The sequence below is a fragment of the Apodemus sylvaticus genome, chromosome 3 (assembly GCF_947179515.1).
Source record: "Apodemus sylvaticus chromosome 3, mApoSyl1.1, whole genome shotgun sequence".
NCBI classification, from domain to species: domain Eukaryota; kingdom Metazoa; phylum Chordata; class Mammalia; order Rodentia; family Muridae; genus Apodemus; species Apodemus sylvaticus.
The window spans coordinates 154452971-154513918 of record NC_067474.1 but is presented as its reverse complement, the minus strand read 5'-3'; the positions used below and the strand labels follow the sequence as shown (position 1 = coordinate 154513918).

General features: G+C 53.1%; 1 protein-coding gene and 1 long non-coding RNA gene across 3 annotated transcripts; one reads left to right on the top strand and one right to left on the bottom strand.

Annotated features, from left to right (window-relative positions):
* Positions 1-582: 582 nt before the first annotated feature.
* LOC127681549 (uncharacterized) lies at positions 583-3506 on the top strand. 2 transcript variants are annotated; one of them, XR_007977131.1, is made up of 3 exons: positions 583-681; positions 2627-2739; positions 2947-3506. It is a non-coding gene; the product is annotated as an uncharacterized LOC127681549 (long non-coding RNA). The 2 variants fall into 2 exon arrangements; XR_007977130.1 differs by having other exon boundaries at positions 2935-3506.
* Positions 675-42148, bottom strand: Padi2 (peptidyl arginine deiminase 2). Its single transcript, XM_052177912.1, has 16 exons — positions 41950-42148; positions 31010-31193; positions 29139-29211; positions 23144-23205; positions 20925-21042; positions 20208-20333; positions 14970-15148; positions 14310-14413; positions 13425-13536; positions 11865-11972; positions 9407-9558; positions 8024-8168; positions 6493-6586; positions 4140-4225; positions 1769-1897; positions 675-1351 (listed from the first exon to the last, which is right to left on the bottom strand). Exons 1-16 carry the CDS (start codon positions 42039-42041, stop codon positions 1118-1120), a joined length of 1998 nt encoding a protein of 665 aa, XP_052033872.1. The 5' UTR covers positions 42042-42148; the 3' UTR covers positions 675-1117.
* Between the last annotated feature and the right edge of the window lie 18800 nt (positions 42149-60948).

Genomic DNA, 60948 nt, shown 5'->3' with positions numbered 1-60948 from the left:
ACTGAACTTGGGTCCTCTTCAAGAGTAGGAAGTATTTTTAATTGCTGAGCCATCTCTACAGCTCCAAGGGGCCTTTCTAATCGAAGCGGAGGGGATACATTTGCCTGTATTTGGATGGGAGGCCTTTGGAAGGCATGCTGGGACATTTCGCCTCTGGAGCAGTAGCTAGCTGGGAAGTGATCACTGAGGCTGGGGCATGCCAGCAGCCTTGGACACTGGAGCCAGCATCCAGGAAGAAGGAAAGGCTGCTTCTCAGACTCTCGGGAGGCCTGAATCTGGCTGGTGGCAAAAAACAAAAACAAAAACAAAAACAAACAAACTAAAACCCTGTGTAGTTGCTGGAGGGGCAAAGTCCAGAACAGGAAGACCAATGGAAGAGAAGCCCAGGACTGGCCAGAGGATTGAGGAGCGGGAGGGAGAACAGAAATAGCGTTGACAGACAGGAGCATCTTCGTGTAGTGAACTTTGGACCATGGATGCTAGTCTGAGACAGCCCCCTCGCCCCAAATTTGAGCAGGCTGCATCCACAGAAAGTGAAGAACTCTCCTCTGCTAAGACCTATTTCCGGAAGATTCTAGGCTGAACTGATTGGACCCTCAGGGAGTCGGGACGCAGTGTGTGCCGGAGGGAAGCTGTAAGGAATGAACAGATACAGAGAGCCACCAGGAGGCCCCGAGGGAGGTGAGTCTGAAGTGATGGCGCCGTCCAAAATACGCCAGGACCCCAGCCCCGGTCCTCGCTCGTGGTCTACCTTGAATGTCTGATGGGTGCTAGGAGAGCCGATGGCCCCAGAGCCTCCCTTCTCCCTCTCCTCATTCTGATCTGGAGTAGAGGCTGAGTATTCCTGGGGGACAGTCTGACCACATGATTTGCTGAAGCCCGCTTTTCCCTGCCAGGGCTCTGCACACTGACCGCACGTGCGGCTAGTTTTAGGTGGGGAGATGGTTGGGCTCACTTGGGGTGTCTTCAGTGGGCACTGAGGTCCTTCCCCAGGGGACAGCAAGGCACATATAGCCCCCATTCCCACCCGCTTCTTGTAGGGGAAGGACTTGGGGGTACAGGAAGGACCCGGAGACCACAGGGGAGGAGGAGGAGGAAAGGTCAGGACCCCTGGCAGTCAGGGCACCATGTGCCACCACTTGAAGGCGAAGGGCTTCCTGCGGACGTTGGTGCCACAGTGAACCTCGCCCAGGAACTTGTGGTAGGCGGAGATGTCATCGATGAAAGTGCAGGCCAGGCCCAGGGGCTCCAGCAGGCCTCGAACATGTGTCTCCAGACAGCACTCCGTCTCGACCTGGGGCCCAAAAGGCTTGGGGATGCCCAGGTCTTTGTCCAGCACGATCATGTTCACCTGGGAAGGGAGCAAGTGCTTAGGGAGCAGACAGTGTGCCTGTGGGTGTCCAGGCCCTCGGACCCCTGGTGCAGTCCTACGTAGGACGTGTTCTCAGGGATCCTCCTTTAGACGTGGGGAAACCCAGGCACAGATTTTGCGCTAAGCCTGGTTTGTGCTGTGATCTTTTTGCAAAGCACTCTCCTATCTGTCATGGGCAGGGTGGGGGTGGGGTGGGTGGGAGGGGGTGGGTGGGGGATGGGGACACCTAGTCAGATCGCAAGGCTAAGCATGCCACCCGGTAGCAGGGAAATGGAGGATCTCAGAGAGGGCTAGAGCCAGAGGTGAGGTCGCACAGCAACTCAGCTGGGCCCTTCTGGCGCTGGTTGCACCCTCTGGGGGTGGCATGAGAGGCTGGGGCTGGCATATCTGTCTCACCATGTTAGGGAAGAAGGCCCTGGCCTGCCGGTCTTCATCCATCTTGAAAAGAGCGGGCAGGTCAATGATGTCCTTCTCAGTCAGCGCCAGCTCCTTCTTAAGGATGTCACGGTTCCAGTCCAGACAGCGCTGGCGGAGGGTGAAAGGGGAAGCGTTGGGGTCAGGGGACACATACTTGCTTAGCTGCTATCCCTGTCACCTCTCCAGCATCTCGCCACCAGGGATAAGGGGGGGGGGGGGATCCATTTTTTTTTTGAGACAGAGTCTCTTTTTGTAGCCCTGGCTGTGCTGTAACTCTGTATATAGACCAGGCTGGCCTTGAACTCACAGAGATCCCAAGATACTAGGCCTAAAGGCATGCGCCACTATGTCTGGCTGAATGGACCGTTTTCCAAAAACCGACTTGAGGCACAGCTACAAACGAACAGGAAACTCTAGACTCCTGCTAATGCTTGCTGGTCTAGCTACACCCCAAGCTGTTAGCCTAGCCACCCCTCCCAAGTTAAACTTCATAGTAGAAAATTGCTAGCAGCTGAGCTTGTCTATGACCAGCAGATGTGACAGTCATGTTCCTGACAGCTGTAAAAACAGGGCGTAAAACAGACTGAACTCAGCGCAGTCCTCGCTGAAACCCAGCCAACCCTGAAGGATTCTGCTGCCCTGTTTACTCAGCTAAAGAGGAAAGCCGGGAGGGGCGGGCCTTAGCGCCTAAACTCTCCTCTGCTGTCAGTCACTGCACCTGCCATCTGGGTTTTGCAAAGCTGTAAGATAAACTGCCTGGCTTCTGATACTCTGCCTCTCTAGAGCTCTTACTGCAGTGTGTGTGTACACATGCGCTCCTGTCTTTGTTTCTTACAGGGATCATATCATGGAGGGATAGTCAGAGGTCAGCCCTGATGTGGCGTTGGCTCAGCTCCAGCAGGTCCTGCTTCAGAGAGTGGCTGGGTTGTACCAACTTCTCTGAGCTTCAGGTGAGAGCTAACTGGGGGTCCCTTGCCACCTCCCCCCATCTCAGTAAGAGGGCAAACTGGTACTGGAAAACTCCCCGACCACGGTCATCAGTTCAGGTTGACCCCAAGGCAGAGTAAGATGAAGGGTTCTGTTCAAATGCCGCAGGCCATCTAAGAGCTCTGTTGTTTTTGTCTTTTTTTTTTTTTTTTTTTGAGGATGCTGGGCAGGTGTGTATGTGAGGCTTTGAACCTCCGCAGCCATGAGGGTGCCCGTGCACACTGACCAACAGAGCTAGCACAGCTGGAGCCCTGATCAGCCTGTGCCTGAAGTCCACACAACCACAGGACTTTGAATGAACTCCGCCCAACCCTGACCAAGACCTCATGTTGAGACTCCTGCCCCTTCCCTCACTTCCGTCGCCTGACTCAGTTGCCGACTGTGACCCACAACCTGATAGCAAGGTCAGGGCAGATTCTAAAGATAAAGCCCGCCCTGTCTAGACAAACAACTCTGGGAGAGAAAAACTTCAGGTTTGCAAGAAACCCGAATTAAGTTGAACTTAACCACCCCTCCTCCACCTCCTATGTAAACCCCAAGTATCCCTGCCCACATCCCGCAGATGCCCCTTTTTTGCCATGTCTGCCCTCACTGTTTTAAGTAAACAGTCCAGTCTGTGGAGGCTGGCCTCCGGTCTGTTTTCTGCCTCTTGACTCTTCAAACTGACTTAGAAATCCAACACCCTGCACTCTCAGGAGTCAAGTGGGCCATTTATTATCAATCGTCTCTGCTTGATTTTTTCTCTCTCTTCTCTTTTCTTTTCTTTTTTTGAGACAGGGTTTCTCTGTGTAGCTCTGGCTGTCCCGTAGACCAGGCTAGCTTCAAACTGACAGATCCACCTGCCCCTGGCATAACCTAGGTCATCGTGAAGATGGAATCCAAGGCTTTCTGTGAAGGCAGGAGCTCTACCAATGGAGTGCCTTCTCCTGGGCGCTGGGTTTAATGCCTGTGCTACTTTTAAGACTCAAAGCAGAATGCCACGCCCACATGCAGCCCTTCAGGAATTGTCAGCTGCAAAAGCTTCAAAGTGAGGGGTTGGTTCAGACCACCACTGTCCGGGCAGCAAGTCTCTAGCTTTGGCGTTGCTTTAAGGGGAGGTCTGCTCCTAGCACTTGTCTTATAGAACTCTGGGCCTGTGAGTACAACTGCTTTCCAGTCTCCTGTGTGGGTTGGCAGCTCCTGGAGCCCGCTGCCCCTCTTGGCGCAGAAACACAGCAAGCAGATCCAGCAGGTGCTTGCTGAGGTCTCTCTGGGCCAGAAACCCCAAGCCCCTGACCTTTTCCCATAGAACCAGCCTCTGACAAGATGGCACACAGTTTGCTGTCCCTTCCGTGTCATCCCTCCAGACCTCCCGCCCCTGTACCTGGAAATATTGGTTTTCCTGCGTGAGGCTCTCATTGGACAGGATCTTGTTGATGGTAATGCGCTTGTTGCTCATGCCCCCGAGGCCTGTGGGGGTCAGAGGGTGCCGGTCAATCTCAGGTGCCTGCCTGGGTGTGTCCCATCTGAGCTACATGCTGGCAGTGGGGGAGGGGCAGAGGGAGGGGGAGGGAGACGGGCTTGTGTGTGTGTGTGTGTGTGTGTGATCTTCTACCCAGGGAGGTATGCACATCAGCTCCACCATGTCTCCTCGGCCAGGAACGGGGTGTGGGCATCCTGTGCTCTCTGGTAGGAGGGAAGACACCGGGTGCCCCATTTGGCCGTTAGCAGCTGACCAGGGTCAAACACCCTTCCCCTTGGTGGCACTCAGTGCCTGCCCTGGAGAGAGCCTGCCTTTGACTCCAGCTCCATAGCATGGAGGCTTTAGGTCACATTAGTGAGGTCCAAGTGCCTGCAATCCGTTCTTTGGTCGGAAGCCAGGACCATGTATACTCTAGATAAGCAATCTTTTTTTTTTTCAAGACAGGGTTTTTCTGTGTAGCCTTGGATATCCTGGAACTCGCTCTGTAGACCAGGCTGGCCTCGAATTCAGAAATCCGCCTGCCTCTGCCTCCCAAGTGCTGGGATTAAAGGCGTGCACCACCACTTCCTGTCGAACAATCTTTTAAAATGCTTGATGTGGATTAATTTAGCCATCCTCCCCAGACAGTCCTCCCCATGTTCCCATGAGGTAGCTGCTACTGTTGAAGACGCTGAGTCCCAGCGGTCCCCCCCCCACACACACACACAGCAAGTGGCCACACAAGCAGCTCGCCCACAAGGCTGTGAGCCTCCTATATTTGATTAACAATTTATTTTCTTAAAAAAAATTTTTTTGATAGAGTCTCTCTAGTATGGGTTCTCCTTGAACCTGCAACCTCCTGCCTTGCCTCCCAAGTGCTAAGACCATTATATTTTATTTTTGCTTGATCTAGGAATAGCCTTTTAGCAAGGCCCAGACTTGTAGCATCACAGCGCCAAAGAGACCTGGGCTGTGGGACCCCACCCCTGCGCTGCCACCACACCACAGCCCTCCCTGTGACCCTATGGCATGAATGCTTCTAGTCATGGGGTGTGTGGGCAGCATTTGAGGCAAGCTTAAGATAGAAAGGAAGCTTCTAGAAGATCAAGCCTCACACCTGCCAACCCAGAAAAAACTTGCCATCAGGAGGCTAGAACAGGATAGCAATGTTATCTATCTATCTATCTATCTATCTATCTATCTATCTATCTATCTATGTTGTTTTACAAGACAGTGTGTTCTTTTGTGTAACAGCCCTGGCTGTCCTGGAACTTGAGACCAGGTTGGCCTCAAACTCGGGGATCTACCTGCCTCTGCCTCCTGAGTGCTGGGGTTAAAGGCCTAGGCCACCACTACCTGGCTAGGATGGCAGTCTTAAGTGGCTCTGTCCTGGACATGGGCAATACTCCAGTCCCACTCCTTGGACACAGGACAACACTATAAGCATTAACCAGTGACTATGAGCGTCAGGATACTAAACTAAAATCAGGCAGAAAATAATTTAAGGGAAAAAAAAGCCTAACCAGACAGAGACCGTAGTGATCATTAGCAACAATGTAACAATATATTGGAAGGTAAGAGCTGACCATGACGGATACATTGTGTCTGTTTTACCTCAGCTGTGCTTTGGCGCCTCTCAAGATGCTGCCTGGCAGGGTTTCCCCAGCTCATTCACTTTCTCATGATTAATTCAGGTGCAGAACTCATCCCTGGGTCTGCCCCACTTAGGAGGGAGACAGAGCCTCGCTCCAGGCCCTGCAGGGCAGGCACAATGTCGTCACTGAAACCACTTCCCTTCCTGGGCCTCCAGTGTCTGGCACTGTTTCTCTCCTCTCTTTACTGTTCTGGGGGGGATGGGGTGCGACAGAAGGGGGTGTGGCTTGGAAGAGTGCATGACCATCTCAGACGGTCCTGGGTACAGATCACGTGGCAGTCTGGGTCCTTTGGTCCCTCTCTAGGTCTGGTGCCCTACCAAATATCAGTTCTGAAGTTATACTTTGCTCTTCTCCCCTTTGAGACAGGGTTACACGACCTTGAAGTTAGGACCCTTCTGCCTCCATCTAGGAGTGCTAGGATCGCAGACAATCACCACTGGGTTATGCGGTACTGGGAATCGAACCCAGGATTTTGTGCATGCTAGGTAAGCGGTCCACCAACCCTGCATCCCCAACCAGGCGAGATCTTTGGTTTGGCTTTGGTGGCACAGCTGGGTGCTCAGTGACACGGTCCTCTTGAGCTCTGTGGGGCTTTCAGCCAAGAGCTTGTGATCACTCACCCTTGAACATAATGGCCTCCCCGTGGCCTTCTTTCTGCTTTTCCCGGAAGAGCTGGTAGCAGGCGGAGGTGCTGGCCATGAGCAGCCGAAATTCCTGCAAGAGATGCCCCAGTGGGTGGCACGTTGTGTGTGTGTGTGTGGCACGTTGTGTGTGTGTGTGTGGCACGTTGTGTGTGTGTGGGTGGCATGTTGTATGTGTGTGTGTGTGAGACGTTGTGTGGGGGGTGGGGTGGGGAGGGGAGGTAGCCAGGACATCACAGGGACTAGAGCCACGGCTGCCCAGCACTTTGTGCCTTCCGTGCTGAGTGCCACTGGCTTCCTAGGAAGGTCCGTCCATCTTAGGACTGACTGCAGCAACATCATCAGGTCAAAGTACAGGCCCCAAAATGGCTCGGGAGGGTGGCAGGGAAGGGCTTCTCCAAAGGGACAGGCAGTTTGCAGAGAATCTGAGGAAACCGGAGACAGCCAGGCCTTTCGTTTCAAAGAGGACGTTCTGCCCCAGAGCCTTCAGCCCAACCTCATCTCCTGGACTATTGTGACCAATCAGCTATTATGTGGGTGTGACTGCTGAGCCGTGACAAGCTAGTTCAACCTGAGGTGGGCTGTAAGAATTGAATAGGAAGACCTGGCTTGAAAAAAAAAAGGAGTGTGTGTGTGTGTGTGGGGGGGGGCGCTGGAGAGATGGCTCAGTGGTTAAGAGCACTGACTCCTCTTTCAGAGGTTCTGAATTCAATTCCCAGCAACCACATGGTGGCTCACAGCCATCTGTAATGGGGTCCGATGCCCTCTTTTGATGTGTCTGAAGACAGCTACAGTGCACTCACATATATAAAATAAATACATGTTTAAAAAAGAAAAAGAAAAAAAAAGGATATAAAATAATAATTTTCACACAGGGGACAGGAATTAATCCAGGTCGCAGCACTCACTTTGGGGGGAAAAAAAGCCAGGTACTATAGTGTAATCTCATTGGGAATGGAGATTGCGGGAGGTTTGAATAAGAATGTCCCTCACAGGCTCCTATATTTGGATGCTTAGTCACCAGGGAAAGGAACTCTGGTAGGATTAGAAGGATAAAGGGGTGTGGCCTTGGTTGAAGGAAGTGTGTCACTGGGGTGGGGATGGGAGGGATGGGGGGAGGGTTTTGAGGTTTCCAAACTTCTCACCGGGCCCAGGCGCTTGCACAGGCTCTCTCTCTCTCTCTCTCTCTCTCTCTGCCTGCTCACCCAGGATGTCACTCTCAGCCATGCCTCCAGTATATTTATTCATCCCCACCATGATGAGAATGAACTAAACCTAAGAACCTCTAAGCCAGCCCCAAGTAAATGTTTTTTTTGTTTCCTAAAGATTGGCCTTGGTCCTGGTGTCTTTTCTTTGATCTCTTGGATCTGTGGGTTAGAACTGCCTGCCCTGATCACAACATTACAAAACCAACTTCAGCTACTCCCTCCTCACTCAAGACCCCACCCTCTGCGGCCACATCCCCAGCAGCGGTGCCCAGATTCACTCTAGCCTTGGGCCGTCAGCTCACCTTTTTGCCTGGGACGGGGATGAAGGTCATAAACTCATCAACGTGGCCTACAGTCAGCCAGTCGGAGTAGAGTTCCACGGGTGCCTGCACCTGCTGGGCCTGCAGGAAGTCACGTACCACCTTGGTCATCCTCCTGCCTCCAGACCTAGGGCAGGGTTGAAGAAGAGGAACCTTTTAGCAGATTATTCTTGTGCCTCTGCACCAGAGCACACCCCGCCCAATCCCTGCCCCAGGTCAGCATCTGGAACCCAGGCCAGATCCGGGTAAGGCCATCAAGGGCGCAGGCGGGACCCTGAGCTGCAGACCTGAGACCCTGGCGCCGTGGCATGGGAGCCCTGGGCCAGAAGAGAGGACGGCCCCTGTGGCATCGATGTGGAGGGCTTACAGCTCAGCCTTTGGCCCGAGAGTTTGCCAGCAAGCAGCGGCAGCCAGTTTCCATGCTCAGCAGGGGACTGAGTGTCTGAGACTTCCATCATCTTGAAGGCGGGACAAGAGCTTGCTTGTCACTCCACTGAGGCACAGGAAGTAGCTACTGAGTGCATGTGACTACTGGGTTGGGGGAGGGCGGGCTAATGGTCTTTGCCCACGTGCCACAGATAAAAGAACATTCCATGTGGGTTAGAGGGACTTGATCCTCAAATTGTGGGTGACCTCAGGCTCCAGGCAACTCTTGTGAACTGGGGACCCAGGCTGCTCACTCTCGCAGCAATGTTTGGATTAAAGCAGACTCAGCGTTTTTCATTGGCTGGGCTGAGAGTAGGGTTATTGTGGGCAAAGGATCCGGGGCCGCACGCCTGTGAGACAGGCCTGGTTTCATCTTTTTAATTGACAGGCAGCCCCCCCTCCCCCCGCCAGTGTACCTTCACTAGAGTCCCACAACCCTCCCCCACCCGGCTTACATCTCACTATGCCTTTCTACACATCATCTCCCATTTGCGGAAGAGGATTATTGGGTTATATAGACTTTATAAGACTGGGTATACAGACTTTACTTTATACCAAGATGTAAAAGCTATCTTGGCTTTCTTTCTTTCCTTCTTTCTTTCTTTCCTTCCTTCTTTCGAGTTATTTATTGTTTTTTTTTATTGTTATATCTAAGTACACTGTAGCTGTCTTCAGACACACCAGAAGAGGGTGTCAGATCTAATTACGGATGGTTGTGAGTCACCATGTGGTTGCTGGGATTTGAACTCAGGACCTTTGGAAGAGCTGTCAGTGTGCTCTTAACCGCTGAGCCATCTCTCCAGCCCCTATCTTGGCTTTCTTTCCATGGTTGACTATAGATTTACAGACCATTGTGGATAGATTCACTCTAGTTACATAGACCCCCCCAAGAGACATAGGCCCGCCCCCAGCCCCCTCATATACCCTGGGTTATCTTACAGTGGGAAACTGCTCCCGATGAGAATCCGGCCAAGTGGGTATGCCTTGCCGTTCACAGTCACTGGGGGACTGACCTCCAGATTCCCAAAGGAATCGAGGCTGGTGACAGTCTCAAAGAGGGGCTCTCGGGTCACATAACCGAAATCCGGGCCCTGGGGGGGGGGAGAGAGAAAGCACACATCTATCTGGCTTTCGCCCCCTACAGCCAGGAGCCCTCTCCCTCAGCAGCCATTCTCTGGTGACAACCTCCCTGTCACCTGCATTCTGGCACTCTGGAGTCTCAGCCTCAAGGGTGGCTGTGACCTGAGGCTGCTTATTGCTGTCAGGGAGTCTAGTCTGTAAGCAGATCGACAGAGTAAGTGTGAGTATAATGTATGCGCACCCCATCTCTGCCTGGGCCCTGGATCCATAGGTACAGGCACCCGATGTGATATCCAGGTCTGGCCTCTCGGATTCTGTTGATCTTACTAACCATCTCAGGATTTCTCTGAGCCTCAGTTTCCATTTCTGTGAGAGAGGCCTTCAGCTAGGTGGTCGGAGGCAAGGTAGCAAACTGATTGACTCCCTGGGGTTTGCTAGATCTGTCCAGAGAGAGAGAACTGTACACCCCAAGCCATCCTGAATGACTTCAGTCATCTCCCTGGAAAAAGAGCTCAGGGTCACATGACTTGCTCTGGCCAATGAAATCTGAGCGAGATGGACTGTAGTCAGCCAGTGTTCTGAGCTATGTCCCCTCACTCTCTCCTCTTCCCACACTAGGGGAGTGGCCGCTCTCACTGGGCTGTATAGCTGAAGGAAGAGGACTCAGACAGTCAGCCATTAGTTAAGGCTGTGAACAGCAGGAGAGACCGACTGTTGTCAGTCCTACAGTTTGGGACTTGTTTGTCACGGCAGCTTTATATACTGACAGCTGACCGGTACCCTCACCCCTACCCATCCAAAACAACTGCGTTGGTCCATTGGGCCCATAGCCTACTCTTCATCCTTAGTATAGCACTTCAGTAAATGGGAAGATCCCACCTGTCCCTGGATTTTAAGATTATACACACACACACACACACACACACACACACACACACACAAGAAGAGAACTCTGTGTGGCAGGCAGATGTGGCTTAGGCTGCCTTAGCTAAGAGGATCAAGGGACAGGCACGCCGGGCATGGTGCATGGCAGGAGCTTAGCACGGTCTCGCTGGGGCCACGTGTGAGCTGGCCACAGGTGGCAGCCGGGGCTTTACAGCATCACACGGGCGGGCAGGCGGGCACGCACCATAAAGCCGGGCCTGGCCTGGCTTCTAGGAACAATGCAGGCTCGACCTTGGCACCAGGCCAGCCTGGAGGCCAGGGGAAGAGAAAGGACAGGGCTTGGTTCCCATTCCTGTCTCCTGGGGTGTCCCTGGGGTGGTCCATTTGATGGCCCTCTCCCCCAGTGTCAGGGAAAATGGGCAGCCCCCACATGGAGTGCGGCCAAGGGCAGCAGGGTGGCAGAACCAGACCAGGATAGCCACTGATCAGGCACAGGTTTGATGCCTTTGATGGAGTCACCATCCTGGGTGACATTTTCCTGTCTTACAGGTGTGGACCCTGAGGCTCCTGAGAGTTTGGAAGTCTGCCCGAGGTCCCCTTTCCGATATGGGGGGTGCTGTTCAAGACATGTCCCGCCAGGCAGTGGTAGTGCACGCCTTTAATCCCAGCACTTGGGAGGCAGAGGCAGGTGGATTTCTGAGTTCGAGGCCAGCCTGGTCTACAGAGTGAGTTCCAGGACAGCCAGGGCTACACAGAGAAACGTGTTTCGAAAAAAACCAAAAACCAAAAAAAAAAAAAAAAAAAAAAAAAAAAAAGACATGTCCCTCTGCCATCCCAGAGCTGGGCTCACACACTGCTTCCTCCACACCTCCAGAGGGCACATGGGCAGGGTCACCTCTGAATGGCCGGGCAGGCATCTGTAGTAGAGTTTGTCCCTCATGTGACCGTGGGACACGCTGGCTTCCGGCTCAGAGTGAAGGGCAGGGACGTAGAGAGACACATTTCACTCTTCCACACTGCTTGAGGCCACAACTTGGGGTTGATAATGGCCTCCCAGAATGGAGAGGAGTCAAGCGGTCCTAATAAACCCCACATTGCCGAGATTCACATCACAAAGTCCTGGTGAGCAGTGACTTCTGTCACCTTCTGTCTTGCTCTTTGAAACTCACTTAGCTACAAGTCGGATGCCTGGGACATCAGCAGGAGTCAAGGCCTCTGGACCTGGGCTTTGCTCCGCTCCCACGGTTCTCATTTCCCACAAGGCAACTTTCCCAGTTTGGAGAATGGGCCCACTGACCCATCTTGCAGATGAGAAAACAGAGGCCCTGGGTGGGAGACTAGTTATCTTGGTATGCTACGCGCATCTCCCGACTATACTTTCCTCTAAGAGCCCCCACTGTCGTCCCCCCCCCAGGGGCCCTCAGCATCTCACCAGGAGTTGCTTAATAGGAAAGTCCTTCAGGTTTCCATCTCGAGGGGAGTCCAGCACTACCGGGAAGCCTTTGTGGGGTGCCTCAATGTAGCCAAACTCGATCTCATCCTGTGGGAGAGAATAGGGAGAGCTGTCAGCTGCGGCAGCACCCAGGGGTGTCTGGGACATGACAGATAGGGATTTAATCTCAGATCTCAGGAAGCAGAGGCAGGAGGCTAAAGAGTGTGAGGCCAGCCTTGGCTACATAGTGAGACCTTGGTTTAAAAAAAAAAAAAACAACAACTCAAAGCACAAAACGAGGAGCTACGGATGTGACCCAGGTGGTAGACTGCTTGGCTAACGCAAACATGAAGTCCTGGGTTCAAGTCTCAGTACCGCATACACCGAACATGCTGGCACATGCCTGTGGAATCCTTGGCACTTGGGTGAATGACTGCAGAAGGAGCAAAAGGTTAAGGCTATTCCCTCTTACATAGTGAGTTCAAGGCCCAGCCTGGGTGTGTGGGAGACCTTATTACAGAACCAAAGCAAAGCAAACCAAAAAGCACCAACAAACTGGGCATGACAGCATCCGCCTGTAATGTCACCACTCTGAGAGGCCAGAAGCTTGGGAATATACAGCCAGCCTGGGCCACAGAGTGAGAGTCGAGCTCAAAAATTAAAGCCGACGGAGGTCCAGGGAGAGGATTCGGAGCTCCGTGCCAAGGCTGGTGGCCTGAGTTTGGTTCCCTGCACTCACAGGACAGAAGGAGAGAACCAACCGCTCCAAGTTGTCCTCTGACCGCCTCCATGTGTGGGTTGTGGTACGTGTACCACCCCCAATAATCAATATAAGATTTAACACAAAAGTAATACAAGTAAGCCTGGCACAGGAGTGTGTCTCCTTCCCAGCATGCCTCGGGCGCCCAGCTTGCCTCCCAGTGAGCAACTGACAGCAGAGCATCTTTCAGCAGACCCTCTCTGCCCATCGCAAGACGCGCAATCATCTCTTGGAGACACTCACCTTATTTTTGTTGTTGTTGCTATTGTCGTTTTATTTTTCCAAGACAGGGTTTCTCTGTGTAGCCCTGGATGTCCTGGAACTCACTCTGTAGACCAGGCTGGCCTCTAATTTAGAGATTCACCTGCCCCTGCCTCTCGAGTACTGGGAGTAAAGGTATAAGATACCACTGTCCAAATTCATTTGTGTTTTGTTTTGTTTTGTTTTGAGACAGGGTTTCTCTGTGTAGCCCTGGATGTCCTGGAACTCACTCTGTAGACCAGGCTGGCCTCAAACTCAGAAATCTGCCTGCCTCTGCCTCCCAAGTGCTGGGATTACAGGCGTGCGCCACCACCACCCGGTGGGCCTTTTTCTTTATAACTGCCACCAAGTTCTCCCCGTGAGGCTGTCACCATTCCCTGTGGATGCATACAGATGATTTCGGTGTAGCCTGCTGCCGGAAGCCACACTAGCTCTCTCGGGTCTCTGCGCTCTCGAGCAGACAGAGGGATCTGCGCAGGCGCGGGCAGCTGGGTACCAGGGTGTTCACACCACACCCCTTCCGGCCCTGAGCCCCTCACCTGGATCCAGCGGTCACCGCGATTCATGTACTGAAAACAAACTTTGAGTTCGCAGTTGGTCTTCTCCACCAGGTTCTTCACCTCTTTCAGGAACAGGTAATTGTCCTTCATGCTGGGGGAGGGGCGCATCGGGAAAGAGGCCAGGAGGAGGCGAGTGTCACCCGTTTTGGGTGGCCACAGATGCTAGCACTCTAGACTGAGGTGTGGTGACGAGGCCTGATCTATATCCACAGCTACTTTGTAAAGGTCACTTGGACCACGGGCCACATAACCCCACCCTCATGCAATTATGTCAAGGTCACAGATAAATAAGACAAGGAAGGAACCCCTCACCCCACATGCCTAAAGCCCTACCTCTCTGACTCCCCAAATTTTATAAAGAATTGTGCCTGGGATATGGGGGACCTGGCGTGAAGGGTAGGAGTGGACAGAGGGTTCCCTTCTGATGTTGTCATGCACACATGTGCAGGTATGTCTTGCCCTTCCTGTTCATCATCTTGCAGTGTTAACCAAGCACATAGTAGATGCTCAATAAAATTTGGTTGAATGAGTGAGCAAAAAGAGCTGGGTACCACTGCCCAGCGGGAAGCTTGCCTCACACAGTGGAGGGCCAAGGGAAGAGGCTGGAGAAGCATGGCTTTTGCAGCATACAGCCTGAGCCGGGATAACTGCATCCAAGGCAGAGACATCATCTCAGTCCCCACAGCAAGGCTGGGGTATGTGCATTTCAGAGAAACTGAGGCACGGAGAGGCCACCCGAACCACTGAAGGTCACATAGCTGCTAAGTGATAGAGACGGGAGCTGAATTTAGGTGAGTCTGACCCTGAAGCCCAGCTCTTGGCCTCCCTGCCGCCCTGCCTGGGCGGGGTACGCCTCACCCTTACCAGCACACGAACACTGACACGGGCGGCAGGATGTTAGGGGTCATAATCCAGGGCGCAATCCGGAACGTCACCGTGTCTGTGAAGATGGGCGTCAACGGGATGCCCTGGGTGTGGGAGAGAAGAGGGACACCGCGGAGTCACACTGGGTGCATGCGTGAGGTCCCCGTCTCCCTCTTAGAGCGGGACATTTACTGAGCACGTGCTGTGTGCTGTGTGCCGTGCCAAGTATTGTCTTTGTGTGCACGCGTGGGTTTGTGCTTGTGGGTGTTCATGTAGATGTGTGTGCGCAAGTGCCCGTGACGGCCCGAAGGGGGCTTCGGGTCCCCTGGGACTGGAGTCCCATGCAGATGTGAGGTGCCTGTCAGGTTGGTGCTGGGGAATGAACTCTGCTTTTTTGGAAGAGCATCAAGTACTCTTAACCGCCATCTTCCCGGCTCCGTACACCACGTCTCGTCTTTCTGCATGCACCAATTCATCCCCAGGGGATAGATGGCACTGTCCTTCCTTTTCAGATAGGGAAACTAAGTCACGGAAAGGTAGGGTCACATGGCTAGGCTTCATTAGTTCCCATTCTCACTCATACTTGCCCCGTCAAAGTTCCCAGGTCTGAGCCGGGGACATACACGGCCGCGCACAGGAGGCCTGGGGCTCTCCTCTCACCTCCGCCATATACTCCAGCAGACTGACGTGGATGGAAACCAGGCCTGAGAAACTCTCGTCGGGGAAACGGAGGCCTTCCACGAAGAACAGCAACTCCGCAGAGCCGCCGGTGTACTTGACCACGTGGTAGAGCTTCCGCCGGCCCAGGATGTGGATGTAGCGCTGGCCGAAGAACGGGTCTGTCAGGGGTGGGGGAGAGGAGGGCAGTGGACCCACATTAGGACCCTCTCCATCAGGAGGTCAGGGAGCTCTCTGATGGGGGAGAAGGGACAGGGTGACTTGTCCTTTAGACACAGAGACAAGAGCACAAACGGAAAACACCACAGGCTGCTGCTGCAGACAGGTCAACGCTGTGGTCTCGGCACGTGGCCTGCTGGCTTCCTCGTCTGGAAAATGAGCTGCTTTGGGAAAGGCATGTAGGAACAGAGAGCTGAGGGGAACGGGATGGCTAGCACAGCATGAGGAGAGGCTATTCCCATTTTACAGAGGAGGAAACAGGCCCAGAAAGCAGAAACGGCTGGGCGGGGCCTCCACGTCCAATTCCAGATGCCAAGTTCCTGTTCTCCTCTTATGACTATAACATGATTATGCCACTTGTTTGAGACAGTCTTCTCTGCATTGAGGAAGCCATGCTACGTGGCTCTCTGGTGGGAAGAAAGGTGTTCACTCCCGCCCTGTTCACTCAAACCTCCAGCTCTTTATAGCGCTGGTCCCTCTGCCTGGAGGACTCGTGTTCTTAATCCTCTCACGGAGTCCTTGGTACATTCCCAGAGAGTAAGCCGGGGGTCTGTGTGGCCCTTGCCCACGGCAGCCTGTGCAGATGTTTGTGAGAGACCACCCTGCCCGGCCATCCGCCTGTCTGGTACATCGTGTTTAACACATGTCTATTGAATGATGTCATGACTCCCATCAGCCCCTGCGGGAGAGGCCCCACAGGGGATTTCAGGGCTGGTCCCACCAATTGAATTATTTTGGCCAGCATTGAGCAAAGATCTCTGTGTCTACGGCTGTTATTCGGCCCATGATAAAGATGGCAGATGTGGGAAGGATTTAACAGCGGTGTCAGGGTGGAGATCTTATCTGTTACTTAGGGTGGGGAAGGGCAGGGGAGACTTGTGAGCAGAGGGAAGTGGCTTTGAGACAGCCTCGTGGGGCAGCAGGGTGCCTGCAAGAATGTGGAAGGAGGGAGAAAGTACTTGCGTTGGCGAAGGCCTGGAGCTAGGGCCCTACAGAGTTCCTGAAACAACTTCTTTACACCCCGACAATCTGGAAGGGCAGATCAGGTTCAGCTTAGTACGTTTAGCAAGGATGACATCAGTGAATGACCAGCTAAGTTCTAAGAGTTAGAATGGGGAACAGGCCCATTCCCAGGATACAGGGCTTAAAATCCGCCAAGACGGATGCCGCCCAAAAACACAGGCTTGCGATAGCACCTCCTTTAGGACAGTGTGCTCACCTGGGGCCTGATTCTGAGGGACACATGAACAGGTGACCCGATTCACTACCCGAGTCAGAGGGAATTCAGGTCACACATTATTTGTAAGTTACAAACCTGGGAGTCACATTCACTTCTCATACAGCTCACTCAACTGCTAACTGGGGGACAGCAGTCCCTGGGTCACAGGGTCACCACAGACGCCACAGTATCTAAGGCTTCAGTAACCTTGGGAACACGGGTAGCCATGGGTAACACAGCTGGGACCTGAGGGGATTGGGAGGGAGGAGAATCTGGGTGTGGTGACGTTGGCCCTTGCCACATTATCACTGGGGACTCAGCGCTCTGCCATCCAATGTCTTCCAGATGGAAGAAGGCTCAGGAGTAGCGTTTCCGCCTCCCAGGGGCAGGGCTGAGCATTGAGATGCCAAGTACCCTACCACAGGCCGGCACAGAAAGTGATATCTTCTCACCCCAAATTCCAGCAGGTGCCCCAGGGCCCTGTCTGTGTTCAGATCCAGATGGATGTGTATCTATGGTGACTCCTCCCTAACTACAACATCCGCCATGACACACCATGACACAGGCTGCACCTCAGCTGTGTTCACGGAAGTGACATCAGACATCAAAACCACCCTGATCTCGCAGAGGCTGGAGTCATCAAGTTTCCCTAAGCACTCACAGGGCCTGGGCTGAGGATCCATAGTGGAGGGAGGTGGGTCTGGTGGGAGGATTTGTTCTGCACAGCGGCTGGCGGCTGGCGGCTGGCGGCTTTCTGCTCCCTATGTGGACTGTGCCCTGTGATTCACAATGCATCTTCTATCTGGGGCTGCTTTCTGGCAGTCCGTGCCAGCACCAGGCAGCTTGAATCTCAGGCCGGAACAACACAGCCCTTGTTTTAAGGAGCCTCCATCTCTGGTCAGAGTCCCCGACTCGGTGCAGAGCCTGCCACCCCCGACATGGCTGGCTGTCCTTACAGGCACCAACAATGCATGCCTATTGAGTGCCCCCAGCCTTGCGCTGGACCTGCCAGCCACCCCCTGGCCTCTCCCGGGCTTCAGTCATCTGCCCTGGCTGGCCAGCACGTGGTCTGATTTGCCACAACCTTTTCAGTGACAGGGAGACAGATAGTATGACCGTCTGTCTCAACTTGCTTGCGATGGATGGATATCTTGGCATGACAGACATCCAGTGCTGAAACCCAGGGAGGTCCTGGGCAAATGGGGACAATAGTTACTATGTCCTTGTGGGAGAAGGTACGTCTCCAACTTTTGGGGAGACCTGAGACTGGAAGATAAAGTCCCTAGGGCCTCCAAGGACCATTGGAGATTTCCGTCCATCTTGGTCCTAATAATCCCCAGTTTGTATAATTCCAGCTGTCGCTTGATAGCTACAGTTTTACAGAGACCTTCTTCTAGGTTAACTGCTTCAGAGAGCATGAGACTGGGGGTCCCATGCAGCCCATGACACACTACAGAGGCCACCCTTGCATATCCCAGAGTCCAGCTCCTGACCTTGTGGGGAACCGGATTGTCTCTCCTGGGACACAGGACATGACATTGAAGTAACATGACACATGACACACAGGGTAGTCAGAATTGGACAGAAGCCCCCATATGCTCACACTGAAGAAAAAGATTAAAATCCATTGTCCCCTGTGCTGATCTGTGGTGACTCAAGAGTATTCCCCTGGGTGATTGTCTATTTGATACAATGTAGACTCACTTGGGAAGGGAAGTCTCAAAGAGGAACAGTCTAGATTAGGTTGGCCTGTGAACGAGTTTCTTTTCTTTTTCTTTTTCTTTTTTTCCGAGACAGGGTTTCTCTGTGTAGCCCTGGCTTTCCTGGAACTCACTCTATAGACCAGGCTGGCCTCGAACTCAGAAATCCGCCTGCCTCTGCCTCCCAAGTGCTGGATTGATTAAAGGCGTGCACCACCACCGCCCAGCTGAATGATTTTCTTAATTGGGCAGCTGAGGTGTGTTAATGTGGGAGGCACCGTTTGATGGGCTGGACCCTGGACAGATTGAAGAGAGGAGAGAGCTGAGCTGCCGCTGTGGCTTTCGCACTGTGATTGACAGGAACCTGGAACCTGGAACTGAGAGATGGCACAAACCCTTTTTCTCCTAAATTGTTTGTGCCAGAGTATCTTATCACAGGAGCAGCAACTAAGACACCTGCAGTCCACATCTAGAGAGAAACTGACTATGAGGGGAGGCGGTGTCCCCAACCCAGCAGTCACCCTCCTCCCCGCCCCCCCATGGTGACCCAGCTAAGGCATGGGGGGGGGACACTCTCCATCTGCTCACAGCGGGAGCCCATTCTTGCCAGCTCAGGACCCATCTCGAATGGCAAGCGAAGGGGAGAGCGAGCCAGCTCTGAGTGCACTCCCGTTAGCAAAGCGAAGAAGCGTCTAGAGAATGCAGGGATGTCACTGTTAGCCATGGGTCAATGCCAAGGCTGAGTCAAAGCCCAGACTGGGTCCCTCGGGTCCCCCCTCCCTCTGCTGCATGGCAACTCTGGTCTGGACCATGTAAACATCAGCGTCTCAGCTCCCTGGGGCGGCGGAGCCAGCCTGATTTGGGACATTCCAACCAGCAGTCTGAGCCCAGGGTGGACTTCTGTCCATCAGTGTCCCAACTAAGTAAGTCACTCCTTGAGGTGAAGATCCTGCAATAGCAACTGCCTGGTTCCAGATGGTCTGTCCAGAAGGGGTCCCGGGGTGAAGCTCAAGGCTCTGGGCTCCAGACAGCGGAGTCCATCATGCTTGACAAACTGCAAAGCGGGCTCTACAGAGGGAACCCCTCGAATGGGTAGATTTTAACAGTTCTGCCTCAAACCCTCTGGGATTTGGGGATGTGGTGCAGCTATAGACTGCTCGTCTAGCCTGTACTAGCTAGGCCCTGGGTTTGATCCTTAGCACCACAATATGGGGCATGAGAATGGTTTGTGGCTACAATCCTAGACTGGGGAGGTGACTGCAGAAGGGTCAGAAGGTCAAGGCCATCCTCCCTTCCCTACAGAGGGAGTTGGAGACCACAGGACCCTGTCTCAGCAAACAAACACAAAGCCCCTGAGGTGACTCTCTACTGCACTGAGAACAAACTGCAGACCCTGTCTCTGCTGCTCTGGCCCTCCCTGCCTGGCTGACTGATCTCGACTCTCCCAGCACAGGCCACTCACTAGCCTGGCCCTGCTGTTCCTCTGAAGCACTGAAACCGTCCCCTTTTCGAGCTTGCTATATGGTGTGGCCCTACTGAGCTCCCTCCTCTCCAGCTCCTCCTCAGAGCCTTCTCATTTTTCCCTTTGAGTCTCATCCCAAATGTCACTCTCCAGAGAGGCCTCTCCGGACCACCTTAGCCAACGCGTGCTGACCCATTTCTTCTGACAGGCCTTCCTCACTCAGGGGCAGCCCCTCCAGGAGTGAGGGGACAATTGTGTTGAGAGCATGGGCACCCGGGTGGCTCTACGATTAGATGAATAGTTACAATACAGAGAGAAAGGTGGCACCCAGGACACCCTGTCACGTCCAGGGGGAAGAAGGGCTGCTATGGCAACTCCGGGGACTTTCGAAAGTCAGAAACGCCTGGCACTATTCAGAGGAGGTGCTTGTCTCGCTTCAGGTATCACGAAGGCCACAGGACCCTGACTTCCTCCCTCGAGGACATTGAACCTTCTCAGGGGAAGAGAGAGATATGTACCTGTGAGTCACTCTATGGGCGTCACGGCCCTGGGGGTGGGGGGAACCCTGTACACAGAGAGCAGGGCAGCGGCCGCCAAAGTGGGGGCTGGGGATCACTCACTCTCCACGTAGAACACGCCAACTTTGTCCGAGTCCGACATGGAAATGTAGAGGACTATTTCATACCCGGCGGGCAGGCGGTCAGGGCCCTTGGTCCGCAGGATCATCTGAGACATGTCCTGGAGGTCTGTGGGTAGATGAGGGAGATTAGAAAGAGGATCCTGTGGGGGCTGGCCTCACCATTGCTTTTTCAAGCCCCCTCCTTCATGCATGTAACTACCAGAAACCTAAGGGTTTCTTTCTCTAGCACCAGGGAGAACTGGTCAACCCGTTGGGAATTCCGTTGTTTTTTTTTTTTTTTCCCTAGTCTTTTTTTTTTTTTTCTCATACATTGGTCTGGAACTCAGATTTGCCTGACTCATCTATTTGTGTGTGTCTGTGTGTGTATGAAAGAGGAGTGAGAGTGAGAGGGGAAGGGGGAGGGAGAGAACAGCTTGGGAGAATCTGTTCTCTCTCTTTATCTTATGTGTCCCCAAAATTGAAGCCAAGTCAATCATCTGGCTTGTTGCCAGACACCTTTACCCTCTGAGCCATCTTGCTGGCCCTTCCAGGTTTTTCTTTACCCATGCCTGACAAGGTGCTGTTGAAGCACACTTTCAGTCATTTGTTTTGAGCATTACCCCCTGTAGGCCCAAGCATACTCCTGCTTCACCCTCTGTCCTGCCTGGGACAGAACACAGCGCTCCCACGGTCCCCCCCAGTGTGACCCCACTGGCACCTTGCTTGCTGTAGACCTTTTCGTCACTACAGTCCTCCTTGGGCAACCAGGGTGTGTCTCGGTCACAATTCACCAGCAGGATGGCACCCTGGCCCTCAGGACCCCAGGTCCAGGATGCCTGCAATTGCAGTGACACGGTCAGTGCCACCCCTGGTTCCATCCCGGTGCAGCCTCTGCAGGATATTTAGGGACAGACACAGCAAGGAACACTTCCTGCCCTCCAGGACAGCAGCTGTGACCTGGAAGGCTCCATTCCCAAATCCAGGGCCCCAAAGGGACCCACATTCAAAAGCACGGAGAGACAGGGAGGCTGAACGGGGCATGTGAGCCTCAGCTCTGGTGTGAGAGGACCGTGCCTGGCAGAGATGGTGGCGGGACTGACATTCTAAGACAGGCTTGAGGTGGCTGATTCCGGACACGCTCTGAGTGCTCCCAAGGGGGCCGGCACCTTGCTCGGCTTTCTATCCTGTAGCCTCAATGCCCAAAGCAGACTCCAGCTGGGTCATGCCGTTTCCCTGTGTGAAGCCCTCACGGCTAACTCAGATAAAGCCTGGATTCTCTGATCTTCCGTGAGGCTGGTGAGACCCACGGCCTCTGCATCTCGTCTCTTCCACCCACTCTGCTCTACCCACATGGATGCCCGTCTGCACCCTGGAGACTCCCTCTGCCACGTTGGGCCCTCTTTCCCAATCAGCTCCACTCGGCCTCACTGCATCGGGCCCTCCTTGAAAAATGCCTGTCTGATCTCTAGGACACGTGTCGTGCTCAGGACACGGTCGGTCCTTTCTTTATATGTTCAGTCAGGAGCTCGGAGCTCATACGGTGGTGACAATGCAGTCATATCAATCTTCCTTGACCTTGAGTCTTGAGGTTTTTGTTATTCTCTGGGCCTGAGCTGATCCTAGAATCCAAGAGATACTTTTGTTCTTGTTTGGAGACAGGGTCTAAGTAGCTGGATTCTAACTCACCATGTAGCAGAGGATGGCCTTGAACTGATTGTCCTTCCTCTACCTCCCGAGATCTGGGATTCCTGGCATGTACAACCATTACTAGCTAATAGAGACGGTATTCATAGGGTGGACAAAGGCATTGCGAAAACGTCACTGTCCAGGTAGGAAAATTCTCATTAAGGGACTGGATGACTTCGCCTTGGTTGCTTAGCCCCAGCTCAATGCCAGGGAGCAGGTTCAGGGCTTCCTGCATTGATGGCAGGTGCTCTGACCACTGAGATACACTCTCAGCCTCCTGAGGAGTCTATTCAGGATTATCAAGACCTACAATCTGTTTTTAAGAGATTTCCCTACAAAGTGCCATTCTCTCTCTCTCTCTCTCTCAAGATTTATTTATTATATATATTTATTATATATATTTATATTATATATATATATATAATATATAAATACATATTTATATTTATAATTATATATATATATAAAACACTGTAGTTGTCTTTAGCCACACCATAAGACAGCATTGGATGCCTATTACAGATGGTTGTGAGCCACCATGTGGTTGCTGGGAATTGAACTCAGGACCTCTGGAAGAGCAGCCAGTGCTCTTAACCACTGAGCCGTCTCTCCAGCCCTTTTTTCTCTCTCTCTCTCTTAAAGACAGGGTTTGCTTAGGTCGGCCATGAACTTCCAGTTCTCTTGTCTCTTCCTCCCGAGAGCTAACGGGTAAGAGCCACCTCTTCCAGCCCCTTTTAATTTGTTTATATTTATCTGGTGTCTTGAAACGGGATCTCACTAGATAACTTTGGCTGGCCTAGAGTTGTCTACCTATGTAGACCAGGCCTGCCTCTGCCCCCTGAGTGCTGGGATTAAAGGTGTGTGCTAACACCACCCTCTAGCACATTAATTTTAAAAGAAGAGGCACAGGGGGAACAGATGGCTTTCTTGGACAGCCTCTGTCTCAGGAGCATGAATTCTTCCATCAGCTCTGTGGTGCGTGCTGGGGAAGCTGATCCCGCAGGGAGCCTGGCTTGCCTGTGGCCCATCCCGGCTGCTGCGCTGCTCCTGCAGCCTGATTTCAGCCTCAGCCTCCTGCCCGATGCGTGCAGTGGTAGCTGACCTCTCTGGTGGACAGCTCTGGCCGAGTGCCCCATGCAGTCGCTGCGATGCCCTGGAAGTCCACCTGCCCCTCCCCAGGCCTCCCTCCCCCTCCCCTCCACCATGTCAGGGTCCAGATTGTGTGTCCACCCCCAAGGCCAGCTAACCAACCTTCTTAGGATTGTTCTTCTCCACCTCTCCATCCCGGTCTGCGTCCACATCCAGTGAGATCTCTGCAGACAAGAGACAACTGTGAGTTGGAGAGCCAGCCAGCCAGCCAGTTGTGGCGTGGTTGGAGGAGCCCAGTGGGAAGCTGGGGGGTGGGGCGCAGCTCCCCCATTCACTTGGTTGCTGGAAGGAGAGGTATGCTGAGGTCATCATCTCCCAGGGACCCTCAGTAGACACAAATAGCTTTGGAAGTGGGCGGGTCCCTGCAAACCCTGATGGGAATGGGAGGCTGAACTTCAAGGTACAGGTGTGGGAGACCCAGATCACGTGCCCAAGGTCACAGGCAAACCAGCCGGTCAATTTCCAATTCCGTCCTCTGGTCTGTCTCAGGAACATCAATGCATACACATATACACGCCTGTCTGTGTTTCCATATTTTGCCTTTCTGTCTCTCCTCATTTATCAAGTCACATGGTTGAACCCCTGTCCATCTAAGGGAACCTGTGATGTCAGGTCCAGATAGTTGATCCAGGGCAGGGTCCCTGTTGACCCATTTTCTTGGGGAAGAGGCTGTCAGCATCCTGGAAGCTCTCACAGAAAAGTCTGTGTGGTAGAGAAGGTTCAACATGAGATGGCCTTAGGTGGGAACTCTGGTTCTTTGGTCATGAGCTGTGTGACTCTGGACAGGTTCCATAACCTCTCTCGGCCCCTATTCCCTCTTGTAAGGCACGGGGTTCTGGTTATAGGAGTTGTACCAACTGCAAAAGCCGTCACTACCGACTCTCTGAGCTGTGTAACTCCACGGGTGGGCCTGTCCTGGGGGGCAGGGCGTTTGGCGGCTTCCTTGGCCACCACCTTCAAGATGCTGGTAACATCCCTCATGCCTCCAGCTGTTGTCTACCACCCCAGTGGAGTTAGGGGGTGGTGGGAGGAGGGTGAGGATTGCTGGGGAGGCACGGGGGTGCTCTCGGCCTGAGATGTGCGCCTGTCGCATGTTAACTATGACGTCAACCACGGCAGAAACAGGATGGAAAGGGATAAATTAGCCACCCCATTTTGGGGGTACACCTTGTCCCTGGGTTGGTGGGCAGAAGGTCCTGACACAGGAAGGATGAGCCCAGTGGGGTACAGAGTCACATTCTGGTGTCTGCTTTGTCCCCAGTTCAATTCCCGCTGACCTGACTACAGCTTTTGTGGGTGCAGACGAAGGTGGGAAGAACATGAGGTACGGGGGAGAGGCGCCTTCCAGTGCCCCACCCCTCCAGGCCCCACCGTGAGCGCGGTGGCTGGCCTGGCCTGAAATTTGCTATGTAGCCCAGGCTGGCCTTGAACTCAGACCCACCTGCTGAGCAGGGCTAGGAGGTGTGTGTACACACTGCACCCAGCTCCCTTTTCTTCTCTGAAATATAAACGTTATTTATACGGGTGTTCAGCCTGAATGTACCTGTCTGCACCTGGCGCCTGGGAAGGCCGGAGGCATCGGGTCCCTGGGGTCCGGATGGTTGTGAGCCCTGCAGCGCCCCTGCCTCACTAAGTCATGCAACAGGCTTCTCAGGCTTCCTGATTGATTTCCTTCCTTCCTTCCTTCCTTCCTTCCTTCCTTCCTTCCTTCCTTCCTTCCTTCCTTCCTTCCTTCCCTCTCTCTCCTTCCTTCCTTCCTTCCTTCCCTCTCTCTCCTTCCTTCCTTCCTTCCTTCCCTCTCTCTCTCCTTCCTTCCTTCCTTCCTTCCTTTCTTCCTTCCTTCCTTCCCTCTCTCCTTCCTTCCTTCCTTCCCTCTCTCTCCTTCCTTCCTTCCTTCCTTCCCTCTCTCTCCTTCCTTCCTTCCTTCCTTCCCTCTCTCTCTCCTTCCTTCCTTCCTTCCTTCCTTCCTTCCTTCCTTCCTTCCTTCCTTCCTTCCTTCCTTCCTTCCTTCCTTCCTCCCTCCCTCCGTCCCTCCCTCCCTCCCTCCCTCCCTCTCTCTCTCTCTCTCTCTCTCTCTCTCTCTCTCTCTCTTTCTCTGGGTAGCCTCCTCTGCTTGGAAATCATTGTGTAGAATTTGAATCCTCAAATTCACAGAGATCCACCTGCCTCTGTCTCCAGAGTGCTGGGATTAAAGGCGTGAGCCACCACGACCACCACCCAGCCTGTGTCCTGATTTATTACTCTGGGAAGGACCTGACTGTTTCCCATTATGAACTCCGTTTTCACAGTCTCTCAGTCACACCCTCTCCATTTCCCAGTACTTCCCGATTCTCTTAGGACCCGTCCCTGTCCTCATGGTCAACCTACATCACCATTCTAGCCTTCCCAGTTCCCAGCCGTACCCTGAACCTTCTCCCGGGCTCTAATGGGGCGTTGTCTACAGGCCAAGAAGGAGAGGCTGGAACAGCCCTTCTGAGCTCTGCCGTCCCCACAGAAAGGGGAACACACCTGTTTTATAGCTTCTAAGCTCCAGACATTTCACAGAGGCTCTGGGTCCTGCCTCAGCTACCCAGAATAGCCCCAAGGTGTCAGGTGGCGCCTGGTGCCGGGGTGTGGGGTAGATTCATGGCAAATGTCACCAGGATTGAGTTTGAGGCCATTGCCCTGTGAACCTAGACACAGAAGCTGTGGCGGCATTTAGGCCAGCGGCCAGCCCTGTGGACGGTGGCTGTGCTGGCCTGGTCTTCTGACTTGTCCGAGAGGCTCGGGATGAGGTGTGGAGAAGCACTCTGGGGCCTGGGAGAAGAATGGATGCTGAAAGCTCCCGCCCTGGGTCTGAGGGAAGCGAGGGCAAGCAAAGGGGAGAAAGGCCCTGAGGCGCCACCAGTATGGAAGCCGCAGGAAGGGTGACTGTTCCCTCCCACCTTTCTCTCTCTCACCCCCACTCTCCTCAGTAAAGTCTATTGCTGGGGAGAGGTAGAGCCCAGAGAGTGTGGTCTGCTTGTCAGGGTCACACAGCAGGCCAGACACAGAGATTTGGCCAGGGGCCTCCTTGGTTTGTTCTGCTATTTCAGGATGAAGTCCCTCCAGGCAGGGAGTAAGAAGGGAGACGAGGCGAGGCCTCGGCTCAGCACCTGCTGTGCCCGGTCACAGACCCTTTGCACGCCTCACTCCCCTGAATCCTTTGGAGATACCATGCTGGAATGCTCTACAAACTCCCCTTTTTCAGATGGAGAAACTGAGGCTGGGGATGATGGAGTTGGTGTGAGATCACCATAAGGTGGACACAGGAGGCCAACTGCTAATTCCTGTCTGTGCTGAGGCCCGGGGTTCTTGGTGTCAACGTGGACTTAGACAGTCCTAGTGAGGTGCGCTCAGAAGAGCTTCTGTGGGGCCAGGCCTAGTGTCTAGGACAGTTCAGGGTGTCCCTGCCTCTGAGGTGCTGCCTCTAATCCCTCAGAGTGGAGACACCAGAGGGAGGAGAAGGTCGGGTGGGACACACCACAGACGGGCCATTGGTTCCTGCTGGAGGAAACAGACATGATTCCAGCGGATTTCAGTCAGCCTGGTTGTCACAGTGTAAACGCTGCCTTCCACTCTGAGAGGATGCCCTCCCTGTCTAGGGAGGCCTCAGGCACGGAGCTGTATCTCAGAACTCTGAGAGGATGCCATCTGGGGAGGCCTCCAGCACCGAGCTGTATCTCAGAACTGCCTCTGTTTTCATTTTTGAGACAGTGTTCACTTAAGCCATCGAGATGGGCCTTGAAATCTCTTTTTAGCCCAGAAAGGCACTGGCAGTCAGTCTCCTGCCTCAGCTTCTGAGCTGCTGGGATAACAGGTATGTGTTTCCAGGCCCGCTTCCCCTTCTGCTTTAAAAAATGATCTGTTTGTCTTTATTTTATGTGCATTAGTGTTTTGCCTGCATGTATACCTGTATGCAGGTGTCAGATCGCTTCCGGCTGGGTTACAGACAGTTCTGGGCGCCACATGGGTGCTTGGATTGATCCCTGGTCTGCTGGAAGTGCAGCCAGTGCTCTTAACTGCTGAGCCATCTCTCCAGCAAACGCTATTCATTTATATAGATTTTTAAGAAAGGGGCGGATGCAGCCCAGGCTGGCTTTGAATTTGCTATGTAGCCAGAGCTGGCCTTAAAATCCTTGTCCTCCTGTACTAGTGTGCTTCCACACCCAGCCCTTCATGGTGAGTGTGTGTGTGTGTGTGTTTGCATGCGTGCACATGTGCGTATGTGTGCTTCTGTGCGTGTGCGCGTGCTTGTGTGTGTGCATGTGTGTGTGCGCACACACACGTGCTTGTGTGCATGTATGTGTGCGCATGCTGCCCGTGCTTGTGTGTGTGTGTGTATGTATTATATATATTACTCATGTCGTCAGGATTTATCTGCCGAGCTATCTCAAACACCTCCTGCTTTTTATTGTCAAAATGGTGCTGCGAGCTGAAGACACACTCTTGTTCTAATGCTGGTTTTCCCTTTCATAGGGACAAGCTCCCATTCTCCTCATTGTCTTTAGGAGAGCCTCGGGACACGTCTTACTGTCCCATGAACCAAGACACCTGCACCTCACGACAGTTAAGTAGCCACGAAAACAGAACACTCCCTAGATGGCAGATGGGCGCTGGCGCAGCTTCTTTGTCCCCTGGGTGTCCCCAGGGCCACACCTGAGCTCCCTCGGAGCCTCGAGCTCAGCCTCAGGTCTCAGGTGGAGGACATGATCACCTCCTCCTCTGAGCATCTCTCTGCCTGCATCTCCTCCCTGCACGCACATCCTGAGGGTGCGCCAGCCCTGGTCACCTCTGACAGGTCTCAGGTCGCTCCCCTCCTCCCGCCTTTGTCCTCAGGTATCCCTGGCTCTGTAGGATTGGGTTTCCTGGGGTCGGTCATCTGAGACAGGTGGGGGCTGTGAGTTTGCAATGCTGCTCGGTCACATGCCGGGGCTCACAGCACGCTGGGGGCTCAGGCTACAACTCTCAACCCCCCATCTCCCCGTCATCCCAGGGCCTCCTCACTCCTGGGCTAAGAAGCCCTCAGTACACAGGGAAGGACATGGTGTCAGCACTCAGGACCCTGGGGAGATCACTACCACTGAGAGTCCTCCAGCCTCCAAAGGGACACAAGAGAAGAGAAGGGGGGTGGGGAGTCTCACAGAGACATACCCATTTTTAGAGGACGTTTCACGACTCTTAGAAAATGAGATAACTGATATGACTTGGTGTCCTACTGACTATTTCTAGGTGTAACCCAGGCAACTTTGCTTTGCCTTTTCTGAGCCTCAGTTTTCCCATCTGCTTAATGGGTATACTTCCTGTGATTCTCCTCGCAATAGCTGAAAGGATAGACTGACAGCTTGATGGACGGACATCAAGGTCTGGAGGACAGTGAATGTCCTGTGTTTATCTGCCTCCTCTTTCTCTTCCATTTCCTTCTCCTCAAAGCACCCAGCCTCTGCAGCAGTGAATCAGGGGACAGTGCTCGGATGGGGGTTCCCACCTCTGTCAATGTTTAACCACAGCTGGATGACAGAATGAGCAACTGGATTCCCTCTAGCTTGAAAGCACCCATAAAGATAAAATCTTAGGTGCAGCAGGGACTGAGTATTCAGAAGGGTCACGTCCCTGGGCTCTGCTTAGACCACAGTGTCCCTGACGCCCACGGCAGGGCCCTGCAGGGGAAGAACTGAGGGAATTGTTTCCAGTTTGGGACTTAACCTGCCACACTGTTGCTGTGTGACTGTGAATGAGTTTTCCGGGCCACATCATCTTTTGTGGATCAAATGAAGAGCCTAGGCCAGATGAGTTGAGAACCCCAGGCTGTGTCTCTGTGCCCGGGGCTGGGGCGGGGATGGTGGCGAGGATTGTCAGGGACAGTGACAGTGCCTGCAGGCTGCAGAGTGTGTGAGCGTGTGCATGTGTGTGTGTGTGTGTGTTCGTGTGCATATGTGCGAGTGCACATGCTTCTGCATGTACACACGTGCATTACTTGGAAGCGGCTCTCAGAGCTGGTCTGCCACACTGAAACCTGCCCTGAGTACTTTTCCAGCCCCCCCAAAGTGAAGACACCCAGACCCCAGCATCAACTCACCAATGGCCGTGAGGAAGAGCCCAGCCTGGTCAATGGGGGCACTGCCTTCCTCTTCATAGTAGTTGACAGTGACCTTGGTGAGAGGCATGCATGGGGACGAGAGAGAAAGGGCAGAGGTCACAGGTTATGGTGAAAAATGAAACAAACAAAAGACCAGGAATAACCCCCTACCTCCCAGGCCATCAGTCCTCTCTAGATGCAAGGCCCTCTCCTCCAGGAAGCACTCCTGGGCTGTTGAGATGCTTCTCACAGATAATCTAACTGGAGAAGGGGCTCCTCTCCCCTACCTGACCTCCCCTGGCACATCCCCCACCTTCCTAGGTGCACACCCACTATGCCGTGTGTCTAGCTCCAGCCAAGCCCCAGGGACTTGTTCCTCTGCAAGGTGCCAGGTGCCAACACTGCAAATGGCCCAGAGTAACATTGTTTAGAGTCCAAGTGGGGACCATTATCTGGGCACACCATTTTACCCCTGATTGTTCAGCACCGCACTTCAGGGATGGTGAGGTCTGAGGCGCTCCACATGTCATCTCTAATCAGCTATCTATCCCAGGTTAACATCAACACAGCAATGCTCCTGTCTCTGCCTCTCAAGTGTTGAGATTGCAGGTGTGTGCCCCAAGTCCTGGCCTCTCTTTTGACGTGTGCATTCTGAACACTCTCACCATGTAGCTTGGGCTAGCCTGGTACTAATGAGGCTGGTCTCAAGCTTGCAGCAATCCTCCTGCCTCAGCTAACATTTCCCTCAGTTCCCCGAGTCTGTTTTCCTCCTCTCAACCCCTCTTTCTTTCTCCTTCCTTCTTTCTGTCCTGAGTTGACCTCAGAGCTTCACATATGCTAGACACAAAATTACTGAGCTGTGTTGCCAGCACCAGTTTTCATTTGAAACATTATTTTATGTGTATGGGGTTCTGACTGCATGTATGCCTGTGTACCATGTGCATGCCTGGTACCTCTGGAGGCCAGAACAGGGCATCAGATCCCCATGGAACTGGAGTTACAGATGGTTGTGAGCCACCATGTGGTTGCTGGGATTTGAACTCAGGGCCTCTAGAAGAGCAGTCTGTGCTCTTAACCACTGAGTCATCTCTCTGGCTCAGTTTTCACTTTTTGAGACAGGATCTCATATGCCCCATGCTAGCCAAAGCAGGCCTTGAACTCTTGATCCTCCTGCCTCTGCCTCTTTTTCTTTCTTTCTTTCTTTCTTTCTTTCTTTCTTTCTTTCTTTCTTTCTTTCTTTCTTTCTTTCTTTCTTTCTCTCTCTCTCTCTCTCTCTCTCTCTCTCTCTCTCTCCTTCCTTCCTTCCTTCTTCCCTCCCTTTCTTCCTTCCTTCCTTCCTTCCTTCCTTCCTTTCTTTCTTCCTTCCTTCCTTCCTTCCTTCCTTCCTTCCTTCCTTCCTTCCTTCCTTCCTTCCTTCCTTCCTTCCTTTCTTTCTTTCTTTCTTTCTTTCTTTCTTTCTTTCTTTCTTTCTTTCTTTCTTTCTTTCTTTTTTGGTTTTTTGGGTTTTTCAAGATAGGGTTTCCCTGTGTAGCTCTCTGGCTGTCCTGGAACTCACTTTGTAGACCAGGCTGGCCTTGAAGTCAGAAATCCACCTGCCTCTGCCTCCCAAGTGCTGGGATTAAAGGTGTGCACCACCACTGCCCGGCTCTGCCTCTGCCTCTTAAGGGCTGGGGTTATGGGTGTGTGACTTCATGCCTGGCCACCCAGCTTCCCATGTCCCCCACCCCCACCCCACTCTTCTAGGGACCCAGAAAGCACTATATGTGCTCCCACTGTTTGTATGACTCAGGCTGGGGTGCTCCCCGCCCCACAAGATGCCCCCTGGCTTTGGGCTCCCTCAATCCTAGAGACTGTCTTCCTGGCCACGGTACCTTGTCACTGCTGGCCTCTGTGCTGGCCTGGGCCATGCTGAGCCGCAGTGTGGTGCTGGGTGACAGGGCCCAGCGCTGTTTGCCGTTGGTGACCACCTCCTCTGCCTCTCCATCACATACGACCTCCACCTTCACACCCTCCGAGTGCTTCAGGCTGAAGGCTTTGGCCCCAGCAGGGGCTGCACTGTAGGAAGAACAGACAGAGGGTCAGTCGGAGCCTGGGAGAGGAGGGACCAGGGAGTCCGTAAGAGAGTTCCAGAGGAGTGGGCCTCCCTGCTGTGTGGTCTGGGGACCCGGGCAGACCCAGCTGCCCTGCCATGGCCAGCTGATGGCAGGAGACTGTGAAAGGCTAACTTTGCATTTGCTGAGTTGGAGTCCAACTATCTGTCTGTCTATCTGTCTCTTTCTGTCTGTCTCTCCTCTCTCCTCTGCGTCTGCCTGTCTCTGTCTCTCCTCTCTGTGCCTGATTGTCTGGTTCTGTTTCTCTCTCTCTCCTCTCTGTCTTCTCTCTCTGTCTCTCTCTCTCCTCTCTCTGTCTCTCCTCTCTCTCCCTGTCTCTCCTCTCTCTCCTTTCTCTCTCTCTGTCTCTGTCTCTCTCAGTCTCTCTGTCTTTCTGTCTCTCTCCTCTCTCTCTCTCTCTCTCTCTCTCTCTCTCTCTCTCTCTCTCTCTCTGCTGTGTTACAGATGGAGCCCACACAAGCTACTCAACAACGCCTTTAAAAGACCAGGATATTTTTTTCTTGTTAGAATATTTTTATGCCACTTAGACTGTCCCCAAAGTTATTATCCTCCAACATTAGCCTCCCAAGTGCTGGGATATTTAGGCATGTAGTGCCACCCTTGACTTAGACTCTGATTCATTCATTCATTCATTCATTCATTCCTGAGACATGGTCTCCTGTAGCTCAGGCTGGCCTTGAACTTGCTATGCAGGTAACGATGATCTTAACCTTCTGATTCTCACAGGCTGCATTATAGGCCTGGTTTCTGCTGTGCTGGGGACTGAACCCAGAGCCTTGACCATGCTAGGCAAGGACTTTACCAGCTGAGCCACATCCCCATTTTAGGCCTTGAATTCTTACTGGGTTCTCGATAATTCAGCAGACGGGTGACCAGTTTGGGGAGCACCAGCTTGGGGAGCACAGGGCTCTATAGGGTGATAAACCTGGACATAATGAGTTTGCTCCACAGGCAGAGCTGGGACTAGAACCCCATCCCCTGCCTGGTGCCACTGGGGACAGGATGGGGCCTGGAGCCAGGCTTTGTCTCAAGGGTCCCCAGGCCTGGAATTCTTTACCTCTGAAGGCCATATCTCGGGACTCATGCATGGCTTCCTGCTGAAGGAGAAATGGTTTGGGGATTGTGAGAACTCAGCAGGACTCAGGGTAGGGAGGGCACTGGCTTGCTCTGGCTGCCAGATACGGGAGTTTACGTAGGACAATGTATACGCCGACATTCTAACTCACCAGGGTGGTGTCTGGAGACCTTCAGGAGATGGCCAAGGTTGCAGGGGACATCAGGGCTCAAATCAAATATGAATGGTGGCTTTTTAAGAAGTGTGAGAGAGAAAAGAAAAGAGTGCAGGCAACAGGGGCCAGGGCGGCCAGGGGCGGAGGTGCCAGGGTGGCCAGGGGTGGAGGGGCCAGGACTGGCCGTTTGGGTAAACCAGGTTTGAAGGCTCCTAAGGACCTCAGTGGGTCGGGGGCTCTGGAAAGATTCCTGTGGGATTTGAAATGACCGCAGTGCAGGCCTGAGTGTGTCTCAAAGGCATAGCTGCTGCTGGGGGTGGGGGCAGGGCTCTGATGTCCAAGAGTCTCAGAAACATTGCACACCGTTTAAATTTTTAGGCATTTTCTCTTTTTCTTCTTCCTCCTCTTCCTCTTCTTCTTCTCCTTGTTCTTCTTTGTCTTAATCTCCATCTCTGTCTTCTCATCTCTGTCTTTCCATTTCCTTCTCAGTCTCCTTCATCTTCTCCTCCTCCTCTTTCTCTTCCTCCTCCTCTTCTTCTTCATCATCATCATCACTATTTTTCTTTCGGACACAGGGTCTCCATATGTAGCTTTGCCCGGCCTGGAATTCACTATGTAGACCAGGCTGGCCTCGAACCTGCCCCCACCCTCGTGCCTCTGCTGGGAGCACTGAGGCCACAAGCCTGTGCTGCCATGCCTGGACTTAAGTCTTCAGAGCTCCCCCTGACCCATGCCTACAGACTTAGGGGTCCCATCCCCTGAGAGGCTGCTGGCTGTCAGGGCCAGGCAAGAGTCGCAGCTCTTGATGAGGTGATGAGGCAGGGGGCGAGGCTGAGCAGGAGGCTTAAACTTGCGACTCTCAAATGCTGCAGCCGCAGCCGCCTCTGTGACAGCCCAGACGCTCATCCAAACAGAGACGGCTGGGACCTAAGAATATTCTAGAAACTAATGGGGCCACCGTTTGAGAAACACTGATGTCATCTCCTGCAGTGTGGTCCTGCCATCCTTTTAGAGCTGGGGTGGGCACTGGCCGTGGCTGGCAGTTCGCAGAGGTTGCCAAGCAATGCGTTCATTCTGTTTGTTTTGTTTTCAAGACAGGGATCCTCTTAGCCCTGGCTGTCCTGAAACTCACTCTGTAGACGAGGTTTCCTGGCTCTGCCTCCAAAGTGCTGGGACTAAAGTCGTGAGCCGCCACAGCCTGGCAAGGCTTGCAACCCATTCTTGGTCTTTTTGGCTGAAATCAAGTGGAGGGTGCTGGAGCCCCGCCCTCCTTGAAACAAGAGCTCCTCATCTGGTTTTTATATCGGGTTACCACAGGCAGGTTTTCTGAGATAACAATGCCTTCCAAACCACACCAAAAGCAAGATCCCTCAGGACCGCTTTCATTCCCGGGCCTGCCTCCACCCCTCTGATCCAGGAGCATCTCGTGGGTTAACACCAGAGCCACATCAGAGCTCCTGGGCCCCAGGCCTCCCACAGCCCTGCACCAGCCTCGCTTGAGGCTGACCAAACAGCTATTCTTGGAGCCTTGGCAGAGGCCACAAAGGAGCCATTGTCCCATGTGGATCCTGTTGGCTGACTCCTCCCCGGGGAAGATCCTGTTAGAATCCCCTGCAGAAACCCGAGAGCCTGGGGCTCCAGATGGCTTGGGGGTCCCTAGAGGCTGTGGGACAGTATCGAGGGAGGGAAAGGAATGGGGTGGGGTGGCTTTGACCTCCTGGCTTCCTGGATAGAGTCCCACAGAGAGAGCATGCATGGGACAGGAGGCTCGCCCTGAGACCCACGTCCGCCCTGTGTCCCAGCGCCAGGAGGGACAGTAAAGGAATGCTTTCTGATATGCTTTCCAAGCTGGTATCAGAGCAGTTTATACATCTATTAACTGTGTGTGTGCGTGTGTGCGTGTGTGTGTGTGTGTGTGTGTGTGTGTGTGTGTGTGTGTGCGCAGATCAAAGGTTGGTGCAGGTTCCTGTATTGATTTCTGCCTTAGTTCTGAGATAGGGTTTCTCACTGAACCTCTAGCGAACTGTTCTGGCTAGACGGGTGAGCCTTGGAACCCGCTTGTCTCTGTCCCCCAGTGCTGCAGTCACAGACCTTATGTGGGCGCTGGGGATCTGAACCCAGGTCCTCACACTTGCGCACAAGCGCTTCCAGCCCCTCACTGTGCACTGTATGTAGTTCCTGATCCCCGGAATGCTGTTCCCCCAATCTGCGCCTGCCCAGTGTCTGCCTCCAGCCCCATCTCCATCAAATGTTTTTACTGACTGCATGCCTGGACCAGGCTGGAGGAGGAAGGTTGGGACACACGGTCTTGTATTCACTCAACACACATCTCTTGAACATTGACTATGTACCAGGCAGAAGAAGACTGGTTAAAAAGTTAAAACATCTCTTGGGCCATGGGGATTATATTCCTAGTGAAAGCAAAAGACTTTGTAGATTATGTGATCAATTGTGATGACTGTAATAGAGACATGAATGGCCAGGCCGGGGACGTGGCACAGTTAGCAGTGCGCTTGTGTAACACCAACCATGCTTAAAGGTTCTGAAGATATGGGGTGTGTGATGTCAGGGGCTCTCAGACAGATTCTCTGAGGAGGTAACATTTGAGCTAAGAGCCTAAACTTCATTCAGAATTAGTTTAGCTCGTGGACCTGGAACTCCAGGATCAGCTACAGGGTGGGACACTCTGTCTCAGGAAGAGTTCTTCAGAGCTCCAGCTGCCCTGATGCTGTGGGACCCAGAAGCCTGACGTGGAGAAATGGGCAGAGTGGATCTGTGTACACACACACACACACACACACACACACACACACACACACACACGTGTGAGCTTACACATGCGCAGACAGAAGGAAGGGCATGGTCATGACTAGGAGAGAAGGCCCAGACATGGCGGGGCTAGCCTTTCTCCCGAGGAAGGAAAGTCACCAAGCACTTGCAAGCAAGGAGAGATTTTAGAAGAAATTAATGGAAGTTTTGGGGGGCAGCTGGGTGAGGGGTGGCGGTGGTTTGGGGCTGGATGGTGGCCATGGAGAGAAACGGCTAGGCAGACGTGTGCCCAGCTTCTGAAATGCTGTGTGGCTTCTGGGGAGTCACCCAGCCTGTCTGATCTTGTCTCAGACAGTGGGAGAAGGTCCCAGGCCTAGCCTGGCAGGGCTGAGGAGGCCCGCAGCGCTCCACGCTTGAGGGTGTGATGGGCCTGTCCCTTGCCAGCCCCTGGCTCTCAGTTTGTCCATTTGGCCTGGTCTCTCATTAACACCAGGCGGGGTTCATCCTTGGAGTGACCCCAGCTCCTGGCCACCGAGGTGTGACACCCTGTCCCTGGGACTTTGGAGGAGTTGGAAGGGGGGAGTTGTGGGTGCCAGCCTGGTAAGCACAGAGGGGACAGAGGGGACAGGAGGGGAGGGGAGGGAGATCTCAGCCCAGGCCTCACTCCCGATCCTCACCATTGTGGTGGTCAGAGTCCTGAGGGCTGGCACTGGCTGAGGCGGGGTTGGTAGAGGCAAACCTTGGCATGTGTGTATAGCCTTGACATGTGTGTATAGCCTTGGCATGTGTGTATAGCCTTGACATGTGTGTATAGCCTTGATATGTGTGTATAGCCTTGGCATGTGTGTATAGCCTTGACATGTGTGTATAGCCTTGGCATGTGTGTATAGCCTTGATATGTGTGTATAGCCTTGGCATGTGTGTATAGCCTTGGCATGTGTGTATAGCCTTGACATGTGTGTATAGCCTTGACATGTGTGTATAGCCTTGGCATGTGTGTATAGCCTTGACATGTGTGTATAGCCTTGGCATGTGTGTATAGCCTTGACATGTGTGTGTAGCCTTGGCATGTGTGTATAGCCTTGACATGTGTGTATAGCCTTGACATGTGTGTATAGCCTTGGCATGTGTGTATAGCCTTGACATGTGTGTATAGCCTTGGCATGTGTGTATAGCCTTGACATGTGTGTGTAGCCTTGGCATGTGTGTGTAGCCGGCCTCCTCCTCTACCTGGTTTACCAGAAACCCATCACAGGGAGCTGGTGCTCTCCACAGGAAGAAACAGTCTGATCTCTGGTGACTCCCTTTCTCAGAAGCCTCAGAGAGCCCTTCCTACCTACAGAACAATGTCTAGTTCCTGAACAAAGGCCAACCCCGGCTCCTCAAAGGTCCACTTTCTGATCTCTGGCCTCCTGCTTTATACTGCAGGCCACTGAAATGACACCTTTACTGTCTCCATGGGCCCCACTTTCCTGCCAGGTGGCGTTGCTCCCATGGGACCTATCATCTGTCGTGTGCATCTTACAAGACCCAGCCCAGCTGCCACCTCTTCCAGGAAGTCTTCCCTGATCCTATCAGCCAGATCTTGCTCTTTCCCTTAGCCAGCGCCCTGGGTACTAACAGGTGTTCAACGCGTTTCTCCCATGAGTCTCATGAACACTTTGAGGGCAGTAACTGGCTCCTCGTGATGGGTGATACTGTAATCAACCCGATCTCATTCACAATGACGAGGACATACGGAGAATTTACCACAGCAAGCCACAGTCTCTCAATCTATGCGTCACACAATCCCACAAAGCCTGCTTGATTCACCTCCATTTCACAGACAAACACACTGAGGTCCACGTAGAATCCGACCTTGCTTCAGAGAGGGACCCTCAAGGCAGGGCGTGAATGAACTACAGGAGCCCCGGACCCGGGAGAGCCCATAGGCTGGAGTCCTCACCATGGCCCTCCAAGTAAGGACCCAGAGAAGATCAAGTGGGGCGTGATCAAGAGGCTCGTGGGGATCTCAAGATTCCCCCAACACCCCGCTTATTTGTAGATAAGAGTCTGGGGCCCAGAGGGGACAGTCAGCGGTGGCTTCCTGTCCTGGACTCTTGGGCTCAGGGTCCTCCTGCATGGCTACGCGTGGGCAGGAGAGGAGCCGGTCACTTCTAAACATTGGTGTTTGGGGGTCCGAGCTACTGGGACTACATTATTTCCCTAACTCGGGGACCTCTGCTTAGCGAGGAAGAGCCTCAGGCGCCACACTAAGTGAGGCAACTGTGAGCTTGGCACACGGGGTGCCAGGTCCTTCCTCACCCCTCCCACTCCTGGGCACCAGCCTGAAACCTGAATCTTAAGTAGCGCCTGGCAGCGCCTCCCGTCCCAGGCCCAGAGCCCTGGGTGTTGTTCTAATTTATGGGGCCACGGGACCTGGCCTGGTGTTTTCCTTCGTCACTTTCTCTGGGCAGCGGCAGCAAGCAACGCTGCTCTGCCAAGCTCTGCCCCACACCCTTGACCTTCCATGGACCCATCCAACGGGGCCTGTCTATTGAGGTCGAAGGTGGCAAGCTCAGCCCGGTGCTAGGCGGTCTGCAGCCACCAATGGCCGCACTCAGAAGCTCATCCCAAAGCCGATAATGATTCCGTCAAAGGGGCGGAGCAGGGAGGAGCCGGTCCCCAAACAGGAGCCTCCGGAAGACAGATTGGGAGAGGAGTCCACAGTCTGGGCTCTACTCCTGCACCCCTCCTCAGCGGTGTGGTCTGACTTTAGGTCCCTCAAGGATGAAAGGGGTGATAACAGCTCGTGAAGGAGGTGAGGGCGGGGCATATGCAAATTACTGTATGAATATGAAATGAGCACGTACCTATTGGGAAGGCTGCTGGGGGTTCAATGTTAGGAAGTGATATTAAGTGAATAACGGCAAGTGCTCTCTCTTTCTTGTGTGTGTGTGTGTGTGTGTGTGTGTGTATGTGTGTGTATGTGTGTGTGTGTGCACATGTGTATGCACGTGCAAATGCTTATCTGTGCATACTCACAGAGGACAGAAGACATAGGGTGCACTTCTCTCTACCTTTCTCTCTCTCTCCTTTTTAAAGGCAGTTTCACTATGCAGCCCTGACTGTCTCAGAACTCACTATGTAGATCAGGCTAACCTGGAACTCACAGACATCCACCTGCCTCTGCCATCCAAGCGCTGCGATCAAAGGCATGAGTCCTGCCTCATTTCTTTGAGTCAAGGTCTCTCACTGACCTTGGTGCTGGGCTGCTAGGCAGTTAGTGCTGGCAAGCCTCTGCTCCCTCAGCTCAGGTGTTATAGTGGTTCTCTGTGGGTGCCGGCATTTGAACCCAGGCCCACCCACTGAGCCATCTCTCCAGCCTGATAATAAGATCTTTAAAAGCCAAAACAAACAATCAACTGTCTCTGTCAACTGTGGCAACAGCTTCTAAGTTCCTCAAAGCAGCCTCCACTCAGAGACTGCTCTCTCCATAGGAGACAAGGGAGGGGACTGGCTTCCGGCTGACAGGCAGTTCCTGCCAGGGCCACAAGGTCACCCTCAGCCTCTGATGGTGGAGTGTGTGTGTGTGTGTGTGTGAGTGTGTGCGTGTGTGTGAGAGAGAGTATTGTGTGAGTGTGTGTGTGAGAGAGTGTGTGTGCGTGAGTGTGTTTGTGAGAGAGTATGTGTGCGTAAGTGTGTGTGAGAGAGTGTGTGTGAGTGTGTGTGTGAGAGTGTGTGTGCGTGAGTGTGTATGTGAGAGAGTATTGTGTGAGTGTGTGTGTGTGAGTGTGTGAGGGAGAGTATGTGTGTGAGTGTGTGTGTGAGAGTGTGTGTGTGAGTGTGTGTGTGAGAGAGTGTGTGTGTGAGAGATAGTGTGTGTGCGTAAGTGTGTGTGAGAGAGTGTGTGTGAGAGAGTGTGTGTGAGTGTGTGTGAGAGAGTGTGTGTGAGAGAGTGTGTGTGAGTGTGTGTGTGAGAGTGTGCGTGCGTGCGTGAGTGTGTATGTGAGAGAGTATGTGTGTGAGAGTGTGTGTGCATGTGTGTGTGAGAGAGTGTGTGTGAGAGAGAGTATGTGTGTAAGTGTGTGTGTGTATGTCAGATTGCTCATTCACCTTTGTGACTTGATGAAAGAATGAGGGGTCCCTGCTCTCCTTCCTACATAAATGGGTGCACTACCCACAGGTCTTTCTCTGTGGCGTCTTCTCAGAGGCGCTGGGATGACAGCATCCCTTGAGGTCCTGAGCCAGAACTCGTGTCTCAGCTAGGGAGGACTTTGTGCAAAGCGGGGCTGGATGGGGGTGGCAATGCTTCAGGGGGCAGGGGACTCCCGTCCAGGGTAGAGGAGGGTGGCCAGGGGTGACACAGTGGGGGTGGGGTGGGGAGAAGCGTGAGCTCTGAGTGACCGCCACTCACACCTGAGTCCTGGCTGTCACCAGGCAAATGGCTCCCTCTCTCTGAGCCTCCTTCTCTTGGTCTGCTGACTGGGATGCTCACAGAGCATCTTTCAGGTCTCACACAGAAGGAAGGGGCGGTGCATCCCTTCCTGGTCCTTCCCGCTTGAGAAGAGGCTTGTCCCTGCAGACGCTGGACATGTCCTGGTGAGGGAGGTTCCTTTCTGCCTGGCACATGAATCACCTGTGACTTTCTTTCCCTGGGATAACTGATACTGTCTGAAGGCATTTTGGGTTGTCACATCGTGTAGGAGAGAGGCTGCTACTACCAGTTGGTAAACTGAGGCAGGAATACCACCCATTACGTTATACTGTACAGAACAATCCCTTCAACAAAGAGTTGCCCAGAGAGGTACTGGGTCTCTGGTCTGGACATGTGCTGTCCAGGACAGTGGCCGTCAGCATAGGTGACCGAGGGACCCTTGCAGAGCAACCAGCAGCTCACTCCAGATGAACTTTAAGGGTCACACAGTGTTACCTGGAAAGAACATCAGCTTTCTCAGGAACTGTCCTGCCTCTGCCTCCCACCAGTGCTGGGATTACAGGCCACTTTTTTTTTTCTTTCTGAGGTATGCATGCGTGTGTTGGGGTTATATTGAGACAGGGTCATGCTGTGTACAAAGCTGTTCTGGCACTCACTGTGTAGTCTAAATGAAACTTTGGCTTGTGGTCCTCTTGGCCCAGCTCTTGGTATATAAGGGATTACAGGTGTGTGCCACCAACCCTGGTTAACTTAGCTTTAGAGGTAGGCAACTCCAACATTAACAACGACAACCACGGCCTGTGTTCAGCTTCCTTTGGGCAGGTTATGGCCTAGGCTGTTCTGACTCTCATGGTGTTGAGAAACTCCTACTGTGGCCTCAGCTAGGACTCACCTGCCCCCACGCCCTCCACCACGCTGGGCCTCTCTCTGCTTAGGTGGGGGCCAGGACAAGGACTTAGGCACAGACCCCCTTTGTTCCTTAGCCCCCAGCAGCATGCCAGTCTTTCAGACAGTCCCCCACAGTGCCCCAGCAGGCAAGCAGACAGGCACGGTGACAGCTGTGGCTTAGGGACCTGAGCGCCCTGGATCCTGGCTTACCCCTTGGCAGTGCCCAATTCAAAGCTGGGAGCGGGAAGAGATGGGCCCCCTCCCAAGCCACTGGTACCTTGACCATACTCCACCCCTATGTCACACTCCTGCTTTGGGGTCTGTATGAAGGACCATGGGAGTCCAGGCCCAGGTGAAGTAGAGGAGGCTAGGGTTGAGGCCTAAGGGCAAAAGGAACAGAGAGAGGCCCCAACTCAGGCTGGCTGGGACCAGCAGGGCCAGGGCCTTCTGTAGAAGTGGCTGTGTCGCTGGGAGGGAGCTGGAGGGTGGGCAGGGGAGCCTGACAGGAAGCTCAGGCGGCCCCAGATCACCAGCACAGGGTCTCGCCTCAGAATCCCGCATGCCCCTCCCTCCAGCGCGAAGCCCTCGCACCCTGGCAAGGGAGAGCACTGAGAGTCCTCCCAGCAGATGGTGTGGCCTCTCCGGCTGCCCACACCACTCCTTCCCCACAGCACCTTTCCGAGGTCCCACACTACACCTGACCCGTTTCCACGGGGTGCGGCGCGGGGCACACTCAGCCCCATTCCTTCACCCTGCTGTCTCAGGTGCCCTAACCCCTGTGGAGCGTGTGGGCAGAGAAGATGGGGAGGAACAGGTCTTGGCTCCCGGGGCGCCGCAGCAGGGTGGAAAGTGACCCCTCTCTGATCTCAGGGTGAAGTCAGGAAAGGCATTTAGGGACACAGCTCACAGCCAGTGCCTGGGGACAGGCAACTACCAGCAACCCCCCGGAGGGTGAAATCGGATAAGTACCAGGCCAGATTCCACGTGGGCAGCTCCCCTCTGGGCAAGACAGTCCCCAGCACATCCCAGGGTGTTTTGGCTTGCAGGGGTTAGGAAGGCCACTGGTGGAGGAGGCTGGTCTGGGGTGAAAGGTGAACCAAGAAGATGTGGGGGGAGTGAAAGGGGCGTGTTGAGGTCACCCCGAGAGGGGCTGGAGAGACCAGGCCTGGGAAGGCTAGGTTTAAGGAGCAGTGTCAGCGAGGGGGCTGCAACAGGGGCCGTAACTGGGTGTCTTAGAGGGGTCTCAGGATTGCATGGAAGTGGATACTGGCCTGGGCCTCGTCTCTGGATTTCTGAGGCTCTCGAATTCAGGGACAACCGGGATACTGGAGCCAGGTCCAGGATCTCAGGGTTTGTAAAAAGTTAGGTGAGAGGGTGACTCGCCCGTCTCGGCTCACCTGTAGACATCGGTCCAGAGCTGCGTACCCAGCACGTACACCGCCTCCACGCGGCTCCCGTACTGCAACCGCACAGTCCGTTCCCGCAGCATTTTCCTCCACGCAGAGGCGGCTGCAGTCCGCGCTGCTCCCAGGAACCGGCACCTGCTACAGGTAAGCACTCCGCGGCGCCTGCGCTCGCCGCCGGGCAGCCGGTGGCCTTAAGCCGCAGGCGAGGGGCGTGGCGTGGGCGTGGCCGGCCGCCGGACTCCTCTTGGAGTGGGCCTGCAAGCCTGTCCGTCAAGCCTGGCCCCGCCCCTAAGCATCTCTGCCTGCAAGTTGTCAATTCCTGCTTTCCGTGTTTGGCTGTTCCATTTTTTTATTCAAATAAATTCCCCTTTCTGGACGCCCCCCACCCTCCTCCAGCTCGGAGGGGCAGAAAAATGCGAGCAGGAGCAGCCGAAGGGACAGGACAGGACTGAGTGGGTGACAACCAAAGCCAGCCTGGGGCTGAGGAATGCTTCTCAGAGGAAACCTCTGAGGCTTCTTAAAGATCTTGCCAACACCAGGGGGAGAGAGGAGAGGAGCCTCCTGAACACCTTCGGGAAGCTGGACACCCCCACATTAGATTCACATTGCCATGGGAAATAGGGAGTGGGGGGTGGAGTCGGGGGAACCGTGCCCTTGGCAGGGACCAGAATGCTAAGCCCAAGCATGAGAGCGACGGCATGTGCCTGGAACGGGGTTATCTGGGAGAGCATTCTGGCTGCCCCAGACAACGGTGAGCAGACAGGGCTGGAGCCAGGAATGAAGACCCCGGATGGGGCGTGAGAGGGCTGGAGAGCAGAGGACTGATCCGAGCGGTGTTTATGGATGGAGATTTGGGTGGCTCCCGGTGACTGGGAGGATGTGCCGGGTTGAAGGACAAGGGACTGGCGGGGGAGAGCGGGAGAGGATTAGGGCTCCAGCCTGCGACACCAAAAGGCGTGCCAAGGTAGAGGTCAGTGTATGGTCCTGGAAGGCCAAGGTGCACCGTGACATCTAGTGGCGGGGGTGGGGTCTGAAGCCCTCTGAACCCCATCCTCAGGCCCTTTCTAGATGAACCCAAGCCTGGCGCTATGCAGTTTGTGGAAGTGGCCTTTTCGTTAAGGGAATGAAGACTGAAAGGCCGCTGGAGGGATGCGGATTGGAGAGGGAGGGAGACCGATGGAGACCCAGCAAAGGGCGCGCACTGAATTAAACACATTGCTCATAGGTGTGCCCAGGCACGCCCAGCCAGCCCTCGACTCCATCCTTCTCCAGATGCCCAAATTAGGAGATGGTAAGGACCCCAGCTGTCCCTGGGTATCAGGGATCTAGGAGGAATGTGGGTGGAGAAGCAGAGAGCCAGAGTCCCAGCCAGAGGGGTCACTGTCTCCTGAAAGGCTTGGGGTTCAGATCCTGGGAGAAGCTGGTAACTTCTGATTGGTCCCTGGGAGAGCCGTTCTCCAATCAGGAGGCAGCATGTGGGAAAGACTCCAAGAGGCACTAGCCCGGGAAGCCCCACCCCTGCAGAGGTGGGCTTGAGTCTGAGGACCCCTCTGCACGCAGGCGAGAGAGTTCCCATCTCCAACAGGGGCAGGGCAGTCTTGTATGTCACTCACTCCTACCAAGTAAGCGGGGTCCCGTGTGGAACAAGGACATGTCTCCTCTCGCCCACGTGCATCCCAACAGAGCCAGTGCTGTGCGATCAGCCAAAGGCTGTGGTTACCCAGCTGGGCAGAAAGGACGGCGTGCACTCATTACTTATGCGGTTTCTGGGGACCACACTGCACCAGAGCCATAGTCCCAAAGCGTTAGAATTAAATTATTGTATCTCTCCAGGAACCCTGTCACTCTTGAAATAAAGAAAGAGAGCACAGAGAAGGTGACGAACTAACCTAGGGGTGCACAGCTCCTGCCAGTGGCAGTGCAGGACCCTGGGTGGGGGGGGACACAGGGTGAGGGCGGCTGGCCCCGCCTCTAGAAAGCTCATAGGTAATCTCTCAGCATCATGGGAGGTACGAATTGATATTAAATGAGACGATACTCAGAAAACTCTGGCAGAGTCTGGTCCTGGACTCAGGATACAAAGCCCCTCCCCTTATGTAACCTGCCCCTTTCTTGGCACCCACACTCGGGCCTCTGACCTGCTTCACCCCATTGGGCCCAGCGCCTGGCTTGCCAGGATAGGGGCTTTCGGAGCCCAAGGGTTTAAAATAGCTGAAGTGGTCACAGCTGTTGGTGGATTGAGGGCCGGAGGTCTCACACATTACGGCCGCTCCTGCCGTCACCCCCCTGCCCCCGGAGCCTGGCAAATCCACACGGCATCTCGCAGTGGCTTTTGGAGGGTGCCAGCAAAGGCCAGACTCAGATCTGACCAGTTCCCAGCACTGACAGTCCTGGACCACTCCTCCAAGACAACTCCTGTCAGACGGGGGACCAGAGAGGCTGAGCCTGCAGGGGCTTCCTCTGTCAGATGCTCAGCTCTGTGGCGGGGTGGCTCTGTGCCTGGCTTGGGGAGTCTGGCTGGAGGTGACTTAAAACATCTACACCTTTGTGTGGGCAGCTTGCCAGGGGTATCATACAGGCAAGATTTTTTTTTTTAAATTCGGCTACTGGGGGAAGATTTTTTTAAAAAAAAAGATTTATTTATTTATCATATGTAAGTACACTGGAGTGTCTTCAGACACACCAGAAGAGGGCATCAGATCTCATTATGCATGGTTGTGAGCCACCATGTGGTTGCTGAGAACTGAACTCAGGACCTTTGGAAGAGCAGTTCTTGCTCTTAACCACTGAGCCATCTCTCCAACCCACTGGGGAAGACTTTTAAAAAGCATGACCATCCAGGACCTAGCAGCAAAGACCAATGTGAACACCTTTTCTTTTTCAGTAGATGCTCCCCTTTCCAGTGTGTACACACGTGTATGTGGCTGTGCTCACCTGAGCGTGCATGTGTGAAGGCCAGAGGTCAGACTCAGGAGCCTGCCTCTAGACCTTAAATTCTTAATTTCACATGGTATATGTATGAGTGTTTTGACTGCATGTATGTCTGTGCACTTCGTGCATACCCAATGTCCTCAGAGGCCAGAAGAGGGCATCAGATGCCCTGGAGCTGGAGTTAGAGACAGCTGTGAGTCGCCATGTGGGTGCCGGTCCTCTTAACCACTGAGCCGAATCGTCTCTGTGTCCTCAGCCTCTCCACCTTATTTTCTTTGAGGCAAGGTCTCTCCAGGAACCTGGAACTCAACAGTTTAGCAGGACTAGGGGCCGAGCAAGGCCACCCGCCCTGCTCATCTGGGTACAGCGAGCATTCTGCCATGTTCTGAGTCTCATCTTGCAGGGTCCGACAGAGGCAACAGCCAAGACACGAAGCCCCAAGGCTGTGCTGGGAGGGGCTCTGACGCTCTCCCACGTTGAGAGTTTGGTAGACTCGGGGTCATATCTGACGCTGGTCCTCACTCTCTGGGACCCCCTCTGTTTCTCCTTCCATAAAGATAACCCCCGTAGCACCCAGCCTGTGTGTGATGGCAGATGATAAAAGTGCCGGTGGCAAATGCTGGGCTCACAGCCCAGCCCCACTAACGCATAGTTCCGTTCTCTGCAGATTTCTCCAAAGGGCCTCCTCACTGGGCTAGTTTCATAGACACTCAAAATGTCCACACTGTGAGGGACAGCCTGGCTCTGCCTTGTGACTTGGGCTCTATCTGAAGGTCATGGGAAGCCATGGGACACTCTGGAAGTCGATGGTGGCCTGACCTCACTTGAGGAGACTCCCCGCGGAGACAGGAATCCTGGCGGGTTACAGACCAGAGTGGACTTGAGACAGAGGTGGCCACTTCTCCCACGATTGCTGTGCCAGGGACTGGCAGGCCTGGCAGTGCCTCATTCCCTCACATCTGCCCTTTCCCCCAGAAGAGTCCTGTTTCTTCTCTTCTCCCTGTGGATGGGTAACTGGTCCACTGGTAAACGAGGAGCAGTGGGGGATGGTATCAATTAGGATGATGACGGCAAAGAAGAAGAAGAAGAAGAAGAAGAAGAAGAAGAAGACGACGACAATGACGAAGAAGAAGACGAAGAAGAAGAAAAGAAGAAGAAGAAGAAAAGAAGAAAAGAAGAAGAAGAAGAAAAGAAGAAGAAGAAAAGAAGAAGACGATGACGAAGAAGACGACGACGAAGAAGAAGATGATGACGACGACGAAGAAGAAGAAAAGAAGACGATAATGAAGAAGACAACGATGAAGAAGAAGAAAAGAAGACGAAGAAGAAGAAGAAGAAGAAGAAGAAGAAGAAGAAGAAGAAGAAGAAGAAGAAGAAGAAGAAGAAGAAAAGAAGAAGAAGAAAAGAAGAAGAAGAAAAGAAGAAGACGATGACGACGAAGAAGGAGACGATGACGACGAAGAAGAAGAGGAGAAGAAGAAGAACAACAACAACAAGAAGAAGAAGAACAAGAACAAGAAGAACAAGAAGAAGAACAAGAACAAGAAGAACAAGAAGAACAAGAAGAACAAGAAGAAGACAACAGCACAATACTTGGTGGAGTGAGCCAAAACCTACAGTTCACTAGGCATCCACCAGTAGAAGATACTTAAGGAAATGATCCCTCAAAGGCTGGAAGAGGCAATGGCCACAAGGTGGCACCAGATCTCCATTCTAGAGGCACAGGGAGCCAGTGTTCTCCGTGACTAAGCCTCCTGCAGCTGTCTGACCTCTTGCTCCCTGGGGCTTGGGTTGGGATTCAGGGATGCCATTTGTGTCAGATCAGGTCAGGTCTATGCTGGGTTTGCCGGGTGAAACTTGCTCTCTGGTCAGAGGAACGACGGGGAACCCAAGTGAGGGACCCAGAGACCCAGCTGCCATCACACCTCAGGTTGGGCAGTAGAGGCAGGTCCACAAGGCCTATCCTATCACTTTGATGTGTTGGTTATTGATTCAGTGTGTTAAAGTGTAATTTTCTTCTTTTTATATATGATGTGTTTGTGTGTGGTTTACACACGTGTGTCTGGGCGCCCATGGAGGCAGAGGTGTCGATGTCATCTGATGTCGGCTGACGTACAGGTGGGAGGTTATGCTTCAGGTGACAGTGGCCGCATGAACCAGTTGGATGAGAGGCACTGTGGAGATGAAAGAACTTTCTGGAACAATTCCTGGAGACTTTGGGTGAATGCCGTGAACAACTGCCCCTCCCCTCCCCCCTCCCGACCACCCCTACTACTAACCTCCCCCCCCACCCCTAGGAATGGCAGGCTCTGGGAACCCAAGGAGCTCTGCCTAAGCCCATAAGAGGACAGTGGAAGGACTTCTGGGGAACAGGAAAATAACAGGGATTCCTTCCTTGGGAACCGGGGAGCAGAGCTTAATCTCTAGCAGGACTCAGCCTAGTTACCTTTTTTGTTGTTGTTATTGTCCTTTTTCTTTTTTTTTTTTCCTCTCAAAGCTGAGGACCAAACCCAGGGCCTTGTGCTTGCTAGGCAAGTGCTCTACCACTGAGCTAAATCCCCAACCCCAAGACTCAGCCTAGAATCTCAAAGTCAGAAGCACCTGGGTTTTGAAGCTTCCTGCCCTCTCTCTCTCTCTCTCTCTCTCTCTCTCTCTCTCTCTCTCTCTCTCTGTGTGTGTGTGTGTGTGTATGTGTGTCTGTCTGTCTCTCTGTGTCTCTGTGGGGGGGGGCGAGGGGGAGACAGAACTCAGGTTGCCAGGGTTGGTGGCAAATACCTTTACACACCTTGTTGGCCCCAACCTTAGTGTTTAAGACACAGTCTCTCACTGGCACCAGGAATTCACCCAGTTGTGCTAGATTGGCCCAGAGAGCCTCAGGGACTCCTGAGTCTCCACTTCCGGCATGTGGGAATTGCAGATGCTTGCTACAATGCTTGGCTTTTTACACGTGGGCTTGTGATCCAGACTCAGGTCCTTCCTGCGTGTATGCCAAGTACACTTTATACCAACTGAGCTGTGTCTCTGGCCTTCATTTGTTTGTTTTCATGACAGCATCTTAGGGTGATGCTCAGGCTGGCTGGAAATTTTGGGTCTTCTGCCTTAGTCTCTGGAATGTCCTGACTACAGATGAGTACCAGATAGCACCCAGCCGGCTCCACTGGTTTTAATAGTAGATAATACAGAGATGTCGTGATCCAAACTCTCCTTCCCAAATACCACTCAGAGAAAAATGTCAACACAGGGCTTGAGTGATGGATCAGCAGGTAAGAGCACTGTCTGCTCTTGCAGAGGACCGGGGTTTGATTCCCAGCATCCCCATGGCAGCTCAGAAGTGTCTGTAACTCCAGTTCTAGGGAGTCTGACGTCCCCCCCCCCCCCCAGACATACTTGCAGGCGAAGCACCAATGCACATAAAAATAAATAAACCTTAAAAAGTAGATTACTTTTAAAAAGACAAGTGTCAACAAGACCCTGCTAGAAACAAGCTGCAGTGGATTGGCAGCCATCAAACAAAGGTTTAAAGATTGGGGGGTTGGAGGGGTTGGGTGGATTGTTCAGTGGTTAGAGCACTGACTGCTCTTCCAGAGGTCCTGAGTTCAATTCCCAGCAACCACATGGTGTCTCACAACCATCGGTAATGGGATCCGATGCCCTCTTCTGGTGTGTCTGAGGACAGCAACAGTGTACTCATATACATAAAGTAAATGAATAATTCTTTTTTCTTTTCTTTTTTTTTAAATTTGTATTTATTATCTATGTATATGAGCATTCTGTCTTCATGCACACCAGGAGAGGGAATCAGCTTCCATTATGGACGGTTGTGAGCCACCACGTGGTTGCTGGGAATTGAACTCAGGACCTCTGGAAGAGCAGCAAAGTGCTCTTAACCGCAGAGTCATCTCTGCAGCGCTAATGAATAACTCTTAAAAAGAAGAAAAAAGATTTAGGGAAAGTACGTTGTGTCAGCTGCTGCTTCGGCATCTTATCATCTTTACTGACCACTTACATGGTTCATGTGTGTGTGTGTATGCTTGTGCGCACGTGCCAGGTGCCTGTGGGGATGCCAGAAGTCGGCGCCAGCTCGCTGGAGCTGGAGTTAGGCCGTTGTGAGCTGCCTGACTTGGGCCTGGGAATTGAGCTAAAGTCCTCTGGAAAAGCAGAGAGCGCTTTTTACTCCAGCACCCCGGTCACTTTTTTCCTTTTTGAGGCACTTTTCACTCTGTACCCCAGGCTTGACATTGTCACCGCTTGCCTGTGCTGGCCTTCCAAGTGTGTGCCGCTGTCTGGGTGACTTTGTAAACTTTGTATGAGGGCGTGTCTCTGTGTTTTCAACTGTTAATTCTGTGTCCAGGGAGTGTTAAATGCCAGCAGATCTCGCTGTGGTCGTTTCTATGGCCCCTCGCTGGCCTGATATCCCCGAGTATCCATCCTTCCTCATCTGCCTAAAGGCAACTTGGAGCTGCATCAGAGCTTGTCTCACTGCTGCTGACTGGCCGTAATAAAGATCCGACGGCCAGTAGCTTGGCCTGAACTTCCAGACATAGCGATGGGTGCCAAGAGAAGAAGAGACCGAGGAAATTAGGAAGCAGACACAGAGGAGGACAGACAAGTGGAGAGGTATATAGTTATCCACGTGGTGCACCGTAGGCTGGAATAATCAGGTCAGGTTTAAACAATAGCTGGAAGACTGCCCCAGCAAAAGGCCTAAGCTTTAAACTTTATAGAAGTCTCCATGCCCTTTATGTATACAGTTGGTGGGTCTGTGAAAATCCCACACTATAGGCCACCACACCTTCCAGAAGTTTCTTTTTTCTTACAGTCCCGGGATTACACCCAGGGCCTTGAGCACGTCAGGAAGTGCCCTTTCCCGGTTCCACACGTCTATTCTTGAAAAGCCAGTTTCAGAGAGTCCTTGGGTGGATTCTAGAGGCTTCTCCTGAAACACGGCTTAAGCACATTGTTGTTTTTTGATAAATGATTTACTTTTATGTGCCCCAGTGCTTTGCCCGCACATGTGTCTGTGTGAGGGTGTCAGATACCCTGGAGTGATAGATGGGTGTGAGCCCCCATGTGGGTGCTGGGAATCGAACCTGGGTCCTCTGGAAGAGCAGCCATGGTCTGAACTGCTGAACTGAGCCATCTCTCCAGACCCAATCATGTTGTTATTTTTAAGAATTTATGTTTAGACGTGTCTGGCCCATTTTCTTCCTTATCCACAGATGCTGCCAGGACACTAGAGATACACGGTTACTACTGCATTAGATTCTAGACTCGGGCTCTGTCTCCAAGCAGTGCCACGTCTGGTGGGCACTCACACAGGCTTCAATAGCAAACCCACTAGAACAGAGAGAGAGTGTTAGGAGAGAGCAGTCAAGGCCAGATGTGAATTGTTTCTGGGACTCACATGCTGGCAAGGGTTTTGGACTTCTGGGTTTTGGACTGGGTCTTGAAGGCCAGGAGGGAGTCTTGTTAGCCAAGAGGGAGACACAGAAGGGTGCTTCCGGGGCTGAAGAGACAGCTCGGCTGTTCAAAGCTTTTACAGGGTGGTTGTGACACACACCTTTAGTCCCAGCATTTGGGAGGCAGACGCAGGTGAATTTCTGAGTTTGAGTCTAGCTTGCTCTACAGAGCAAGTTTCAGGATGGACAGGACTACACAGAGAAAGCCTGACACGAGCAAAACCAAAACAAAAAAAGAAGTTTTGGCTGTTCTTGTAGAAGATCTAAGTTTGGTTCCAGTCACCCACACTGAGTGGCTCACAACCACGAGTGACTCCAATTCTAAAGGACCCAAAGCTCTTTTGGCCTCTGTGGGTCTTGCACACAGGTGGTGCACACACACACACATTCATGCTGGCAAGCACACATGTGTGTGAATAAAAATTAAGCATAAATTAAGGGGATAAAAGGAAAGAAGAAGAAGGCTGGTATTGCCCGAGGGTTCTACGTGTGTTCTGGGGATGTGAGCAGCTGGGGATGCTTCCAAGATGAATTCCACACTGGTCTAAGTCCCAGCTCCTGCTTACCCAGCCGCTACCCCAGCCATGGTGTCTACGGGCAGGGCCTGAGGTGGGAGAGCCAGGGTCTGTGAGGGGGAAGAGAGTGAGGCCCTTGGCCTTGAGGGTCTCCACGGTCTACTTCTGTGGCACCATCAGGTTCCAAGCACACCAGAAACAAGCACTGGAGGTGCAGAGGGGAGGAGAATGAATAGGGGGTGTCAGGCACCCCACCAAGCACATGGTGGTTCATATTAAAGGGGCCAGCGAGATGGCTCAGCAGGTCAAGGCGATTGCTGCCAAGCTCGATGGCCCGCGTCTGTCCCGCGTCTGACCCGAGTCTGACCCGCGTTTGACCCCTGGCACCTACATGGTGGAAGGAGAGGACTGACTTTCATCCGTTGCCCTCTGACCCCCACACAAGGGCTCACATGGACATGGACATGGAAGGGAACTAAAGTGTAATAAAACCCCACTATATTAAAACTGTGATTACCATTCCAGCACTCAGGTAGAGGCAGACAGATCTCTGAGTTCCAAGACAGCATGGTCTACAGAGTGACTTCAGGACATCCAGGGCTATACAATAAGATGCTGCCCTAAAGGAGAAGAGGAAGAGGAGGAAGAAGAAGAAGAAGAAGAAGAAGAAGAAGAAGAAGAAGAAGAAGAAGAAGAAGAAGAAGAAGAAGAAGAGGAGGAGGAGGAGGAGGAAGAGGAGGAGGAGGAGGAGGAAGAGGAGGAGGAGGAGGAGGAGGAGGAAGAGGAGGAGGAGGAGGAAAAGGAGGAGGAGGAAGAGGAGGAGGAGGAAGAGGAAGAAGGAAGGAGAAGAAGGCAAAGAAGGAGGAGAAGAAGAAGGAGGAGGAGGAGGAGGAAGGAGAAGGAAGGAGAAAGAAGAAGAGGAGGACGAGGAGGAGGGGAAGAGGAGGAGGAGGTGAAGGAAAGGGAGGAGGAGGAGAAGAGGAGGAGGGGGAGGAGGGGGAAGGAAAAAGAAGATGAAGAGGAGGAGGAAGAGGAAGAAGAAGAGGAGGAAGAGGAGAAAAGAAAAAAACAAAAAAATAGAAGAAATTGTGAAACCCCCCCCCCCCCCCGCAAAAGCAGGATGTTGTCATAGGGAAAAAGAAACCGCTTCCCTGGATGACCCTTCAGAGCTGACGTTAGAAGGTGAGAGGGAAAGGGGACAAGAAAAGCCGAGCGACCACTTCATCAGGAATTTTCGGAGGAGAAAGATAATGTGTCTGTCAGAGTGACCTGGGGTGGGGCGGGCACCTGACAGGACAGCCATAAACAATTCACCAGGACGCATCCTGTTATCTGGGCCTTGAAACATGAGGCCAAGAAATTGTCCAACTAAAAAGAAAAAGAAAAGAAAAGAAAAGAAAGAAATGCCATGACACGATTGGATGTTGCATGAGACCCAGGCCGCTCTTTGGCTCCCAGGGAGACTATGTGGAGAACTGTGGAGACCTCCTCTCTGTGGCTGAGATAGTGTGTCCTTGTTGATTTCCTCTGGTTTCACAGTGGACTCCTTCCTGATGAAGGCTGTCATGGCTGTAACGCAAGAGCAGGGAGCTTGGGCTAATACACAAGAGGTAGAGACATAAATCTCTTAATCATCTTAATCATCTTTTATTACTGTGATAAAACACCGTGGCCAAGACAACTTCTAGAAGGGTTGATTTTGGGCTTTCGGAGGGTGAACCCATGACTGTCGAGACAGGGAGCAGACAGCAGGCAGGCATGTCTCTGAAGCTGGAGCTCAGAGCTCACATTGTGACTCACAGCTAGCAGGCACTGGGGAGAGGGTAGGACATGGAGGTGTGGTCTGGGAACGGCTACCGAGGCCACACCTCCCAATCCTTCCCAAACAGTTCCACCAACTGGAGACCGAGTATTCAAACATGAGCCTGTGGGGGCCATTCTCAATCAGACCACCATAATAAATAGATGTGATTTATTAAAAGTGTGCTGTATATAAGATGTAAGTATAAATACAGAGTAGAGAGAGAAAGGCAGAGAGAGGAAGAACAAAAGAGAGAAAAATGTAAAAGGGGGAACGAGGGGGGCAGAGAAGAATGTTTTGTTAGAATCTGGGAAACCTGGAGAGGTGAGTGAGGGTAACGGGGAAGTTGTATAATTCTTGCACTTTGGAGTACACCTGAAACTGCATCAATAAAACTTTATGGCAAAGTATATAGAATTGATTGTCCTAAGCATTCTTATACATACACACACACACACACACACACACATATTGGGTTTTTTTGGATTTGGTTTTTTGAGATAGGGTTTCTCTGTATAGCCTGTCCTGGAACTCACTCTGTAGACCAGGCTGGCCTCGAACTCAGAAATCCACCTGCCTCTGCCTCCCACGTGCTGGGATTACAGGCGTGCGCCACCACTGCCTGGCTAAGCATTCCTATTTTGCAGTGGGTGCTAGGAGTTAAACCCAGAGCCTCTTGCATGCAAGGAACAGGCTGTACCATGGAGCCCTGCACTGTGCCACCGAGCCACACCCCCATGGGCTGTTCCACCGACCTGTGACCCCAAGGTCTGTCCCACTGAGCAACCTCAGCTCTGTTTGAGCCATTCGCCCGGGATCCACTGTGCCCTGAGCCACACCCTCAGGATCTGGGCGGCAGCTGTGTTTCTCTCTTTGTGTGAGCAGAGATGTGCAGCTGGCCAGATGTGCTGGGACACACCTCCCATGTTTAGAGGCTCCAGGGAGGGAAGGCTGCTTGTGCCTTGTGAGCAAGCCGATGAAAGACGGAGCCTCAAGGAGAAGGGAGCGTCATCTTCCAGAGCTCAGAGAGGGCTCGTGAGGACAGAGGAGTGGCCATGTGGTCCTTTAGCAGATGCGGGCGTGGGAGCCAACTGAAGCGGGTGGGGCAGCTGGTGGGAGAGGGGGCTGGGAAGGCACAGACCTCACAACTCAGCCAGGGAGTTGACAGAGAAACAGGGCAGGAGTCAAGTGTGTAAGTCTGTATTCTGAGTGTGTCTCTCTGTGTCTCTCAGTGTGTGTCTGTGTGCATCTATATGCCTGTGTGTGCCTCTGTGTCTATGTGCCTGTGTGCATCTGTATGACTGTGTGTGTCTCTCTGTGTGTGCATGTATGTGTATGTACCTGTATGTGTCTGTCTGTGTGTGTCTGTGCATGTGTATGTGTGTGTCTGTGTGTGTCTATGTACTTGTGTGTGTCTGTAACTCTGTGTGTGTGTGTGTGTGCATCTGTAAGTCTGTGTGTGTCTCTCTCTGTGTATGTCTGTGTGTCTCTGTATGCATCTATATGTCTGTGTGTGTGTGTGTGCATCTATATGTCTGTGTGTGTCTCTGTGTCTGTGTGTGTCTATGTGCCTGTGTGTGTCTGTATGTCTGTGTGTCTCTCTGTGTGTGTCTGTGTCTGTCTCTCTGTGTATGTGTGTCTGTGTGTCTGCTTGTGAGGATGATTCAGAAAAGAAACTGGTAACACCTGAGAGAGTACACACAAGTGCCTTGTTTTCCTCAGGTCTCCCCAAACTGTCCTATGGTGACAATCTATGGAAATACCAGGCACCCACCACCGCAGCTCCCCGCACAGGCATACCTGTCTGCCAAAGCTCACTGCACTCGCAGAAGCTAAAAGCCCACGACTGTGTCCCCACTCCCCACTAGACCTCACAGCTTTGGATAGCTGAGCTACTATGCACAGGCCTCAGTTTCCCCACCTGTTCAATACAGACAATCAAAGGGACGACCCTTCAGTGGCTGTGAGGGTCCTGGAGAGAATCCTTGTGGAGTGGTGGTCTAGGCTTGGAAGGTCCCTTCCCAGACGCCACATGGCAGGATCCAGAGAGACTTTGGGTTGACCATTCGGGGAATGCGTGTGAATGTGTATTCGTGTGCTCACATGGATGCACACATGTGCATGCTACTGGTATCTGGTAAGCAGAGACCAGGGACAGTGTTCACTATGGAATGATACACAGAAATGGTCTCCTCACCCTCAGAGCAATCCTAATGGACTCGAAGTTCTGTGTAGTGGCACACAGTGGCAATCTCAGTACTTAGGAGGCTGAGGCAGGAGGATCACGAGTTCAAGGCTAGGCTGAGTTCATAGCAGGATTATATCTTAAAAGAATGGAGAGAGAGGGGGGAGGGAGGGAGGGAAGAAGAGAAGGAGGGAAAGAGAGACAGATATAGAGACGGAAAGACAGAAAGGGAGACAGAGGGAGGGAGGGGTGTTTCTGTCAGCACGGCCAGCTCAGAGGGAATTCTTAGCGCCGAGAGTTCTGCCAACAGCTCTGGCCTGGCCCTGGCCCTAGAGACTTGGACGCTGACCAGGGATGGGAAGGATCCCTGTGATATCAACACAGCATCAGGACCACAGCACCAAAGCCCTCCTTAGAGACTGAGCTCAAGGCGTCTGAAACAAGGCCAGAGCTGAGTTCAGATCTCAGCCTCGGGTAGTTGGCGTACCACCTCGTGTCCTGGGTAGATGGCGTACCACCTCGTGTCCCGGGTAGATGGCGTACCACCTCGTGTCCCGGGTAGATGGCGTACCACCTCGTGTCCCGGGTAGATGGCGTACCACCTCGTGTCCCGGGTAGATGGCGTACCACCTCGTGTCCCGGGTAGATGGCGTACCACCTCGTGTCCCGGGTAGATGGCGTACCACCTCGTGCCCCGGAGAGGCGGCCAGCAGTTAAGAACTCCCAGTGTTCTTACATAGGATTTGAGTTCAGGTCCCAGCGCGCAGGTCTGCCCTCTCATAAGCCCCACAGCTCCAGCTCCAGTGCATCTGTCGCCCTCTGCTGGACACCCTGGGCACTGCACCCACAAAGTGTGCATGCACCCATAAGCATAATTAAAAAAAAAACCAAAAAGCTTAAAAGTTGAAAACTGAGTCCCGTAAACACCAAGGGTTATAGAACCCTCTATAAGTTCCAGAATGTTCTATCCCTCACTTCTAAGTCTTTAGGCCACATTCTTGGCTGTTTTACCAGTTCACTGCGGGTTTCTGTGTTATCCCTTGAAGAGCCAGATTTATTCGTTTGATGCTCAGTGAGTGCTGAGATCCAGACAGAAGCCTAAACTGTAAGGCTTGAGACTGGTCCCCAGAACATCCCTGCCGAAGAGGGAGAGCAGTCAGCCGGGCAGCTCTCCTGGGCTTCTGCAGGGAGTCCAGCTCTGCCGACCATCGACAGTCGACCATCGAGAAGTTCCTTGACTTTCCCCATGTGACCCGGGAATGATGTCATTCTCACTGCAGCATTGTGTAGGGCGGGGGCTGGGCCTCCCTTTTGAAGTCCGAGGATTTAGGAGGGGGATTCGTGGGGTGCGATCGGGACAATTCATGTGCACCTGGCCCTGGAGTGACCGTGACAATTATCAGCGGCAGTCTGGGTGTGAACTGGCAGGGGTACTTAGCAGGGATTAAGTGGATCAGGGCTGGCTGTGAGGTTGGTAGTGACTAATGCTACCATTCTAGTCCAGGGCGGGGACCTGGAGGAGAGAGGCCTTGCGTGACAGTGGTCCTTGGGGTGGGGGGAGCTGGGATTCCTATCCCCACCACCATGGGCGGTGCAGCCGTCTGACACACAGACTCCGGTTCCAATCGCTTCCATCCCGAGACCTCCACAAATTGGACTTTTTCTTTTATAAGATTTATTTATTTATTTTATGTATATAAGTACACCATAGCTGTCTTCAGACACACCAGAAGAGGGTGTCGAATCCCATTACAGATGGTTGTGAGCCACCATGTGGTTGCTGGGAATTGAACTCAGGACCTCCAGAAGAGCAGTCAGTGCTCTTAACTGCTGAACCATCTCTCCAGCTCCAAATTGAACTTCTCACGCCCCTGATTCCTTACACAGCCCAGGTAAACCTCAGCCTAACAGTTACAGGGCCAGGGTAGACTAACAGAGCACCTGCCTAGCCCTCACAGGCCCTGGGTGTGATCCCCGGCCCCGCCCCTGGCCCCGCCCCCCGGCCCCCACCAGGAAGTGGGACTAAGCAGGGACAGGCTGAGGGGAGAACGCCTCCTAAGGACCAGCATCCAGCGGGATTATTCCCTCAGAGTCACCTGGCTGGAGGTGCAGTCTCAGGAGCCCTGCAAGACCTGCAAAGCCAGACTGCCTCGTACCAAGATCCCCAAGGCCCAGGAACACAGTGTGCGCGCTGGTGTCCCAAGTCCCAGGCTCCGCATCCTGACTCCTGCTGGGTTACTCTGGGTTATGCCAGGGTGTGGCTTCCTTCTCTGGAGAGCAGAGACCAGCAATAAAGTACGTGTGTGTGTGTGTGTGTGTGTGTGTGTGTGTGTGTGCACATGTGCGTGCGTGTGTGCACATATATATATATACATACACATACATTCACACACATATATGTATATATGTATACAGGGGAGCTAATGGACTAATACAACCTAAAATTAGAAAAACTATAAACAGTGTTTTGTTCAAAGCAGGAACTTTACAAATAACTCAGGGACCAAGGGGCCCTGGGTCACGCAGTTCTGCCTGCCCTGTTCAGCCTTCTTTCCTAGGAAGTAGGTCCCGGTCCCTCTAGAGCTCAGATCCCGTCTCTTCTCTTCCTCTCCCTGATGACCAAGCTGGATGCTAAGCTTTTACATGGTACCCAGAGTGGTCAGAGCAGACATCAGTGTGCGGGTGGGTCTCAAGGAACTAATGACAGCCTCCCTGGAGTCCCCAGCACCCTCCTGGCTTTCTAACCCTTGATAACTGTCTCTGTCTCTGTCAGTGTCTATGTCTCCATCTGTCTGTCTGTCTGTCTCCCTCTGTCTCCGTCTGTCTCTGTCTCTCTTATCTCTCTGTCTCTGTTTCTCTCTCCTCCCTGTCCTGCTTCCACACGGCTGAACCAAGGACTGTGGGGAAAGACTCACTCTTGCCAGAGCTGTTACACAGCACATGTGGACAATCCTAGGAAGGAGGTACCAAGGGCCCGGCAATGGTGGCTCACGCCTTAAGTCCTGGCACGTGGGAGGCAGAGGCGGGTGGATCACCAGGAGTTCAAGGCCAGCCTGGTCTGCAGAGTAATGAGTTCCAGGACAGCCAGGGGTACACAGAGAAACCCTGTCTTGGAAAAAGAGGAAAAGGAAAAAAAGGAAAGGGAGAGATGGAGGGAGGGAGAGAAAGAGAGAGGAGAGAGAGAGAGAGAGAGAGAGAGAGAGAGAGAGAGAGAGAGAGACGCTCCATCTCTAACTCCAGACGGCTCTACAGTGCTCCTCATTCTGCAGGTTGGTAACTGAGACTGCTCCTTGAAGGACTCATTTGTGTCCCCTGGTGTAACTGCCCAGGCAGTTGTCCCCAAGGAAGTGTCACACTAGAAGGAAAGGCCGCAGGCTGGGGCCCTTGTCTCCTAGGAGAAGACTCCACACCCTCGGACAATTTATCGGACCACCTTACAGGAGGACAGTCAGGCTGACACACGGGTGGACTTTCCATGACTTTCGTTGGGCCTATCCTTGTCTCTCTACACCCCCCCCCTCGGCGCACATGTGAGAGCCAGAGGACAGCTTACAGGGGTCAGTTTTCTTCCTTTACCATTAGGGTCCCGAAATCAAACTCCGTCTGGCTGGGTGGCAAGGGTCTTTACCTGCCGAGCCACCTCTCTGGCCTCTTCATTTTAGGAGCAAGAGATGAATGTGGAGAGGGTCGCTAGACTTCTTAGTTCCTTTCCCCAGGGTGGCCCACGCGGAGCACATCTCCTTTCCCTGCTTTGATCTGCGGCTTCTATGTTTAATTAGCATCTTGGGGACAAGTGACTGAGCCTAGTTAATTAGGGCAGCTGGGCTCAGGCTCTGATCCGGACAGATCCAGTTCCCCCAGCAGCCCGGCTGCAGCTGGCAGCTGGCCTGGCCCTCGCTCCTTCCAGTCCCTGTCAGAGCCGTCTCTTAATCCTTACTCTTTCTGCCTGGCGCACGATCAAGGGCCAAAGAAAGACGGGGATGGTGCAGGGCTCAGTGTCTGGTCCAGCAGCAGGCACAAGCCGCGCCCTTGGATTGCCTGGCGGCCTGCACCCACTAGAAGCCTGGCTTTAAACTTCAGGCTTGGTGGGATTGGGACTGAGCTCATGTGGGCCCTGGAGGATTCCAGGGTGGTGTTGGTAAAGGTCTCCTCTTTCCCAAGGGAGGAAGGTGAGGCTGAATACCCAGGCTAGTTTCTCGGGCTGTTGTAATAACCAGGGGTTTGGTGGGCTCAGGAGCAATTGTGGAGGTCGGCATTCCGACTTGGATTGGGATTAGGGTCCCTACCATGCTCTCAGCAGGTCCCTTCTCTCTGCTTCTGGAGACATGCCCCGGCCTGGTGTGGAGCCCTCCTCAACCTGGGAGGGAACACAGCTGAGTCTCACTGGTGCCTGACATGTAGTTGACTCTCTACTACACCCGAGAGGTTTCTACTTTCAAAACCTCCAGTGGCTGGGTTGAGCCCACTTGGTGACCTCTCCTGCACCAAGGTACTGAGTCTTTTGGGTTTTTGTTTCTTTTCTTTTCTTTTCTTTTCTTTTCTTTTCTTTTCTTTTCTTTTCTTTTCTTTTCTTTTTTTTTGAGACAGGGTTTCTCTGTGTAGCCCTGCTGTCCTGGCATTCACTTTGTTTACCAGGCTAGCCTAGAATTCACAGAGATCCACCTACCCTCTGCCTCTTCGAGTGCTGGGATTAAAGGTGTGTGCCACCACTGCCAGGGTAAGGTACTGAATCTTAATCCCAATCACAAAATCCCCTTTGTAGGCCCCAAAGACTCGAGGAATGAGGAGGTAGACATCTTTTTGTGTGGTGGTGGTGAGCAAGATGTCTTAGCCCAGGCTGGCACTGAATTCCATGTGTAATCACAGATGCTTTTGAATTTTTTTCTTTTTTTAAAGATTTATTCATTTATTATATATAAGTACACTGTAGCTGCCTTTAGAGACATGAGAAAAGGGAGTCAGATCTCATGACGGATGGTTGTGAGACACCACGTGGTTGCTGGGATTTGAACTCAGGACCTCTGGAAGAGCAGACTGACTTTGAATTTCCTCCCACTTGTACTCACTCTCGCTGGCACCTCCCAAGCTTTGACGTCTGAGGCACGGGCTGTCAGGTCCGGTAGAAGTGCCGGAAGTTTCGAACCCAGGGCTTCATTTGTGCTAGGCAACAAGTCTACAATCTAGCTGGGGCGGGGTGGGGGTGGACCTCTTTGTTCTGCCTAGGATAGAGAGGTTAAGCAATCCACCCCACCTGCACCCCGACAGCCCGGAAGCAGTGCAGACAGCAACCCCTTTCCCCAAATTCTCCCATTCTGGTTTTGATATCCACAGACCAATGGGGGGGATCCCTGGAAAGTGGTCACGGAACTCTCCTAACTTGACAATTACTGAAAACTGAGATGAGCCATCAGAGGAGAGGCACCCTGAAGACAGAGGAGCCAGGCTCGCTAAAGGCAGGAAGGAGGTCCTTTGTGAGAGAGAAAAATTGGTTCCCTGCAGGTGGCATGGGAAGCCTGGTTGGCCCCATCCCCAGGGCCATCATCCCGTCCTTACACTTACTTACCTGGCTGTCCCCGGCTTTGGCATCTGAGGTGGTTGGTTGCTCTGAGCCACTGAGGGAGGTGACAATGTGAGGTGCCTGGAGAAAGCAGGACTCCCCTCCTGTTCTTTTACCTCAGATCCAGACAATAGGAGGAGTCTTGAAGCCGGCTGGTGGCGGCGCACCCCTTGGCACTAGTGAGACAGAGGCAGGTGGATTTCTGAGTTTGAGGCCAGTCTGGTCTGCAGAGTGAGGTCTAGGACAGCCAGGGCTACGCAGAGAAACCCTGTCTCCAAAAAAAAAGCAAGAAAAAAATAAAGGAGTCTTGAGACCTCTGTGAGACAATGCGTTTGACAGAGACAGGCTTGAAGCTGCTTCGGTTGGCGAAGTTATGTTCAGTAGTAGCCAGGTTTAGAAAACTCTGCTCAACTCAGGAGGGGTGTTTTCACGTCTCAGGTACTGAAAGCCAGACTTTCAGGCACAGCTTGATCCAGCAGTTCATTCATACCCCACCCGTTTTATGGCTTTAATGTCAGCTTTTTACCCTTAGGAGGACTCAC

Coding starts and splice junctions, on each gene's coding strand:
- Padi2 (XM_052177912.1), bottom strand. CDS start 42,041: ATGCTGCGGGAACGGACTGTGCGGTTGCAGTACGGGAGCCGCGTGGAG. Junction 21,043..23,143: donor AGAAGAACAATCCTAAGAAG/GTTGGTTAGCTG, acceptor CTGCAATTGCAG/GCATCCTGGACCTGGGGTCC. Junction 11,973..13,424: donor GCGGTGACCGCTGGATCCAG/GTGAGGGGCTCA, acceptor TCTCTCCCACAG/GATGAGATCGAGTTTGGCTA.